The following is a 72,089-nucleotide window of genomic DNA, read 5'->3' on the forward strand; positions in this document are numbered from 1 at the left end:
AGGAGTGTTGGTGATGACGATGGCAATGATTTCCCCCTCCGGGAGGGAAGTTTCTCCGGCAGGATCGTCCTACTGGAGCTCTAGATTGGATCTGCTCAAGTTCCGCCTCGTGGCGGCGGCGAAACCACGAAAAAACTCCTTCTTGATTTTTTCTGTAACGAAACCCTTCATATAGCAAAAGAGGGGGGCCAATGGGCCGCCAGGGAGCCCACAAGTCGTGTAGCCGCCACCAGGGGGTGGCGGCTACCAGGCTTGTGGGGCCCTGGTAGCTCCCCTCTGGTACTTCTTTCGCCTAGTATTTTTTATATATTCCCAAAAAATTCCATGTAGATTTTCAGGGCATTTGGAGTTGTGCAGAATAGAGGACTCAGATTTGCTCCTTTTCCAGTCCAGAATTCCAGCTACCGGTATTCTCCCTCTTCAAATAAACCTTGCAAAATAAGAGAGAAAAGTCATAAGTATGGTACCACAAGGTAATATAACAACCCATAAAGCGATAAATATCAACATGAAAGCATGATGCAAAATGAACGTATCAACGTGCCGCTGGAATTTATGAGGACTTTTATCACTTGGTGGAGAACGCAGGCCTTACCGCCTTCGTTGAATATAAGTGTTCGCAATACCTCCTCCTCACTAATATCTTTGTACAAAGCTTTAACTTCTATCCGAGGAAGAATCCTCCTATGGTTGAGTTTAAACTTTATGATGTCCCCCAGCGCATGTCATTCCAGGATTTTTGCAATGTTTGCAAATTACCTTACGTTGGGGATATTCATGAACCTCATCCACGGGACTTGGAAGCTTTTATCGGTACAATTGTTGTAGGAGAGGAGAGAGGAGTGTCTTGCGCTAGAGCTGCTAGCATTCATTTTTCCCGTGCTTCAGTACTTCTCACTATTTGTGGGAAAATGTTTGATTGGCCGTGGGAAAGCTGGGTCACTTAGTTCCCCAGATCTTGCGGTCCTGCGCGAAGCCCTTTATAACGATAAAACTTATAGCTTGGATGCTATAGTAGCTCAACGGTTGAACCTGAACCGTTGTAAAGGTGTTCTCTATGGAGGTATCTATGCTACTCGTCTTGCTAGACACTTTGAGATACCCATTAGACTGGAGGAGGAAGAAGAGGTTCTTCTTCCCGAGAGATATCTAGATTACGATAGCATGGTTCGCCGTGACTTTCTTGATAGAGATATAGGTGGAAGGATGATTTATAACCTGGTATTTAGTCAGGGTACTCGTGAGACTATTACTTTGCCTGCTCCTTCTATGTTCAATCTTCATGCAGGCAGGTACACTATTATGCCCTCGGACATCTACGCATATTGGGGCTTGGCCCAACCACAGGTGCCCATGCCCGAGCTGCCAGTCGAGTACCAGACGCCAGTTTATCAGTGGGAGCCGGAGGAGCTCACACAGCAGTGGCTGCAGCGCTCCCTATAACCCCGATTATGATTTTTGGTTTCGCCAGGACCATCCTTGGGAGTAGACCAAGTTAGGCCAAAAGCCTAAGCTTGGGGGAGTACGTGTTCTCACCGACTTTACATTCTTGCTTATGCTTTCACTTTGTTAGCCGGTGTTCACACTTTGCCACTGTATCATCCATGCTAGTTTATTTTATTTTTCTCGTTTTCTTTTCGTGTGTCTGTCTAGTTGGAGAAAAACCAAAAATATTTTCTTTTTCTTCTTTTGCTTGTTGGGAGCTTTCCCGTGTAAATAGTTTTCTTTTTCTTTGGGTCAAGGTAGAAGATATTGGTTACAATGTTTAGTGTCTCTTGCATGCACACCTGTTTAGCTTTCAAAGAGCCATATTACTTTGTCTTCTCCTTTGTGTTTGCCTGCAGATTCCAGCTTTAGTCCAATGCACAAGCACGCTTATTATTGTTCACATCGTTCGGCCGTGCAAGTGAAAGGCAATAATGACGATATATGATGAAGTGACTGAGCCTGGAAAAGCTGGTATGAACTCGATCTATTTTGTTTTTGTAAATATGACTAGCTCATCATGCCTGATTCACCTTTGTTGTGAGAGAAACATGTTTGCAATGACAACTTAGAGATCATAGTTTCTTATGCCATGTTGTTTTAGCAATGAGCTTATAATGATTTGTCTTGGTTGCCCACATGAATGTTGAGATGACTATGATGTAGTATGATAGGATGGTATCCTCCTTTGAATGATTCAAGTGGCTTGACTTGGCGCATGTTCACGCATGTAGTTGAAACAAAATCAACATAGCCTCTATGATGTTCATGTTCATGGTGATTTATGTCCTACCCATGCTTGCACTCAATGTTAGTTAATCTCAATGCATTTTGATGACTGTTGTCGCCCTCTAGTTGGTCGCTTCCCAGTCTTTTGCCAGCCTTCACTTGTACTAAGCGGGAATACTGCTTGTGCATCCACCTCCATAAACCCAAAGTTGTGCCATATGAGTCCACCATACCTACCTATGTGCGGTATCTACCTGCCGTTCCAAGTAAATTTGCATGTGCCACTCTCTAAATGTTCCAGAAATAATCTGTTTTGCATGCCCGAACCGCTCATGTGGTGACAGGGGGATATTGGTATCTTCCATGCTAGGCGTTTTATCCTCGATATGTGTTTATTCACTATAATTCACGAGAAAGGGGCCGGTAATTGGAATTCCTAATTCCATGCTCAAATCGAAAAGATAATTGCAAACAAAACTCCCCAGGATTGATGTTGGTTTGGACGGTACCCGAGGATTCGACTAGCCGTGGAGTGTGATTGATTGGTGGTGGGGAGTCAAAACTTTACTTTTCTGTTTGGGAACCGCCTATAGCATGTGTAGCGTGGAAGATGTTGAGAACTCTTAGTCATTGCATTGACAATGAAAGCATGCGACCCAAAATTATTATCTCTGTTTTCAAAGCTTGAGATCTAGCACCTCTGCAAATCAATGCTTCCCTCTGCGAAGGGCCTGTCTATTTATGTTCCTGCTGAGTCACCATCCTCTTACAAAAGCACCAATTAGAGAGCACCTCTGTCATTTTTATGCTTTGCTTTTAACTGTGTTGAGTATGACTATGACTGGATCTTCATTGCCATGAATTACAATGTTTAGTCAGCCCTTGGTCTTTGAAGGTGCTCTGCATTTATGTTTTGCGGTCTCAGAAAGAGCTAGCGAGATACCATCTATTCGTACTGCTTCATGTTGTTTTGATTGAAGTGTTGACACTTGAGGCTTATTATTATTTGCTCGCTAGTTGATTATGCCATTGATATGAGTTTACCGTGAGACCTAGATGTCATTTGCTTATGTGGTTTGATTGTGATCTTGCTGAAATTATGGTTGTGAGTTAGACATAGTTGCAACAACAAGATCAAACAGAGTTCGTCAAAGTTTTTCTTTTGTCTCTCTTAGTTTGTCAACTGAGTTGCTTGAGGACAAGCAAGGCTTTAAGCTTGGGGGAGTTGATACGTCTCCGTCGTATCTACTTTTCCGAACTCTTTTGCCCTTGTTTTGGACTCTAATTTGCATGATTTGAATGGAACTAACCCGGACTGACGCTCTTTTCAGCAGAATTGCCATGGTGTTGTTTTTGTGCAGAAATAAAAGTTCTCGGAACGTCCTGAAAATTTACGGAGATTTTTTCTGGAATAAAAGAAAAATACCTGCGCAAAGATCCACCGGAGGGGGCGTGCCAGTGGGCCACAAGCCCACAAGTCGCGGCCACCCCCCTAGGCCGCGCCGTGCAGGCTTGTGGGGCCCACGTGGCACCACCACCCCCAAACTCAGCTCTATATCTTCCGTTTCTCCTGGAAAAAAAATCAGAGAGAAGGTTTCATCGCATTTTGCGATACGGAGGCGCCGCCACATCCTGTTCTTCATCTCGAGGGCAGATCTGGAGTCCGTTTCGGGCTCTGGGGAAATCGTCGCCATCGTCATCATCAACCTTTCTCCATCGACAATTCTATGATGCTCTTCATCGTTCGTGAGTAATCTCATCGTAGGCTTGCTCGACGGTGATGAGTTGGATGAGATCTATCATGTAATCGAGTTAGTTCTTGACGGGGATTGATCCCTAGTATCCACTATGTTCTAGATTGATGTTGCTACTACTTGGCTATGCTTAATGCTTGTCACTAGGGCCCGAGTGCCATGATTTCAGATCTGAACCTATTATGTTGTCGCCAATATATGTGTGTTTTAGATCCTATCTTGCAAGTTGTAGTCACCTACTATGTGTTATGTGTTGGGGAACGTCGCATGGGAAACACAAATTTTCCTACGCGCACGAAGACCTATCATGGTGATGTCCATCTACGAGAGGGGATGAGTGATCTACGTACCCTTGTAGATCGTACAGCAGAAGCGTTAGAGAACGCGGTTGAAGTAGTGGAACATCCTCACGTCCCTCGATCCGCCCCGCGAACAATCCCGCGATCAATCCCACGATCTAGTACCGAACGGACGACACCTCCGCGTTCAGCACACGTACAACTCGACGATGATCTCGGCCTTCTTGGTCCAGCAAGAGAGACGGAGAGGTAGAAGAGTTCTCCGGCAGCGTGACGGCGCTCCGGAGGTTGGTGATGACCTTGTCTCAGCAGGGCTCCGCCCGAGCTCCGCAGAAACGCGATCTAGAGGAAAAACCGTGGAGGTATGTGGTCGGGTAGCCGTGAGAAAGTCGTTCCAAATCAGCCCTAAAACCTCCGTATATATAGGTGGGAGGGAGGGGGGCCTTGCCTTGGGGTCCAAGGACCCTCGAGGAGTCGGCCGAGCCAAGGGGGAGGACTCTCCCCCCCCAAACCGAGTTGGATTAGGTTTGGTGGGAGGGAGTCCCCCTCCCTTCCCACCTCCTCCCTTTTTTTTCTTTTCCTTTGATTTCTTTTCCTTGGCGCATAGGCCCCTCTTGGGCTGTCCCACCAGCCCACTAAGGGCTGGTGCACCACCCTCATAGCCTATGGGCTTCCCCGGGGTGGGTTGCCCCCCCCCCGGTGAACTCCCGGAACCCATTCGTCATTCCCGGTACATTCCCGGTAACTCCGAAAACCTTCCGGTAATCAAATGAGGTCATCCTATATATCAATCTTCATTTCCGGACCATTCCGGAAACCCTCGTGAAGTCCGTGATCTCATCGGGGACTCCTAACAACATTCGGTAACCAACCATATAACTCAAATACACATAAAACAACGTCGAACCTTAAGTGTGCAGACCCTGCGGGTTCGAGAACTATGTAGACATGACCCGAGAGACTCCTCGGTCAATATCCAATAGCGGGACCTGGATGCCCATATTGGATCCTACATATCCTACGAAGATATTATCGTTTGAACCTCAGTGCCAAGGATTCGTATAATCCCGTATGTCATTCCCTTTGTCCTTCGGTATGTTACTTGCCCGAGATTCGATCGTCAGTATCCGCATACCTATTTCAATCTCGTTTACCGGCAAGTCTCTTTACTCATTCCGTAATACAAGATCCCGCAACTTACACTAAGTTACATTGCTTGCAAGGCTTGTGTGTAATGTTGCATTACCGAGTGGGCCCCGAGATACCTCTCCGTCACACGGAGTGACAAATCCCAGTCTCGATCCATACTAACTCAACTAACACCTTCGGAGATACCTGTAGAGCATCTTTATAGTCACCCAGTTATGTTGCGACGTTTGATACACACAAAGCATTCCTCCGGTGTCAGTGAGTTATATGATCTCATGGTCATAGGAATAAATACTTGACACGCAGAAAACAGTAGCAACAAAATGACACGATCAACATGCTAAGTCTATTAGTTTGGGTCTAGTCCATCACGTGATTCTCCCAATGACGTGATCCAGTTATCAAGCAACAACACCTTGTTCATAATCAGAAGACACTGACTATCATTGATCAACTGGCTAGCCAACTAGAGGCATGCTAGGGACGGTGTTTTGTCTATGTATCCACACATGTAAATGAGTCTTCATTCAATACAATTATAGCATGGATAATAAACTATTATCTTGATACAGGAATTATAATAATAACTATGCATTTATTATTTCCTCTAGGGCATAATTCCAACAGTCTCCCACTTGCACTAGAGTCAATAATCTAGCCCTCACATCACCATGTGAATTACATTGTAATAAATCTAACACCCATACAGTTCTGGTGTCGATCATGTTTTGGCCGTGGAAGAGGTTTAGTCAGCGGGTCTGCTACATTCAGATCCGTGTGCACTTTGCATATATTTACGTCCTCCTCCTCGACGTAGTCGCGGATGAGGTTGAAGCGTCGTTTGATGTGTTTGGTCTTCTTGTGAAACCTTGGTTCCTTTGCTAAGGCAATGGCACCAGTGTTGTCACAGAACAAGGTTATTGGATCCAGTGCACTTGGCACCACTCCAAGATCCGTCATGAACTGCTTCATCCAGACACCCTCCTTAGCCGCCTCCGAGGCAGCCATGTACTCCGCTTCACATGTAGAATCTGCTACGACGCTTTGCTTGGAACTGCACCAGCTTACTGCACCCCCATTAAGAATAAATACGTATCCGGTTTGCGACTTAGAGTCGTCCGGATCTGTGTCAAAGCTTGCATCGACGTAACCTTTTACGGCGAGCTCTTCATCACCTCCATATACGAGAAACATCTCCTTAGTCCTTTTCAAGTACTTCAGGATATTCTTGACCGTTGTCCAGTGATCCACTCCTGGATTACTCTAGAACCTACCTGCCATACTTATGGCCAGGCTAACATCCGGTCTAGTGCACAGCATCGCATACATGATAGAACCTATGGCTGAAGCATAGGGGACGGAGCGCATATGCTCTCTATCTTCATCAGTTGCTGGGCACTGAGTCTTACTCAATCTCGTACCTTGTAAAACTGGCAAGAACCCTTTCTTGGACTGTTCCATTTTGAACCTCTTCAAAACTTTATCAAGGTATGTGCTTTGTGAAAGTCCTATCAGGCGTTTTGATCTATCCCTATAGATCTTAATGCCTAGAATGTAAGCAGCTTCTCCTAGGTCCTTCATAGAGAAACTTTTATTCAAGTAACCTTTTATGCTCTCCAAAAGCTCTATGTTGTTTCCAATCAGTAATATGTCATCCACATATAATATTAGAAACGCCACAGAGCTCCCACTCACTTTCTTGTAAATACAAGATTCTCCAACCACTTGTATAAACCCAAATGCTTTGATCACCTCATCAAAGCGTTTGTTCCAACTCCGAGATGCTTGCACCAGTCCATAAATGGATCGCTGGAGCTTGCACACCTTGTCAGCATTTTTAGGATCGACAAAACCTTCGGGTTGCATCATATACAACTCTTCCTTAAGGAAACCGTTAAGGAACGCCGTTTTGACATCCATCTGCCAGATTTCATAATCGAAAAATGCAGCTATTGCTAACATGATTCTGACGGACTTAAGCATCGCTACGGGTGAGAAAGTCTCATCGTAGTCAACTCCTGGAACTTGTGAAAAACCCTTTGCCACAAGTCGAGCTTTATAAACGGTCACATTACCGTCAGCGTCCGTCTTCTTCTTAAAGATCCATTTGTTCTGAATAGCCTTGCGGCCCTCAGGTAGTATCTCCAAAGTCCACACTTTGTTCTCATACATGGATCCTATCTCGGATTTCATGGCTTCTAGCCATTTGTTGGAATCTGGGCCCACCATTGCTTCTTCATAATTTGCAGGTTCATTGTTGTCTAACAACATGATTGATAAGACGGGATTACCGTACCACTCTGGAGCAGCGCGTGATCTCGTCGACCTGCGTGGTTCAACAGAAACTTGAACTAGAGTTTCATGATCATCATCATTAACTTCCTCCTCAACCGGCGTCGCAACGACAGAGGTTTCCCCTTGCCCTGCGCCACCATCCAGAGGGATGAGAGGTTCGACAACCTCGTCAAGTTCTATCTTCCTCCCACTCAATTCTCTCGAGAGAAACTCCTTCTCGAGAAAAGCTCCGTTTTTAGCAACAAACACTTTGCCCTCGGATTTGAGATAGAAGGTGTACCCAACTGTCTCTTTTGGGTAACCTATGAAGATGCACTTTTCCGCTTTGGGTTCCAGCTTTTCAGGCTGAAGCTTTTTGACATAAGCATCACATCCCCAAACTTTAAGAAACGACAACTTTGGCCTTTTGCCATACCACAGTTCATATGGTGTCGTCTCAACGGATTTTGATGGTGCCCTATTTAAAGTGAATGCAGCTGTTTCTAATGCATAACCCCAAAATGATAACGGCAAATCTGTAAGAGACATCATAGGTCACACCATCTCTAACAAAGTACGATTACGACGTTCGGACACACCATTACGCTGTGGTGTTCCAGGCGGTGTTAACTGCGAAACAATTCCACATTGTCTTAAGTGAGCACCAAACTCGAAACTCAGATATTCACCCCCACGATCAGACCGTAGGAACTTGATCTTCTTGTTACGATGATTTTCCACTTCACTCTGAAATTGCTTGAACTTTTCAAATGTTTCAGACTTGTGCTTCATCAAGTAGTCATAACCATATCTACTTAAATCGTCAGTGAAGGTGAGAAAATAACGATATCCGCCGCGTGCCTCTACGCTCATTGGACCACACACATCGGTATGTATGATTTCCAACAAGTCACTTGCACGCTCCATTGTTCCGGAGAACGGAGTCTTAGTCATCTTGCCCATGAGGCATGGTTCGCACGTGTCAAGTGAATCAAAGTCAAGTGACTCCAAAAGTCCATCAGCATGGAGTTTCTTCATGCGCTTTACACCAATATGACCCAAGCGGCAGTGCCACAAAAATATGGTGCTATCATTGTTTACTCTAACTCTTTTGGTCTCAATGTTATGTATATGAGTATCGCTATCAAGATTCAATATGAACAATCCTCTCACATTCGGTGCATGACCATAAAAGATGTTACTCATAGAAATTGAACAACCATTATTCTCAGACTTAAAAGAGTAACCGTCTCGCAATAAACAAGATCCAGATATAATGTTCATGCTCAACGGAGGCACTAAATAACAATGATTTAAGTTCATCACTAATCCCGATGGTAGCTGAAGTGACACTGTGCCGACGGCGATTGCATCAACCTTGGAACCGTTTCCTACGCGCATCGTCACTTCGTCTTTCGCCAGCCTTCGTCTATTCCGCAGTTCCTGCTTCGAGTTGCAAATGTGAGCAACAGAACCGGTATCGAATACCCAGGCACTACTACGAGAGCCGGTTAAGTACACATCAATAACATGTATATCAAATATACCTGATTTTTCTTTGCCCGCCTTCTTATCTGCCAGATACTTGGGGCAATTGCGCTTCCAATGACCCATACCCTTGCAATAGAAGCACTCTGTCTCAGGCTTAGGTCCAGCCTTGGGTTTCTTCGGCGGATTGGCAACAGGCTTGCCGCTCTTCTTCGAATTGCCCTTCTTGCCTTTGCCGTTTCTCTTGAAACTAGTGGTCTTGCTCACCATCAACACTTGATGCTCTTTACGGAGTTCAGACTCTGCGACTTTCAGCATCGCAAACAACTCGCCGGGAGACTTGTTCATCCCTTGCATGTTGTAGTTCAACACAAAGCCTTTATAGCTTGGCGGCAGTGATTGAAGGATTCTGTCAGTGATAGCTTCTTGCGGGAGTTCAATCCCTAGCTCAGCTAGACGGTTTGAGTACCCAGACATTTTGAGCACATGTTCACTGACAGACGAGTTTTCCTCCATCTTGCAAGCATAGAATTTATCGGAGGTCTCATACCTCTCGATCCGGGCGTTCTTCTGAAAGATAAACTCCAACTCCTGGAACATCTCAAATGCTCCATGACGCTCAAAGCGACGTTGAAGTCCCGGTTCTAAGCCATACAAGACTGCACATTGAACTATTGAGTAGTCCTCCTTACGTGCTAACCAAGCGTTCTTAACATCCTGATCAGCCGTAGCGGGTGGTTCATCTCCTAGCGCAGCATTAAGGACATAATCCTTCTTCCCAGCTTGTAAGATTAGCTTAAGATTACGAGCCGAGTCTACAAAGTTGCTTCCATCATCTTTCAACTTAGCTTTCTCTAGGAACGTATTAAAATTCAGGATGACTATCGCGTGAGCCATGATCTACAACACAAATATATTCAAAGTGGACTTAGACAATGTTCAAGATAATTAGAGTTCAACTTAATCAAATTATATGCTAAACTCCCACTCAAAAAGTACATCTCTCTAGTCATTTGAGTGGTTCATGATCCACTTACACTATCCCAAGTCCGATCATCACGTGAGTTGAGTATAGTTTCAGCGGTAAGCATCCCTATGCTAATCATATCAACTATATGATTCATGATCGACCTTTCGGTCTCATGTGTTCCGAGGCCGTGTCTGCACATGCTAGGCTCGTCAAGCTTAACCCGAGTGTTCCGCGTGCGCAACTGTTTTGCACCCGTTGTATGTGAACGTTGAGTCTATCACACCCGATCATCACGTGGTGTCTCGAAACGACGAACTATAGCAACGGTGCACAGTCGGGGAGAACACAATTTCGTCTTCAAATTTTAGTGAGAGATCACCTCATAATGCTACCGTCGTTCTAAGCAAAATAAGGTGCATAAAAGGATTAACATCACATGCAATTCATAAGTGACATGATATGGCCATCATCACGTGCTTCTTGATCTCCATCACCAAAGCACCGGCACGATCTTCTTGTCACCGGCGCCACACCATGATCATCCATCAACGTGTTGCCATCGGGGTTGTCGTGCTACTTATGCTATTACTACTAAAGCTACATCCTAGCAAAATAGTAAACGCATCTGCAAGCACAAACGTTAGTATAAAGACAACCCTATGGCTCCTGCCGGTTGCCGTACCATCGACGTGCAAGTCGATATTTCTATTACAACATGATCATCTCATACATCCAATATATCACATCACATCGTTGGCCATATCACATCACAATCATACCTTGCAAAAACAAGTTAGACGTCCTCTAATTTTGTTGTTGCATGTTTTACGTGGTGACCAAGGGTACCTAGTAGGATCGCATCTTACTTACGCAAACACCACAACGGAGATATATGAGTTGCTATTTAACCTCATCCAAGGACCTCCTCGGTCAAATCCGATTCAACTAAAGTTGGAGAAACCGTCACTTGCCAGTCATCTTTGAGCAAAGGGGGTTACTCGTAACGATGAAACCAGTCTCTCGGAAGCGTACGAGTAATGTCGGTCCAAGCCGCTTCAATCCAACAATACCGCGGAATCAAGAAAAGACTAAGGAGGGCAGCAAAGCGCACATCACCGCCCACAAAACCTTTTGTGTTCTACTCGAGAAGACATCTACGCATGAACCTAGCTCATGATGCCACTGTTGGGGAACGTCGCATGGGAAACAAAAATTTTCCTACGCGCACGAAGACCTATCATGGTGATGTCCATCTACGAGAGGGGATGAGTGATCTACGTACCCTTGTAGATCGTACATCAGAAGCGTTAGAGAACGCGGTTGATGTAGTGGAACGTCCTCACGTCCCTCGATCCGCCCCGCGAACAATCCCGCGATCAATCCCACGATCTAGTACCGAACGGACGACACCTCCGCGTTCAGCACACGTACAGCTCGACGATGATCTCGGCCTTCTTGGTCCAGCAAGAGAGACGGAGAGGTAGAAGAGTTCTCCGGCAGCGTGACGGCGCTCCGGAGGTTGGTGATGACCTTGTCTCAGCAGGGCTCCGCCCGAGCTCCGCAGAAACGCGATCTAGAGGAAAAACCGTGGAGGTATGTGGTCGGGCAGCCGTGAGAAAGTCGTTCCAAATCAGCCCTAAAACCTCCGTATATATAGGTGGGAGGGAGGGGGGCCTTGCCTTGGGGTCCAAGGACCCTCGAGGAGTCGGCCGAGCCAAGGGGGAGGACTCTCCCCCCCAAACCGAGTTGGACTAGGTTTGGTGGGAGGGAGTCCCCCTCCCTTCCCACCTCCTCCCTTTTTTTTCTTTTCCTTTGATTTCTTTTCCTTGGCGCATAGGCCCCTCTTGGGCTGTCCCACCAGCCCACTAAGGGCTGGTGCGCCACCCTCATAGCCTATGGGCTTCCCCGGGGTGGGTTGCCCCCCCCCCCCCCCCGGTGAACTCCCGGAACCCATTCGTCATTCCCGGTACATTCCCGGTAACTCCGAAAACCTTCCGGTAATCAAATGAGGTCATCCTATATATCAATCTTCGTTTCCGGACCATTCCGGAAACCCTCGTGACGTCCGTGATCTCATCCGGGACTCCGAACAACATTCGGTAACCAACCATATAACTCAAATACACATAAAACAACGTCGAACCTTAAGTGTGCAGACCCTGCGGGTTCGAGAACTATGTAGACATGACCCGAGAGACTCCTCGGTCAATATCCAATAGCGGGACCTGGATGGCCATATTGGATCCTACATATCCTACGAAGATCTTATCGTTTGAACCTCAGTGCCAAGGATTCGTATAATCCCGTATGTCATTCCCTTTGTCCTTCGGTATGTTACTTGCCCGAGATTCGATCGTCAGTATCCGCATACCTATTTCAATCTCGTTTACCGGCAAGTCTCTTTACTCGTTCCGTAATACAAGATCCCGCAACTTACACTAAGTTACATTGGTTGCAAGGCTTGTGTGTGATGTTGCATTACCGAGTGGGCCCCGAGATACCTCTCCGTCACACGGAGTGACAAATCCCAGTCTCGATCCATACTAACTCAACTAACACCTTCGGAGATACCTGTAGAGCATCTTTATAGTCACCCAGTTACGTTGCGACGTTTGATACACACAAAGCATTCCTCCGGTGTCAGTGAGTTATATGATCTCATGGTCATAGGAATAAATACTTGACACGCAGAAAACAGTAGCAACAAAATGACACGATCAACATGCTAAGTCTATTAGTTTGGGTCTAGTCCATCACGTGATTCTCCCAATGACGTGATCCAGTTATCAAGCAACAACACCTTGTTCATAATCAGAAGACACTGACTATCATTGATCAACTGGCTAGCCAACTAGAGGCATGCTAGGGACGGTGTTTTGTCTATGTATCGACACATGTAAATGAGTCTTCATTCAATACAATTATAGCATGGATAATAAACTATTATCTTGATACAGGAATTATAATAATAACTATGCATTTATTATTGCCTCTAGGGCACAAGTCCAACATTATGACCCGGCAACCCCGGAGTGACAATAGCCGGAACCACTCCCGGAGATGACCATAGTATGAGGAGTTCATGTATTCACCGCGTGTTAATTCGTTGGTCCGGTTCTTTATTAAAAGGAGAACCTTAATATCCCGTAGTTTCCATTAGGACCCCGTTGCCACGGGAGGGATGGACAATAGATGTCATGCAAGTTCTTTTCCCTAAGCACGTATGACTACATACGGAATACATGCCTACATTAGATTAACGAACGGGAGCTAGTTACATAGCTCTCCGTGTTATAGCTGTTACATGATGAATCACATCCGTTATACTCATCCATCACCGATCCACTGCCTTTGAGTCTTTTACTACTGGTTCTCGTTACGTTACTTTGCCTAGGCTTGTCCCTTGCTACCAAAGGGATTGGGCCACTTTGCTGCCGCTGTCACTACTTCTGTTACTTGTTACTCTACTGCTGCTGCTAGTACTGTTCCTCACTACTCCGCTGTTACTTGTTGTAAGACTTTGTTGGCGCCGTTGCCGGGGAGGCTAGGTAAGCGGCACTGACATCCCGTCAACAAGGCTTTTTCTGGCATCGTTGCTATCATACTACCTTGCTACCGATACCTTGCTTGCAGACATTAATCTTTCAGGTGTGGTTGAATCTGACACATTCAGCTGCTAATACTTGAGAATATTTTTTCGCTTCCCATCTTGGCGAATCAACAAATTTGGGTTGAATACTCTACCCTCAAAAACTACTGCGATCCGATACGCTTGTGGAACATCAGGTACACATGCACGCCTTATAAACTGTGATGGAGGAAGTATCATACAATAGTATCATATGCATGATACTACTATATGATACTCCCCACTATGGCCAGCCTTAGAAAAGCAAGAAGTTCATCTCACCAAAGTAGAGTTCTGGTAGGCCGGGCGGCGACACTGAGGAAGAGGGGCGACAACGTTGGGCATCGAGTGCGGTGAATCGGAGGGGTCGCTACTATGTACGAGGAGCTAACGGTAGTGTGGCAGGTTTGAGCTAGGTGTCCCTGGCGGGGTCCATACATGGATTCGTCGAAGGTGAGAGAAATATAGGAGGGAAAAGAGAAAATATTTTTTTTTTATTTTCTTTTTATATCTGGTCACATGTGTGAGCGATAGAGAGAGCGAGTGATTTTTTTTTCTTTTTCTTCTTCGGATCATATCACTGTATTGGACATGGTCAAAGGGCTTTGGTCGGAATGAAACGTGATGTAGAGTATTACGATAGTTAGAGCATCTCTAGCAGACCCTGCATTTTTGTGACCTGTAAAAGCGGTTTACAGTCCAACGAAGCGAGGTTTTGCGGGGCGAAATCTTACGCTGCAGAACATACCCCGTATATGAAACTGCATAATTTAAAAAAAAACATTCGCAGGCGAAATTGCAACCACACTCATTCAGAGTTCATTACTTAGTACACGATTATACATACTACATTCAGAGTTCATCACTTACTAGAGGGATAGAGGTAAGCTAACCTACCGAAACTCATCGGAGCTACTAACTATCCTACGACACTACACAAAATTGAGCTCACCGGAGCTCGTGCGGTGGTAGATGCGGCAGCGCTCACTCGACATCCTCATCGGAGAAGAGCTCGACGTAGATGTGCTCCTATGCAGTGGCTTCGCGGCGCCACTCCTCCACCTTGTGGCCGAAGGCGAGGGCCGACGCAACACCCTGCTCATAGAGCACGGTGTCGATCTCCTCGTCCCTCCGGCGGCGCAGCTAGTCCTCTTCCGCCTCCCGCACACTTCGCGCCAGCAGCGCGGGCAAAAGGTTGTCCACCTCAGCCGAGGGGAGGAAGTCCTCCAGTCCGACGACGCCCCCCGGCACGTCGCTCCGGTACCGCCTCGGCCTCCGGCTCCATCTTTACCATCGGGAGCTCCTCTAGCTCCCTCTTCATCGGGGGGAGGGAGGAGCGCGAGCTCGACGCCTCCGAGGAGCTGCCGGAGAAGAGGCGATCGTGCGTGCGCTTATACTCCTCTGTCTCGCGACGGAGGAGCGACGACGGCGGCGTCAGGCCCCATTGCGTGTACCGGGGGGCGGCGCGCTTCCGGGCAGCGTCGGATATTACGCGACGAGCCCTCTTGGGGTCGTCTTTGCTATGGCCGCCGAAGTTGGCCATCTTTGGCGGTGGAATGGAGAGGCTAGGCGTAGGAATGGAGGCGCGCGACGGCGGATCCGAGGCGCCGACGCTGAGGTGGGGTGAGTTTTCGCGGCGGCGGTGGGATAGGGTTTCGACCCGCATCCAGCGGCTGAACCCGCAGATATATCGATCGAGCGGTCGCGTTTATGGGCCACGGTAAAATATTTACGGGCCACACCGCGTTTACGGTATCTAGTCTGGCACAAAAATGATCCAAACCCGTATAATCGCCGGAGTTTTACAGTTACAATGATTATACAGGGTCTGCCAGATTCTCTTACATCAGACCAAACTGAGACAGAACTAAGTAGGGTAAAAAATTAGGGCCAAATCTTGAGTAGTAGATACCAACTAGGTGCACAAATGAAAAACCCCTTCGATTTTGATGTTCATGTGTGATGGTGGAAAATAGTGCACATTTGCGTGTACCTCCTATCAACATATTGCTGCTTTTTTTAGAAAAACCTTGCGAAAACATGTGTCCTATTATTGTATCTATATTTTCCACATTGTTGATGTTCGTTTATGGAGGGCGTCCCTTTCAATCATTCGCTATTGATGTGAGAGTGTATTGTTTACTCGAGAGAGATGTGTTGCGTCATTAACTTGTTGGTTGAGATTGGATCAATGGCGGGGTAACCATGTGTGTCTAACCATGAACCTATAATAATTACATTCAAATTCTTGGAGAAGTTTCTTTTTCGTTTCATTTGAGTTTACGGGGAAAATTATTGACTGAGTCAAAAAATTGTAATCATGTGTAGATGATACTAGCAAAAGGGCCCGTGCGTTGCAACGGGAGAAAAAAAAAATACCACACGTTTTTAATCTTTTTATAATCATTTTGATTTATTAAAATAATAAGCTAACTAACTAGTGTAGTCAGTCCTATCCTATTTTGTTGAGAAATCAACCCGTCCATTGTTAATTCCACCATGATGAAAAATTGAACGGGACAAGCAAAGAAAAACAAAGAGGCTACGTGAATTAACCAATGGATTGTTATCTTATTTCACTCATGGGGTAGAGAATGTGAGATCAGATGACAAACTGAAGGTGGTGTTCCATTCTCTGTTCCTACAACAATACAATCTTATATTCAATACATTCATTCATGAGCAAACAAATCTCCACAATTTTTTTTTCTTGTCGATGCTTGGCACACGGTTGGAGGCATGGGGAGGGGATCTCACCAGATGATGAGTTCCTGCCGGAGGAGGGGATACGATGAGGGGAGCAAGGGTTAGGCGCCTCTATCTGGCCATAAGAAGTTGCCGTTGTCGCGCCATAACCTCGGAGTTTCCCGTGTGAGCCATGGAGGCCCGCCTCCACCTGCAAGTACTTCGCTCCGCCGCGCCTTATCCACGGGCCGCCGCCGTTCTGCATCGAGCCGACGCATCATCCCCAGTCACTGTAGCTGTCGCGTTGATTTGATCCAGAAGCTGTGCTCGAGCGCCAAAACGGGGGCAGCAAGCGGGCAGAGGTATGACCACGGAGGCGGGTGTGTTGAGATCGACAACAGTGGTGGTTGAGGTCGGCCGCGACAGCGAGTGGTGTGGCAGCAGCCTGGGCACAGGCCAGGGTGGACCAGGGTCGACGCGATGCGCTCGAGCGCCGCAACGGGGGCAGTGAGCGGGGAGAGGTACGACCGCGGAGGCGGGTGGGTTGAGATTGGCAGCGGTGGCGGTTGAGGTCGGCCGCGGCGGCGGCCTGGGCACAGGCCAGGGTGGCCCAGGATCGACGGAAGGAGGCGATGCGTACGGGTATAATTTTTGCAGCGAAGTGTTTTTTTCTTTTACATTGTAGATAAATGATGGAGCGCGGGTTGAATAACAAAAATTACACGGGTTTTTTTATAAACATGTCCCGATGAGTTTTCCGACGGAAGCAATAGCCGTTTTATTATTAGGTATAGATGCTATTAACAATGTAGTTATTTTGCAAACAAGCTGAACAAATTATAACTGTGTGCATCGCGGATGAATCTACAATTATAATTGCATATTGTTTTAGGGATCAGTTTGTGATCATCTTATTGCTTAATCCCAAGTCAATGTAATCATAATCAAACAATGCTAAAGTCGTGATAAGCAATGATATTCTTAATAGGATTTTTATGGACAATCCATGAAGTTGTGTTAAAGCTCAGAATCAGTGTAACCTAGTTCAGTAAGTGTTAATTTTGTGTCTGTTTGTTCTTCCACTTTCTTTATGAATATTGTTTTCTAGTTCGTACTACGAAGGGTCATAGCATTACATGAAGGTGTAGTGCTTAATCCTGGAAAATCAAAGTAATTAAATATGTTCACGTTAAATTTTAGGGGATCACTAGTAAAAATGCCCGTGCGTTGCAACGGGGAGTAAACTTTTATTTTATTTAAGTTATCATTTTAATTTTGATTTTGACCCGTCATATTGATGACGTGCACTTACGATTATACTAACGAGTCCAACCTACAAATTAACTTGATTTAATAAAGACTATATGTATCACTTTCACATACACCGAATGGAACACAAATTAAGATCGTACTTATCGGTTCAATATTAACGTTCGTGACTATCACACAAATAGTTTGAACATTTTCAAAATAAACCATCATCTACTTATAATGTTCATGAATTTATAAGTGTATGCACATCACAAAATTGCTTATATATTCACTAAAAAAAGATAAAATAGGCCAATGGTAAGTAAGCATGGATTTCACAAAAATAAGGTATATACGTATGGTCCTAGATCACGCAACATATATAAAGAGAGAATCTCATGCAAATATAGCATTGCCAAGGACTGTATTTTTTTTCCTTCCCTCGCTCCTTGCCAATCAACGCCGATACGAAATAAAGTCGTACCGTGTATCATCTATTGAGTTGCACCATAAATTGCATTTTAAAAATAATGAACATGTAAAATAATTTCATATTCAGATTCTACACATTTTTCTAATCAAATTTCATATATAACATGTTAAAATTGAAGTTACGGTTTAAGAGATATGTTTATTTGAAAATATATATTAATTCTTAATAGATGCAGGATGATTAACACATATATTAGGGGGTTCTATGTAAAACTAGAAAAACGATTCATAGTCACTTAAAAGAGGAATTGCGGATTAGTTCGGATTAAACATAGAAGGTTTTGCGTAAAACATAAAAAACGGTTCGACATGCCTTACAAAACGACTGCAGGTTAATTACTTGAAAAGACAGGGACTTTTTTTATTAAAACACGTAGGATAAGACATAGTATTTGCTTTATTATTAGGAAAACGCTAACGCTCTACCGGCTGATCGCGCGAAGAGCTCCGCCGCCCACGTAGCCGTTGGATCGCTTGATCCATGCTTGGTCACGCACGCTCGCATGCATAGTCTGTTATTTCTCTTGTCGTTTCTGCAACACGGCCACAGTTGCAGAAAGAGGAAGGAATATTTTTTTGCAACAAAGCGATTGTTTCAGAAACTCAAGCGTTGTCTCAGGAATTACCGGGTGCCCAGTCGAAGCGCGCGCAAAAAAAACTGCAACAAAGCGATTGTTTCAGAAACTCGAGCGTTGTCTCAGGAATTACCGGGTGCCCACATGAAGCGCGCGCGAAGAAAAAAAAACTGCAACAAAGCGATTGTTTCAGAAACTCGAGCGTTGTCTCAGGAATTACAGGGTGCCCAGTCGAAGCGCGCGCAAAAAAAAACTGCAACAAAGCGGTTGTTTCAGAAACTCGAGCGTTGTCTCAGGAATTACCGGGTGCCCAGTCGAAGCGCGCGCAAAAAAAAACTGCAACAAAGTGATTGTTTTAGAAACTCGAGCGTTGTCTCAGGAATTACCGGGTGCCCAGCCGAAGCGCGCGCGAAGAAAAAAAACTGTAACAAAGCGATTGTTTTAGAAACTCGAGCGTTGTCTCAGGAATTACCGGGTGCCTAGTCGAAGCGAGCAAAAAAAAACTGCAACAAAGCGATTGTTTCAGAAACTCGAGCGTTGTCTCAGGAATTACCGTGTGCCCAGCCGAAGCGCGCGCGAAAAAAAACAAAGCGATTGTTTCAGAAACTCGAGCGTCGTTTCAAGAATTACTGGATGCCCGGCCGAAACCCCGCGTGCGGATCGGCTGGATGAAGATAATCAAACGGCTGTGAAGGTGACGGATCATTAAAAATAATTCGCTGGTGGACGTGTAGCGTTGCCCTTTTTATTATTAGAGATTAATTGTTAAATTCTGAAAACAGTGTTAGCTTCAAGAAATTGTTGTGCTTCAGTTGAGGAGTTGAAATTTAAAACTAGAACTGTCGAAGTGCAGACAGAGAGCTCACAGGTGTTGAGCTAAACCCAAACACCTCACGGAGCCTATAAATAGCCCTGGTTAGCTCGCATATACCAAAACCCCTCACAGAGTTGGAGAAAGAAAGAAATGGATGTCGTGTCATGGGTTCGAGGCTTCCTTGGCGAGAACACGGAGATCATGGCATCCCTTGCTTGTTTCTTGTTGTTGTTCCTCTGGTTCCGGCGGTGGGACGGGTTGCCGACGAGCTGGCCGGTGATTGGCACATTGCCGGCGCTGTGCGTAAACACCGGGCGCATGCACGAGTGGATGACGGACTTCCTGCGCGGTGCCGGGATGACGTACGTCCTCGGGGGTTCGTGGGGAACGCCGGTGGACGTCATCGTCACAGCCGACCCGGCGAACGTGGCGCACGTTTTCACGGCCAACTTCGGTAACTACCCAAAGGGCGAGGTGTACGCTAGGGTGTTCAGCGTGCTCGGGGATGGCATCTTGAAAGCCGAAGGCGAGTGGTGGGCTTTCCAGCGGCGCAAGGCGCAGGCACTGCTGTCGGACGCCAGGTTCCTCGCCGCCGTGGCCGCGAGTACCGCTCGAAAGCTCGACGAGGGCCTCGTGCCGCTCCTCGATGGCCTCGCCGCGTCGGGCGCCACCGTCGACCTGCAGGACGTGCTCATGCGCCTGTCCTTTGACCTCACCACGATGTCCGTGTTCGGCATCGACCGCGGCTGCCTCGCCGCCGATTTCCCGCACGTCCCCTTCGCCGCGGCCATGGACGAGGCCGAGGAGATGGTCGTATACCGGTACATAACTCCCGTCCCGTGGCTAAAGCTTCAGCGCTACCTGAAGATCGGCCACGGCCAGAGGATGTCCGAGGCTCGGCGGGTGATAGACGCGTCTATCGCCGAGTTGATATCTCTCCGGCGAGAACGCGCGGCCAACGTCACCGGCGAAGCCGGCACTGACCTGCTCGCGTTGTACATGGCGTGTCAGGCCGAGGTAGGCAAGGTCGGCGCCGACTTCGACCGTTTTTTACGCGACACGACGCTTACCCTCATGCTCGCCGGCCGCGACACGACGAGCTCCACCCTGACATGGTTCTTCTGGTTGCTCCACAAGCACCCCGACGTGGAAGCCAAGATACTCGCCGAGCTGCGAGAACACCCCCCGGGCGCCGGCCACCACCGCACCACCACAGAGCTGAGGTGCTTGGTCTACCTGCACGCGGCGCTCTCGGAGTCGCTCCGTCTGTACCCGCCGACGCCGTTCCAGCACAAGGCGGCCGCGCGGCCGGACACGCTCCCGAGCGGCGCGACCGTCCGGCAGTCGCAGATAGTGGTCGTCTCCTTCTACTCGATGGGACGCATGGAGGCGGTGTGGGGCAAGGACTGCCTGGAGTTCCGGCCGGAGCGATGGCTTACCGCGGCCGGGCGGTTCCGGCACGAGCCGTCGCACAAGTTCGTGGCGTTCAACGTGGGGCCAAGGACATGCCTCGGCAGGGACCTGGCGTTCTCGCAGATGAAGGCCGTCATCGCCGCCGTCCTGCCACAGTTCCGGCTCGAGGTCGCCGCCGGCTTCGCGGCGAGGCCCAAGCCCAAGCTGTCCGTCATACTCTACATGAAGGACGGACTCGTGGTGACAGTGCACAAGAGACAAGAGGATAGAAGCTCAGCTGCTACGTACATATCTAGCTGATACTAGTGAGCTACTTCAAAGCGTACGTACGGATCCAGTAAATGCGACCATATATTTGTATGTTGTGAGAAGATGTTGCACGTTAATGGGAAACCTACTAAATAAGGGGTTGTTTGGAAACCTCGAAAAAGGATTGGATAGTTGTTGTGCCCCGTACATATCCAGATCCCAGATGGATTATGAATAACATGTTTGCTCGCCATGTATAATAAAAAGCCACTACTGCTTAAATTTGTCATTGGTGTTCACTTTAGTGTCTAAACTTAAAAAATACGTTAAACTGGTTCTAAAACTTGGCATAAGGGTGCATATACGATGATAATCTCATCCATAAATCGTATAATGCGTTGATGTGGCACTATATTTTGATCAACATGCACACGTGACATAAGACCCGTTTAGAACAGATGGCTTTCTTTATAAATGTCACCATGACAACAGGCCCACATATGTCAGCACAAAGGAAAACTAAACAACAAAAATTGCAGCTATTCAGCCTAAAAAAATAAGCAGAATTAGTTAGCAACTCTGCCTCGAAATTTTTTCATACTCATCGGCGATAAAGACTCTTAATGTTCGTCGAGGAAGACGTATTAGTTTTGTTAGAAACTTGTAAAAACCTTGTCAAATATGATCACAGTAATAAAAATAAGTTTTAAATATTCGTGTATCATAGATATTATACTGACAAATAGCATAACTTATTTATAAATTGTTCAAGTAATTTTTAAAAATATTCACACTTTTATTCATATTTTCTTGTAATTACTTTCACCCGTGGCACATATTCATAACTTTTACTAACCTAAATATAGTCAGATGTAAATATTTATAATAATAAAATAATTTTAAATTTTGCATTTTTATGAATATTTTTGGTATGCGAAAAATTCTTAAACAACAAACTTAGGAATTACAAAATGTGCATATAAGTAATTAAATTTTTGTATAATTAAAAATATAATTCTATATTGTGTTTTTTCTTTATGATATTATAAACTACACAAACATTTTCTAACACTAAATACAATTTAGTTTGTACTATCTGTGTAAAAATAGTACATTAATACTATTTAAAATTACTTGAACATTATGCTAAATAAGTTATATTTTATATGTATAATATTTATAACACACTAGTATTTCAACTTTATATTTATTACTCTCATTATAATTTACGTATTTTTTGCAAATTGAAGAAAAAAACTAACATTGACCGCACTGATTCGAACCCATTGAAACCATAAGGGTATCCTTAAAAAACATACGCTTATATAGATATGACGTTTACACACTTTATATACCTAATCTTAATTGGAGGGTCCGCTAGCACGTCCGCTATCCCCTGGAATCTAGTTCAAATCATTTGTACAACAAATTTTAAGTGGGTTTTTTCCTTTGTGCTGACATGTGGGTCCGCTAGTCATAGAGACATATATAAAGCAATCCTTTGTTAGAAGTGCCTCTCACGCCATGTGTGCATGCTAATCAAAATGTCGTGCCTCAGTGCATTATACGTCATATAGATAGGATTACCACTGTATTTGAACGCTTGTGCCAAGTTCTAAAACCAGTTCGATGTATTTTTCAAGTTCACGCACCAAAGTGAACATGAGCGACAAGTTTAAGCACCACCGGTGATATTACCTCTATGATAAAATAAAATTGCAGAACACATCATATACTCTGAACTTCTGACACTTTTTTTCTTTCTTTTCCGGAAATGTACCACTTCACTGAAGAATACATGATACATCTTTTTTTTTGCAAAAACACACATGATACATCTCGAAAGGAGTGTTACGTCACTGACTTTGGTTGCATGACACGTGGGTCCATTAGGTGGTTTACCCACATGTCATATTTCTAAAGTCAGGTGACGAAAAATGCAATTGTCGTATAGAAAAATAAAAATGACCCTATAGAAAATGGAAAACACAACCAAATCCGAAAAAGGAACAACCACCGGTGATATTGTTTGAAGATTGATACACCGAAGCCTTGAAGGATCCAATGCCGAGGGAGAGCGCCTTATGTGTCGGGTAGATACCCACATAAATTAGAGGCCATCGTCTTGGTTGCACCTTGTCGAATCTTTTTGTTCCGCTCTCATCACCCCTAGCCATGAGGTCCGGCCTCTCACGGCAGCCACCTCCAGCGACGAGAAGATCCTCCAAAGCAATCCATAATGAGACAAGTTACATCAATGTTCACGTGAAATCATGCCCACACATCCCGAAAAACCATAAGTTGCACTTCCCAGCAGTCTGGAACGAAAAGCACTAGAGAACTACTATACGGGTGCACCACATACCTGTCGACGATGCTAGATCAAGCATCAACGTTGTAGGTCGAGGTTAAGGAACAAAAGACCATGGCCAGGTGGTTGTCACTGCCTCACCGACCAAAACTGGGCACTTACTTCCCATTGTCCGAAGACAACAAGAACCAGTACGCTTAAAACTCTTCGACAAAGTCGTGCCTAGGCTGGAGACAAAGTGAGTTTCTGCATCACTATTTCCCATTAGTACAATTTAGTCTTTATCAATGACATTTTGCACACTACTACTGAATTCTAGTGCCTTTCCCTTCAATTTGCATGTAATACATGGAGAGGGGAAATTTTGAGGAAATTACTAGACAATGTGAAAACATGGGCAAACTAGCAACAAAAGAAAACTAATTTTGTGAAGCTCTAAAAAAGCTTACCGAATAATTTTTGGAGGAAAAGAAAGAAAGTGTCGGAAGATGGGAGGGGGGCCACATCGCTCTCACACGACGTGGCCACTTGCCCCCTAGCTACGTAATGGGGCTGCATGACGCCCCATGTCCATAGCCTCTCGATAACCTTTGGTCTATATTATGTCTTGACCTAAAACATTCAAGGAATTTGTATAGGATTGTTTCGGCCACCACTGCAAGGTGGAGCACTTTTGCCTTTTGACAGGTTGATTCTATTGGAGATCCATCCCTTCATGATGTGAAATTCAAAGATATCTTCATCACCAATACTCCTATCATCATTGGGATCATCATATCAATCAACATCTTCATCACCATCATAACCATCAACTCTCTCAACCCTTGTTTTTTGTTCTGTGAACTTTTATCTCACATCCTTTGTTGAGTATAGTTTTTGGTGTTGATTACCCCTTCTAGTTTATTCATGAAAGATTCGTATGTTTGGATTGTTAATAATATATTAATCCCCACTGATCATAACCTATATGATGTGTCATGAGTAGTAGTTCGCTAGGTTCTTGAGGACATGGGATAAACCTTGATATTAGTAATCTTGTGAAGTTGAATCTAGTCCAATACTTTAACAATGTGTTGTGGTGTAATTCTCTAGTTGTGATGTGCGCAGACTACACATCACCTCACCTTTATGGGCTTAGAAAAGAGCATAATGTGATTAGTTTTCTTATGGATGGGTGGCTGGAGAGACAGAAATGACCATACCCTCATTTTATGAACGGGTGCATGAGGGGTGTTGGCACCCTAGAGTTTATTGCTATGGTTAGATTTTATCCTAATTATTCTATTGTATTTGCTAATGCTTCAATAAAGGGTATAATCCTAAGTGTGTGGTTTGTTCAAGTAACAACAACATTTTATGATATCTTCCACGGTACAACGAACTATCTAAGCAATGAACATGAACTCGATGGAATTTGACAAAACTAAGTTGATGAAACAATTGTGTGTCCACGAGAATGCCTTGATCCCTATAATTAAAACAACCGGCCTGTCCTTAGCACAATTAAGATTTGGGCCATTTGTTGCACAATTGCACTTTTACTACTATTTATTTTCTTGCAATTACTCTTGATTTCAGACAAACCATTAAACACCCTTTGCAGCTTTACGTTGTACCCTTCCTTGTGGATACGCGTGGTGACAGTGGGGCAATCTTTCAAGATCACTTGATATATGTTTTAATAATCAACTTACGGATTCCCGTGATGACATTAAGGAAATATATGCACAAAGGTTGATACACGTTTTCATCCTACTTTCTCCGATAGGAACTTTGGAATCATTCTTTATCACATTTTGGGTGATTATTATATGATTCAATTATGTTTATGATGTTGAGACATTGCACCAGTAAAAGTATGAACTCTAGGTCTTGTTTTCAAGCATTGCAATACTGTTTATGCTCACTTTCATCACTTGCTACCTTACTATTTTTATTATTGTAGATTAGAAAAAAAATCTACTATCCGTACTACACTTGTATCACCATCTCTTCGCCAAACTAGTGCACCTATACAATTTATCATTGTATTGGGTGTGTTGGGGATACAAAATATTGCTTGTATTTGATTGCATGGTTCTTTGAGGAAGACCATCTTCATCCTATACCTCCGAAGAATTGATAAACCTTAGGTCATCCACTTAAGGGAAATTTGTTGTTTCCCGACAAAACGTTATGCTTGGAGTCCCAACCAAGTCTACAAGGATAGATTTGCATAAGAGACTTCAAGTCCCTAGATATTCAACGGTGGATGGTGGTTCACATTTATTCATGGTGCTTTCAGAAAAGACTTAGCTAAATATGATGTAAACCATACAGTAGCATCATCTTATCATCCTCAGTCTAGTGGGAAAGTAAAATTGAGTAATAGAGAGGGAAAATCAATCTTGCAAAATATTGGTAAGAGATCTACAAAGAACGGGTCTACAATTCTTGATGATGCACTCTCGCATATAGGACTGCCAGACGAGCACCTGTGTCGATCATTGGCTTTACCAACACATAGGTAGGACATCGGTAATGGAATCAAGCCCTTGCCCTCTCTTTTGATTTACTGCACGATTTAGATTGGATTTCTAGACTTGATTCAAGCGTTTTTTTTGGGGGGGGGGGGGTGAATATAAAGGGGGTTGGAAGATTGGATTTGCGCACTCAATTTTTCATAGAACCGATGGATTCTAAGGTGTGTACTGTGATTTTTTTAGTACAAGGGTGCTAGCAAATGGGGGTAAATCTACTTTATGAGCACCTATCCTAGACATGACGACCTTGTAGGTGCTTCAAGTGGCGAGGGAACATAACCTTCTTCCTGTCTTCTACCACCACCTCCACCGCAGCATCCACAATCGCTTCCAAATCTTCTTCGCCCAGTACGATGGGCTTGCACAACCACCTAGCACCGGTGCCGTGACCACCGACTCCAACACATTGTGTTCGTCCTCCGACGCCACCATGGCGGTCGACTGGTCTTGACAAACCATTTACTGCATTTACTTGTCCCATCTGGCTCTCTAATCAGCATCGTCGGACTTGGCCTGGTGCATGGCCCGGTGTAGTTTGTCCACTTACATAGTGCCTTTGACTGGGTCAAGAATCAACGTCTTCAAGTCCTCAGTTGTCGCCTTCTTTACCACAACGTTTGCCTCCTTATGTATGTCCTTTATGTTGGTAACGTTAGAGCACACTTCCATGGTATTCTCGATCTTGGCATGGACAGTAGCCAAGGAATAAAGCCCTCCATCCAATGCTCCAGGGGAAGGGAATGGGGATGGGGTTCATGGCAATGGAGAGGTGGTAAAATAGATATGTGGAAGTTGAGGGAGAGCGAGAGATATTGATGGTCAATTGAGTGCGGTGGTGGGTACGATAGGAATGAATGGTGACCATCCTTCGAACTTTGTGTTCTTCATAATGCAAATCAAAACGGAGAACACGAAGGACAAGGAGATGCTGGCACCGGAGGTAAGGCCAAGGAGGTGGTGGGTCCCAGAGACAAGGGCAAGGAGGTGGTGGCGCCCAGAGATAATGGCAAGCAGGTGCTGCCGGCCTTAGAGAAGGGCAAGGAGGTGGTGCCGCCCTTAGACGACGATGTGGTAATAAAGGAGTCCTCCAGCGACTGGCGGAAGAACTATTGTCACTATCAAGAGGAGGCGGCACCAACCCACTTCTGCATGGTGATCCTTGCCCCGGAGCTAGAGTGTGTGCTATGTCTCTAGACTTCATGAAGCACTTCCCCGTCGTCCCTCGGGAGTTCAAGTTAAATGTGAACACCAGCTAGGGCTGGAGGGTGACTATACAAGTGATCAACTACAGGGTCAACCTTGATCACGGTTGGGCCCGCTTCATCATTGTTCACTAGATCAGGATCATCTACAAGTTCAACATCAATCTGCTAACTCCGGACACCCTGAAGGTGACCGTATTCAACGACGGTGACGTTTACATGGTGACCAAGTGCAAGAAGCACGATGATGACTTCGCCCTGAATCTCTAGAGAACTCTCTGTTGCGTGATTGCTTCGTGTTGAGAGTTAAATTGGTTCCTATTAGTTTAAGGCTATGTCCTGCTTGTTTAAAACTGGTTGTTTGAGACCATACTAAGTTAAACTGGTTTCTATGTTATATATTTTGGTTGTGTCTTGTCTTTTCAGTGTGCTGGTAACCTCACCAGCTCTGCGTGTGCTATATGTAATCAAACGCCCTTACTTGTATTTTCGTCTAAACAAGCCGGCAATCAAATAATTTGCCTTACCTTTCGTCGTATCGAGACAACTGCATGCAGGCAGCCAAACAATATACATATGAGGGTTTTTATCCTGCATATGCTCAACCAAGTTTAATTTGGACAAGTATATAACAAGGTAAGAACACACTGCGAGCAATCAAACACGGCCAACATATTTTTTTTGCATGTTTTGAGTCAGCCTGATTGAGTCAGATGCACAGTGCCCAAAAATCTTACATGATACCAAATGCCTCCTTTACACACAGAGAAAAAGCAAGCACACACACAAATAACGCACTGCATGTATCTTTTTTTTAACATACATCAAACCATCCAAAACCATCACCCACCCACGCTTACAAACTCGTTAATACGGAGTGCACTGCGCGCATCTACACACACTCGGACAGCAAGCTCACACACACGCTGCAGACAGTCACGAAGCACAAACAAGAGCAAGAGAGCAAGCACACACGCAGACGCCCGGAACGAGGCCACGGCCTGACAAAGCGCCAAATGCTAAAGCAACGAGCAAACTGGAACGGCTGCACGAACGAAGAAGCAGGGTTAATAGTACTGGCCGGTTAGAACAAACGCGGCCAACGTTTGTCGCTTCTCCCGGATCTCTCCCTTTGTTACTTGTACCGTCTCCTGCCTGCTCTTGAGCACCGATACAACCATTTTTATTCATCCATTAGTCTGTCTGACGGCGACATTGTCCCAGAAAACTGCATTATCAGTTAAGCATCTTGGAGATCGTCCTCGACGTCGACCGCCTAATTCATTTTACTTCCCCAGGGTGAAACATGACATGCACTTGGTCCTCGCCTGTCGATAATTACAAGGTGCTCTAATCTCATCTCAGTAGGAAAACCAGCGATATCAGTAATCCCAGTAGTAGCTAAAATCAGGGAGCTATGCTATCTACGAACAATCTGCATGATGCACGTAACAGTAGTGAACTGCGACAGTAGAGACATGCAGATCAGACTACTTTTCTCTGCATTTTTATTCATGTCTGCTCTGGGCAAAATTCATGAGAAATAAATAAAGTAAACAGAACATTCCGTGCCAAGGAGGAAACCAGATTCTGATTCCATTGTTTTCTAATATACTACTAGTATACGCTAGCATTGCCGTCCTTGACACGGACTGGGAGGGGACTTTCGCCATTTACCCGCTGTCCGGTTGCAGTCTCACCGTTGTGCATAAAATCCAGCGTCCCCCCTTCACTACGCTGGCACCCTCTGGAACAGCCAGCAACTCAAGTCATCAACAATGTCGCACACGTCCGAGGAAGAGTCCCTCAGCAGCTTCCAGCAGCAACCTAAGCTCGAGGTCGGCGCGGCGGGTCCGAGCAGAGGCGACGCGGCTATGCCCGTGGTGAAAAAGAGACGAGGTCATCCAGGAAATCCAGGTATGTTACCTCATCTTTTCAACTAATGTTGGTCGTGAAGTTATCTGTTGTGATGAACACACGTGCAAGCGCAATATAACAATGAGATGCACCAGATAACTGTTTAAAACGGCGACGGTGCATGGCTTGTTAGAAGGTCTCAAATTTACTACCTTCGTCTCTAAATTTAAGTTTTTTTAGAGGTTTTACTATGGTATATATATATATATATATATATATATATATATATATATATATATAGATAGATAGATATATTTTAGAGTGTATATTCACTCATTTTGTTCCTATATAGTCTCTCGTGAAATCTCTAAAGAGACCTATATTTAGGAACAGAGCGAGTATCATATCGTGCATGGTTCAGTGTTTCATAGATTTGACCCACAAACTCATCATATGATATGGTTTTTATCATTCTGTTAGTAGACATTTCTCTTATTAATTAGTTCTATATATATATCTACACTTTCTCAAAATATATACCTCTAAAGTTTAAAGTAGAAAACACACAAATGGTACAAAGGAATCGCAAATGGATACTACATAACAGATTTTTATTTACTATACTGAATTGCTAAATTAACCCACAACATACTGGCCTGATCAGAAACTGGAGTGGTAAAAAAAAGGAGGGTTCCAAAATCTAACATTGGTTTCATGATGTCCATCTTGTAGACCCAGATGTGGAAGTAGTAGCTTTATCACCCAAGACACTTGTCGCGACAAACAGATACATATGTGAAGTGTGCCATAAAGGATTTCAGAGGGACCAGAACCTCCAACTCCACAGGAGGGGCCATAATCTGCCATGGAAGCTCAAACAGAGAAGCAGCACTGATGCTAAGAAGAAAGTGTACATCTGCCCCGAGGTCACCTGCCCTCATCATGATGCAACCCGAGCTTTAGGTGATCTCACAGGCATAAAAAAGCACTTCTCCAGAAAGCATGGAGAGAAGAAGTGGAAGTGCGACCGATGTTCGAAGAAATATGCCGTCCAGTCTGATTGGAAGGCTCACACTAAGATATGTGGCACCAAGGAGTACCGATGTGATTGTGGAACTATCTTCTCAAGGTATGCTTCTCACTTAGGATAATCACACCAAGAATTAAAGCAAATGCATCATTAGCCATGGAAACCAAATATCTTTATCAAGGAATCAAGGATACATGAACATTAAGGTCAATCAGTAAGACAGCAGTACATGTAGACCGAAGTACTGACATCGTATTTACAAAATGCAGACGCATAATCTGCAGCTAATTGCAACTGAAAATCACATGCTATATGTAGCTTATGTCTCTGTTGCTTACGAGGAAAATCTTGTTTGTTAGATTAGCTTCCCGTATTCACACAGTTTACATACTATATATTTGAAGCAATGCATCGCAATATTTTAGCATTTGTGACAGGCCCCGATGGGAGTATCATATTAGACTAGCCATGGAGCGCACCGCAGCCTTGCCATTTAAAATGCAACATTTCTTGAAACTCGACATTTAGCTCTACTTTATGTCAATGCAGAAAGGATAGCTTCATCACACATCGAGCCTTCTGCGATGTATTAGCCGAAGACAACTCAAGGGTTAACCACAGCCTTGCTACAATGGTGGGAAGTCTGCATGGTCAGCATGACATCTATTCACATGGAGTGCCTAGCCCCACTGATATGGTTGCAAACATGTCCAGTAACGACCATAACTCAGACATCCATCTAAGGTCTCTATCTCCTTATGCTCTCATCACAAGGAACACTGCCTTATTTTCCAACCAGGTGTCACCCAAGGATCCAGGCTTTCCACTTGATGGAAGTGCATCAGGCTACCCTTACATGTCCATGAACTCTCCATACATGTCCGCGACAGCCCTGCTGCAGAAAGCTGCGGAGATGGGGGCAAAGACCAGCCAGGACCCTATTTCACCATTGCTTCTAAAAGGATTCACAAACAACTTCACCAGTGCTAGAGACCATATGGGCATATCTTCTGGAAGCCAAGGAGACTCTATGGGGAATTCAGCAGCTAACAATGTTTGCATGAAGACTGCTGAAGATGAGAGCATGAATGGTCACAACAGTATGTTGATCAACTCCGCATGGACCAGTGGCATGATGACACCTACTACCGTGCCTTTAATTGGGCTCATGAACCATCCATTTTCCATGAGACAAGACAAGGAGAGCCCTCAAATTATGCCTGATATCCAGGCCCAGCACAACAGACAAGAAAAAATTTCAGGGGTAGGAGATGCGGACCTAACACAGGACTTTCTAGGGTTAGGAGGCAACGGAAATTTGGATATAAGCTCTGGGACCTATAATACGGATGTGACAGCAATGAGCTATTCTGATGAGCAACATAAAAATCAGGAGCATCTGTATTCTTACCATGAATCATCGCTCGACTCCACTGCATTGGACAAACCTATTTGGGATTCATGATGCTGTGATGCAAACGGTTTCCTCACACTGGTAGTTCATCAGTTTCAGCTAAGCTGCCTGAGGTGCAGAATTAGCAAATTACCAAGGTATAGCATGTATGAGACAGTACACCATGTGTTTTCTTAGCTTGCATATGGTCAAGAACTCGAGATACCATTTTATTGGCAAAATCAGAAGGTAGCCAGGTAATCTTATCAGCATAGCCAGACCATTCAGGACGGATTTAAGTAACTATTGTATTTCCATTTAGCACAAATATTAATAAATATTTTGGAAGAAGTTGGTCTAAAACTTGAACCGATGAATGTAGATTGTACTCCCTCCGTCCTAAAATAAGTATCGCTGCTTTAGTACAAAATTTGTACTAACTTAATACTAAATTTATGTCATTTATTTTGGAACAAAGGGAGTATTATTGTAGATCAATGTGTTCAGCTCAAGAATAGTTGAGATCAGCAATGTTACAAAAAAAAATATTATTCATAATAAACAATAGTAAACCGGGCCTTTTTAGTCGGAGGCGGCACGCTCCCCCTCTGATTTTCGGCCAATCTCTCTGCAGAATTGCATCATGAGAGCATGATTAATAGTATAGCCAACTGCTGGCTATAAGCAGTCTTATAGCCCGTCTTATAGCTAGTTTGTATAATAGTTGGCTATAAAAGAGTACTACTTTTATCATATATGGTCCACCTTTCATTCTCACAAAGCACATAGAAGCACGTGCTAGAGCTGGCTCTTCATGAAGAGCCCGCTTCCCTTCTCTCTCTTCTTCTCTCTCATCCAACTCAGTAAAAATATAATATTTTAATCCTTACAGCCTGCTGAATGTACCTTATTGTACTTGCTCTGAAGGCTATCACGAGAGCTCTCTGCGCTGGCCTTCAAAGGCACATCCATTCTCTGGTGGACCCGGACCATACGGGCTTCCTTCCCGGTAGGCGCATCTCCAAGAACATCGTTTATGCTGCCGACCTCCTTCGGGCTTGTTACTTGCGCAAGGCCCCCACTAAGGTCTTTAAAATTGACTTCCGCAAAGCTTTTGACCTAGTAAATTGGTCGAGCCTTCTCACAATTGTCCGCGCGCGGTTTCAACGATCGCTGGTGTGGCTGGATCCAGGCCATCCTGTTCACTGGTCATACCTCGGTTCTTCTCAACAATGTCCCGGGGACCTGAATCCTCTGTCGTAATGGCCTTCGCGAGGGTGACGCTCCCTCCCCATATCTTTTTTATCACAGTGGCCGATGTTCTCCACCGCATGGCTCGGGCCGCTTGTGCCGCCGACCATCTGTCGCACCCAATCGACCCTTCCCTTCCTGGCCCTATCCTACACTACGCTGATGACACCCTTATTCTCTTTGTCGCGTGGATGCCCGCTTCGTTACTCATCTGAAAGAACTCCTTGATGCTTTAGCCCGTGCGAATGGCCTTGCAATTAACTTCCACAAATCTGGGTTCGTGCCAATGCATTGCACTCCCGAGCTATCGACGGAGTTAGCCTCCATTCTTGGGTTCCCCATCTCATCCTTCCCCCAACCGTACCTCGGCCTTCCCCTATCACCGCTTAAGCTTCCCATTTCTGCTTTCGACCCCCTCATCAAATCCTTTGACCGCTATTTGTAGGGGTGGCGGGCTCTCCTTCTTTCGTCGGGTGGTAGGCTAGTTCTTTGCAATGCTGTTCTTAATAACCTGGCTACTTACTTTATGTGTTCATACTTGCTTCTGCCTGGAGTGATTGAGCAGATTGAATGTAGGCGTCGTGCCTTCTTTTGGACCGGCAAAGATTCTTGCTACGGAGCTTGCTATTTAATTTCTTGGGACAAAGTGTTTCTTGATCTGCATGAGGGTGTGAGGGAGTCCGGGACTAACGGGTCCTCGGGCCGCTTACCTATTTCTATGGACCTGACTCCTCAACCGTTCTATTATCATTATTGAACTCCAGATAAATAAAGCGATGTTGTATTCAAGATGGACTCTTCCGAAGACTTGGCGTGCACTCCATGGCCACGTGTAGATCGGCATGTTTCGTGCCTGATGTGTAATCGATGTTGTGCAACCCTAGTACCCCTTGTATCCATATAATCTAGAGGGCTTTAGTTGGTAGGACAAGTTAAGCTCGTTACTTCTAGGGTTTAGACCACAACATACAATCTCGAGGTAGATAAACTATGTACTTGATACTGCACCATCAATATAAACAAGAGCATGACGTAGGGTTTTAGCTCCATCAAGAGGGCCTGAACCTGGGTAAGCACAATCTCCTTTGTTTCATGTTACCCATCGATCCAAGATCCATAGTTTGGATCCCGTACCCGAGATCCGTCGGCTTTCACACCGACATTGGTGCTTTCATTGAGAGTTCTACTGAAGGACCGTTAAAAGGATCAATGGCTCGCTTGGTCACCAGCGAAGGCATTAGCACCACGGATATCTTTGTCCCCGACCAACTCTCTGCATTCGGCATCATTGTATCGCATGTCAAAGCAACTTGTCACCACGACCAGATCGAGGGGTTCGCTCTGGGCCAGGGAATCATCTTCGGCGACTTAGATTATGTCGTTGATGCCCAAGGCGACCTGGCCATTGTTGGGATCCCGGCCTCAGCCAAAGAGCTCAGAATCCCGAAGCCTTGACTTGAGGTCCCCTTCCCGACCTCGCGTCCGGGACTGTGCCTTCTTCGGATCCGGCCTTAAGCATGGATCTGACCATTGCGTTCAGGAATCACCGGTTAACTGTTGGGGAACGTCGCATGGGAAACAAAAAATTTCCTACGCGCACGAAGACCTATCATGGTGATGTCCATCTACGAGAGGGGATGAGTGATCTACGTACCCTTGTAGACCGTACAGCAGAAGCGTTAGTGAACACGGTTGATGTAGTGGAACGTCCTCACGTCCCTCGATCCACCCCGCGAACTATCCCGTGAACAGTCCCACGATCTAGTGCCGAACGGACGGCACCTCCGCGTTCCGCACACGTACAGCTTGACGATGATCTCGGCCTTCTTGATCCAGCAAGAGAGACGGAGAGGTAAAAGAGTTCTCCGGCAGCGTGACGGCGCTCCGGAGGTTGGTGATGATCTTGTCTCAGCAGGGCTCCTCCCGAGCTCCGCAGAAACGCGATCTAGAGGTGAAACCGTGGAGATATGTGGTCGGGTTGCCGTGGCAAAAGTTGTCTCAAATCAGCCCTAAAACCCCACTATATATAGGAGGAGGAGGGGGGAGACTTGCCTTGGGGTCCAAGGACTCCCAAGGGAGTCGGCCGAGCCAAGGGGGAAGGTCTCCCCCTCCCAAACCGAAATCTACTTGGTTTGGAAGGTGGAGTCCTTCTTCCCTTTCCCACCTCCTTCTTTTTTTTCCTTTCCTCTTTGATTTTCTTTCCTATGCGCATAGGCCTCTCTTGGGCTGTCTCACCAGCCCACTAAGGGCTGGTGCGGCACCCCAAACACCCATGGGCTTCCCCGGGGTGGGTGCCCCCCCCCCCCCGGTGAACTCCCGGAACCCATTCGTCATTCCCGGTACATTCCCGGTAACTCCGAAAACCTTCCGGTAATCAAATGAGGTCATCCTATATATCATTCTTCGTTTTCGGACCATTCCGGAAACCCTCGTGACGTCCGTGATCTCATCCGGGACTCCGAACAACATTCGGTAACCAACCATATAACTCAAATACGCATAAAACAACGTCGAACCTTAAGTGTGCAGACCCTGCGGGTTCGAGAACTATGTAGACATGACCCGAGAGACTCCTCGGTCAATATCCAATAGCGGGACCTGGATGCCCATATTGGATCCTACATATTCTACGAAGATCTTATCGTTTGAACCTCAGTGCCAAGGATTCATATAATCCCGTATGTCATTCCCTTTGTCCTTCGGTATGTTACTTGCCCGAGATTTGATCGTCAGTATCCGCATACCTATTTCAATCTCGTTTACCGGCAAGTCTCTTTACTCGTTCCGTAATACAAGATCCCGCAACTTACACTAAGTCACATTGCTTGCAAGGCTTGTGTGTGATGTTGTATTACCGAGTGGGCCCCGAGATACCTCTCCGTCACACGGAGTGACAAATCCCAGTCTAGATCCATACTAACTTAACGAACACCTTCAGAGATACCTGTAGATCATCTTTATAGTCACCCAGTTACGTTGCGACGTTTGATACACACAAAGTATTCCTCCGGTGTTAGTAAGTTATATGATCTCATGGTCATAGGAATAAATACTTGACACGCAGAAAACAATAGCAATAAAATGACACGATCAACATGCTACGTCTATTAGTTTGGGTCTAGTCCATCACATGATTCTCCTAATGATGTGATCCCGTTATCAAGTGACAACACTTGCCTATGGCCAGGAAACCTTGACCATCTTTGATCAACGAGCTAGTCAACTAGAGGCTTACTAGGGACAATGTTTTGTCTATGTATCCACACAAGTATTGTGTTTCCAATCAATACAATTATAGCATGGATAATAAACGATTATCATGAACTAAGAAATATAATAATAACTAATTTATTATTGCCTCTAGGGCATATTTCCAACAGTCTCCCACTTGCACTAGAGTCAATAATCTAGTTCACATCACCATGTGATTCCAACGAATCCAACACCCATATAGTTATGGGGTCTGATCACGTCTTGCTCGTGAGAGAGGTTTTAGTCAACGGTTCTGAAACTTTCAGATCCGTGCGTTCTTTACAAATCTTTATGTCATCTTATAGATGCTGCTACTACGTGCTATTCGGAAATGCTCCAAATATATATACTCTACTTATACGAATCCGTTTCACTACTCATAGTTATTCGGATTAGTGTCAAAGCTTGCATCGACGTAACCCTTTACGACGAACTCTTTAACCACCTCCATAATCGAGAAAAATTCCTTAGTCCATTAGTTACTAAGGATAAATTTTGACCGCTGCTAGTGATTCAATCATGGATCACTCTCTGTACCTCTCAACAGATTTTGAGTCAAGGCACACATCAGGTGCGGTACACAACATGGCATACTTTAGATTCTACGGCTAAGGCATAGAAGACGACCTTCGTCTATTCTCTTTATTCTGCCGTGGTCGGGTTTTGAGTCTTACTCAAATTCACACCTCACAACGCAACCAAGAACTCCTTCTTTGCTGATCTATTTTGAACTCTTTCAAAAACTTGTCAAGGCATGCATCTTGTTGAAACTTCTATTAAGCGCTTTTGATCTATCTCCATAGATCTTTGATGCTCAACGTTCAAGTAGCGTAATCTAGGTACTCCTTTGAAAACTTCTTTCAAACAACCTTTTATGCTTTACAGAAATTCTACATTACTTCTGTTCCACAATATGTCAACCACATATACCTATCAGAAATTCTATAGTGCTCCCACTCACTTCTTTGGAAATACAAGTTTCTCATAAACCTTGTACAAACCCCAAAATCTTTGATCATCTCATCAAAGTGTATATTCCAACTCCGAGATGCTTGCACCAGTCCATTGAAGGATCACTGGAGCTTGCATACTTGCTAGTATCTTTAGGATCGACAAAACCTTCTGGTTGTATCACATACAATGTTTGCTCAAAGAAACCGTTGAGGAAACAATGTTTTGACATCCTATGTGCAATATTTCATAAATAATGCATCAACAACTAACATAATTCTAACAGACCTTTAGCATCGCTACGAGTGAGAAAGTCTCATCATAGTCAACTGTTTGATCTTGTCGAAAACATCTTTGCGACAAGTCGAGCTTTTCTTAATAGTGACTTATCACCATCATCGTCTATTTTCCTTTAAAGATCCATCTTTACTCAACAGTCCTATGACCATCAAGTAATTCTTCCAAAGTCTACACTTTGTTTTCATCCATGGATCCTCTCTCGGATTTCATGGCTTCCAGCCATTTGTCGGAATCTGGGCCCACCATCGCTTTCTCCATAACTCGTAGGTTCACTGTTGCTCAACAACATGACCTCCAAGACAGGGTTACCGTACTACTTTGCAGCAGTACGCGACCTTGTCGACCTACGAGGTTTGTAGTAACTTGATTCGAAGCTCAATGATCACCATCATCAGCTTCCACTTCAATTGGTGTAGGCGCCATAGGAACAACTTCCTGCGCCCTGCTACACACTGGTTGAAGTGATGGTTCAATAACCTCATCAAGTTCTACTACCCTCCCACTCAATTCTTTTGAGAGAAACCTTTCCTCGAGAAAGGATCCGTTTCTAGAAACAAACACTTTGCTTTCGGATCTGAGATAGGAGATGTACCCAACTGTTTTGGATACCCTATGAAGAAGCATTTATCCGCTTTGAGTTCCAGCTTATCAGACTGAAACTTTTTCACATAAGTGTCGAAACCCAAAACTTTCAAGAAACGACAGTTTAGATTTCTCTAAACCTCAGTCTATACTGTGTCATCTCAACGGAAATACGCGGTGCCCTATTTAAAGTGAGTGCGGTTGTCTCTAATGCATAACCCATAAACGATAGTGGTAATTCGATAAGAGACATCATAGGATGCACCATACCAAATAGTGCGTGGCTATGACGTTCAGACACATCATCACACTATGATGTTCCAGGTGGCATGAACTGCGAAACAATTTCCACATTGTCTTAACTGCGTACCAAAACTCGTAACTCAGATATTCATTTCTATGATCATATCGTAGACAGTTTATCCTCTTGTTACGACGAACTTCACTCTGAAACGGAGTTGAACTTTTCAACATTTCAGACTTGTGATTCATTAAGTAAATACTCCTGTATCTACTCAAATCGTCAGTGAAGTAAGAACATAATGATATCCACTGCGTGCCTCAGTACCCATTGGACTGCATACATCAAAATGTATAACTTCCAACAGGTTACTATCTTATTTCATCTCAATGAAAACAAGGTCTTGCTTATGTGGTATGGTTTGCATGTCACTAGTGATTCGAAATCAGGTGAGTACAAAGATCCATCAGCATGGAGCCTCTTCATGCAATTTATACTAACATGACTCAAGCGGCAGTGCCACGAGTAAGTGGTACTATCATCATTAACTCGTATCTTTTTGGCACCAATATTATGAACATGTGTAACACTACGATCGAGATTCAATAAACCATTGAAGGTGATTATTCAAGAAAATAGAGTAACAATTATTCTCTTTAAATGAATAATCGTATTGCAATAAATACGATCCAACCATGTTCATGCTTAACGCAAGCACCAAATAACAATTATTTAGGTTTAACACCAATCCCGATGGTAGAGGGAGCGTGCGACGTTTGATCATATCAACCTTGGAAACACTTCCAACACGTATCGTCACCTCGCCTTTAGCTAGTCTCCGTTTATGCCGTAGCTTTCATTTCGTGTTACTAATCACTTAGCAACTGAACCGGTATCCAATACCCTCATGCTACTAGGAGTACTAGTAAAGTACACATCAACATCATGTATATCTAATATACTTCTCTTGACTTTTGCCAGCCTTCTTATCTACCAAGTATCTAGAGTTGCTCCGCCTCAGTGACTGTTCCCCTCATTACAGAAGCACTTAGTCTCGGGTTTGGGTTTAATCTTGGGTCTCTTCATTAGTGCAGCAACTGTTTTGCCGTTTCACGAAGTATCCCTTCTAGCCCTTGCCTTTCTTGAAACTTAGTGGTTTTTACAAACCATCAACTATTGATGCTCCTTCTTGATTTCTACTTTCGTAGTGTCAAACATCGCGAATCGCTCAAGGATCATTGTATCTATCCTTGATATGTTATAGTTCATCACGAAGCTCTCAAAGCTTGGTGGCAGTGACTTTTGGAGAACCATCACTATCTCATCTAGAAGATTAACTCCCACTTGATTCAAGTGATTGTCGTACTCAGACAATCTGAGCACACGCTCAACGATTGAGCTTTTCTCCTTTACTTTGTGGACAAAGAATCTGGTTGGAGGTCTCGTACCTCTTAACAAGGGCACAAGCATGAAATCACAATTTCATCTCTTTAGAACATCACTTATGTTCCATGACGTTTTACAACGTTTTCGGGGCCTTGCTTCTAAGCCATTAAGTATTTTGCACTGAACTATCGTGTAGTCATCAGAAACGTGTATGTCGGATGTTCATAGCATCCACAGACGACGCTCGAGGTGCAGCACACCGAGTGGTGCATTAAGGACATAAGTCTTCTGCGTAGCAACGAGGACAATCCTCGGTTTTACAGACTCAGCCTGCAAAGTTTGCTACTATCAATTTTCAACTAAAATTTCTCTAGGAACATCTAAAAACAGTAGAGCTATAGCGCAAGCTACATCGTAATTCGCAAAGACCATTAGACTATGTTCATGACAATTAGTTCAATTAATCATATTACTTAAGAACTCCCACTCAAAAATTACATCTCTCTAGTCATTTGAGTGGTACATGATCCAAATCCACTATCTCAAGTCCGATCATCACGTGAGTCGAGAATAGTTTCAGTGGTAAGCATCTCTACGCTAATCATATCAACTATACGATTCTTGCTCGACCTTTCGATCTCATGTGTTCCGAGGCCATGTCTGCACATGCTAGGCCCGTCAAGCTTAACCCGAGTGTTCCGCGTGCGCAACTGTTTTGCACCCGTTGTATGTGAACGTTGAGTCTATCACACCCGATCATCACGTGGTGTCTCGAAACGACGAACTGTAGCAACGGTGCACAGTCGGGGAGAACACAATTTCGTCTTGAAATTTTAGTGAGAGATCACCTCATAATTCTACCGTCGTTCTAAGCAAAATAAGGTGCATAAAAGGATTAACATCACATGCAATTCATAAGTGACATGATATGGCCATCATCACGTGCTTCTTGATCTCCATCACCAAAGCACCGGCACGATCTTCTTGTCACCGGCATCACACCATGATCTCCATCAACGTGTCGCCATCGGGGTTGTCGTGCTACTCATGCTATTACTACTAAAGCTACATCCTAGCAAAATAGTAAACGCATCTGCAAGCACAAACGTTAGTTTAAAGACAACCCTATGGCTCCTGCCGGTTGCCGTACCATCGACGTGCAAGTCGATATTAACTATTACAACATGATCATCTCATACATCGAATATATCACATCACATCGTTGGACATATCACATCACAAGCATACCCTGCAAAAACAAGTTAGACGTCCTCTAATTTTGTTGTTGCATGTTTTACATGGTGACCATGGGTATCTAGTAGGATCGCATCTTACTTACGCAAACACCACAACGGAGATATATGAGTTGCTATTTAACCTCATCCAAGGACCTCCTCGGTCAAATCCGATTCAACTAAAGTTGGAGAAACTGACACCCGCCAGTCATCTTTGAGCAACGGAGTTACTCGTAGCGATGAAACCAGTCTCTCGTAAGCGTACGAGTAATGTCGGTCCGAGCCGCTTCGATCCAACAATACCGCGGAATCAAGAAAAGACTAAGGAGGGCAGCAAAACGCACATCTCCGCCCACAAAAACTTTTGTGTACTACTCGAGAAGACATCTACGCATGAACCTAGCTCATGATGCCACTGTTGGGGAACGTCGCATGGGAAACAAAAAATTTCCTACGCGCACGAAGACCTATCATGGTGATGTCCATCTACGAGAGCGGATGAGTGATCTACGTACCCTTGTAGACCGTACAGCAGAAGCGTTAGTGAACGCGGTTGATGTAGTGGAACATCCTCACGTCCCTCGATCCGCCCCGCGAACTATCCCGCGAACAGTCCCACGATCTAGTGCCGAACGGACGGCACCTCCGCGTTCCGCACACGTACAGCTCGACGATGATCTCGGCCTTCTTGATCCAGCAAGAGAGACGGAGAGGTAGAAGAGTTCTCCGGCAGCATGACAGCGCTCCGGAGGTTGGTGATGATCTTGTCTCAGCAGGGCTCCGCCCGAGCTCCGCAGAAACGCGATCTAGAGGTGAAACCGTGGAGATATGTGGTCGGGCTGCCGTGGCAAAAGTTGTCTCAAATCAGCCCTAAAACCCCACTATATATAGGAGGAGGAGGGGGAGACTTGCCTTGGGGTCCAAGGACTCCCAAGGGAGTCGGCCGAGCCAAGGGGGAAGGTCTCCCCCTCCCAAACCGAAATCTACTTGGTTTGGAAGGTGGAGTCCTTCTTCCCTTTCCCACCTCCTTCTTTTTTTTCCTTTCCTCTTTGATTTTCTTTCCTATGCGCATAGGCCTCTCTTGGGCTGTCTCACCAGCCCACTAAGGGCTGGTGCGGCACCCCAAACACCCATGGGCTTCCCCGGGGTGGGTGCCCCCCCGGTGAACTCCCGGAACCCATTCGTCATTCCCGGTACATTCCCGGTAACTCCGAAAACCTTCCGGTAATCAAATGAGGTCATCCTATATATCAATCTTCATTTCCGGACCATTCCGGAAACCCTCGTGACGTCCGTGATCTCATCCGGGACTCCGAACAACATTCGGTAACCAACCATATAACTCAAATACGCATAAAACAACGTCGAACCTTAAGTGTGCAGACCCTGCGGGTTCGAGAACTATGTAGACATGACCCGAGAGACTCCTCGGTCAATATCCAATAGCGGGACCTGGATGCCCATATTGGATCCTACATATTCTACGAAGATCTTATCGTTTGAACCTCAGTGCCAAGGATTCATATAATCCCGTATGTCATTCCCTTTGTCCTTCGGTATGTTACTTGCCCGAGATTTGATCGTCAGTATCCGCATACCTATTTCAATCTCGTTTACCGGCAAGTCTCTTTACTCGTTCCGTAATACAAGATCCCGCAACTTACACTAAGTCACATTGCTTGCAAGGCTTGTGTGTGATGTTGTATTACCGAGTGGGGCCCCGAGATACCTCTCCGTCACACGGAGTGACAAATCCCAGTCTTGATCCATACTAACTTAACGAACACCTTCGGAGATACCTGTAGAGCATCTTTATAGTCACCCAGTTACGTTGCGACGTTTGATACACACAAAGTATTCCTCCGGTGTTAGTAAGTTATATGATCTCATGGTCATAGGAATAAATACTTGACACGCAGAAAACAATAGCAATAAAATGACACGATCAACATGCTACGTCTATTAGTTTGGGTCTAGTCCATCACATGATTCTCCTAATGATGTGATCCCGTTATCAAGTGACAACACTTGCCTATGGCCAGGAAACCTTGACCATCTTTGATCAACGAGCTAGTCAACTAGAGGCTTACTAGGGACAATGTTTTGTCTATGTATCCACACAAGTATTGTGTTTCCAATCAATACAATTATAGCATGGATAATAAACGATTATCATGAACTAAGAAATATAATAATAACTAATTTATTATTGCCTCTAGGGCATATTTCCAACAGTCTCCCACTTGCACTAGAGTCAATAATCTAGTTCACATCACCATGTGATTCCAACGAATCCAACACCCATATAGTTATGGGGTCTGATCACGTCTTGCTCGTGAGAGAGGTTTTAGTCAACGGTTCTGAAACTTTCAGATCCGTGCGTTCTTTACAAATCTTTATGTCATCTTATAGATGCTGCTACTACGTGCTATTCGGAAATGCTCCAAATATATATACTCTACTTATACGAATCCGTTTCACTACTCATAGTTATTCGGATTAGTGTCAAAGCTTGCATCGACGTAACCCTTTACGACGAACTCTTTAACCACCTCCATAATCGAGAAAAATTCCTTAGTCCATTAGTTACTAAGGATAAATTTTGACCGCTGCTAGTGATTCAATCATGGATCACTCTCTGTACCTCTCAACAGATTTTGAGTCAAGGCACACATCAGGTGCGGTACACAACATGGCATACTTTAGATTCTACGGCTAAGGCATAGAAGACGACCTTCGTCTATTCTCTTTATTCTGCCGTGGTCGGGTTTTGAGTCTTACTCAAATTCACACCTCACAACGCAACCAAGAACTCCTTCTTTGCTGATCTATTTTGAACTCTTTCAAAAACTTGTCAAGGCATGCATCTTGTTGAAACTTCTATTAAGCGCTTTTGATCTATCTCCATAGATCTTTGATGCTCAACGTTCAAGTAGCGTAATCTAGGTACTCCTTTGAAAACTTCTTTCAAACAACCTTTTATGCTTTACAGAAATTCTACATTACTTCTGTTCCACAATATGTCAACCACATATACCTATCAGAAATTCTATAGTGCTCCCACTCACTTCTTTGGAAATACAAGTTTCTCATAAACCTTGTACAAACCCCAAAATCTTTGATCATCTCATCAAAGTGTATATTCCAACTCCGAGATGCTTGCACCAGTCCATTGAAGGATCACTGGAGCTTGCATACTTGCTAGTATCTTTAGGATCGACAAAACCTTCTGGTTGTATCACATACAATGTTTGCTCAAAGAAACCGTTGAGGAAACAATGTTTTGACATCCTATGTGCAATATTTCATAAATAATGCATCAACAACTAACATAATTCTAACAGACCTTTAGCATCGCTACGAGTGAGAAAGTCTCATCATAGTCAACTGTTTGATCTTGTCGAAAACATCTTTGCGACAAGTCGAGCTTTTCTTAATAGTGACTTATCACCATCATCGTCTATTTTCCTTTAAAGATCCATCTTTACTCAACAGTCCTATGACCATCAAGTAATTCTTCCAAAGTCTACACTTTGTTTTCATCCATGGATCCTCTCTCGGATTTCATGGCTTCCAGCCATTTGTCGGAATCTGGGCCCACCATCGCTTTCTCCATAACTCGTAGGTTCACTGTTGCTCAACAACATGACCTCCAAGACAGGGTTACCGTACTACTTTGCAGCAGTACGCGACCTTGTCGACCTACGAGGTTTGTAGTAACTTGATTCGAAGCTCAATGATCACCATCATCAGCTTCCACTTCAATTGGTGTAGGCGCCATAGGAACAACTTCCTGCGCCCTGCTACACACTGGTTGAAGTGATGGTTCAATAACCTCATCAAGTTCTACTACCCTCCCACTCAATTCTTTTGAGAGAAACCTTTCCTCGAGAAAGGATCCGTTTCTAGAAACAAACACTTTGCTTTCGGATCTGAGATAGGAGATGTACCCAACTGTTTTGGATACCCTATGAAGAAGCATTTATCCGCTTTGAGTTCCAGCTTATCAGACTGAAACTTTTTCACATAAGTGTCGAAACCCAAAACTTTCAAGAAACGACAGTTTAGATTTCTCTAAACCTCAGTCTATACTGTGTCATCTCAACGGAAATACGCGGTGCCCTATTTAAAGTGAGTGCGGTTGTCTCTAATGCATAACCCATAAACGATAGTGGTAATTCGATAAGAGACATCATAGGATGCACCATACCAAATAGTGCGTGGCTATGACGTTCAGACACATCATCACACTATGATGTTCCAGGTGGCATGAACTGCGAAACAATTTCCACATTGTCTTAACTGCGTACCAAAACTCGTAACTCAGATATTCATTTCTATGATCATATCGTAGACAGTTTATCCTCTTGTTACGACGAACTTCACTCTGAAACAGAGTTGAACTTTTCAACATTTCAGACTTGTGATTCATTAAGTAAATACTCCTGTATCTACTCAAATCGTCAGTGAAGTAAGAACATAATGATATCCACTGCGTGCCTCAGTACCCATTGGACTGCATACATCAAAATGTATAACTTCCAACAGGTTACTATCTTATTTCATCTCAATGAAAACAAGGTCTTGCTTATGTGGTATGGTTTGCATGTCACTAGTGATTCGAAATCAGGTGAGTACAAAGATCCATCAGCATGGAGCCTCTTCATGCAATTTATACTAACATGACTCAAGCGGCAGTGCCACGAGTAAGTGGTACTATCATCATTAACTCGTATCTTTTTGGCACCAATATTATGAACATGTGTAACACTACGATCGAGATTCAATAAACCATTGAAGGTGATTATTCAAGAAAATAGAGTAACAATTATTCTCTTTAAATGAATAATCGTATTGCAATAAATACGATCCAACCATGTTCATGCTTAACGCAAGCACCAAATAACAATTATTTAGGTTTAACACCAATCCCGATGGTAGAGGGAGCGTGCGATGTTTGATCATATCAACCTTGGAAACACTTCCAACACGTATCGTCACCTCGCCTTTAGCTAGTCTCCGTTTATGCCGTAGCTTTCATTTCGTGTTACTAATCACTTAGCAACTGAACCGGTATCCAATACCCTCATGCTACTAGGAGTACTAGTAAAGTACACATCAACATCATGTATATCTAATATACTTCTCTTGACTTTTGCCAGCCTTCTTATCTACCAAGTATCTAGAGTTGCTCCGCCTCAGTGACTGTTCCCCTCATTACAGAAGCACTTAGTCTCGGGTTTGGGTTTAATCTTGGGTCTCTTCATTAGTGCAGCAACTGTTTTGCCGTTTCATGAAGTATCCCTTCTAGCCCTTGCCTTTCTTGAAACTTAGTGGTTTTTACAAACCATCAACTATTGATGCTCCTTCTTGATTTCTACTTTCGTAGTGTCAAACATCGCGAATCGCTCAAGGATCATTGTATCTATCCTTGATATGTTATAGTTCATCACTAAGCTCTCAAAGCTTGGTGGCAGTGACTTTTGGAGAACCATCACTATCTCATCTAGAAGATTAACTCCCACTTGATTCAAGTGATTGTCGTACTCAGACAATCTGAGCACACGCTCAACGATTGAGCTTTTCTCCTTTACTTTGTGGACAAAGAATCTTGTTGGAGGTCTCGTACCTCTTAACAAGGGCACAAGCATGAAATCACAATTTCATCTCTTTAGAACATCACTTATGTTCCATGACGTTTTACAACGTTTTCGGGGCCTTGCTTCTAAGCCATTAAGTATTTTGCACTGAACTATCGTGTAGTCATCAGAAACGTGTATGTCGGATGTTCATAGCATCCACAGACGACGCTCGAGGTGCAGCACACCGAGTGGTGCATTAAGGACATAAGTCTTCTGCGTAGCAACGAGGACAATCCTCGGTTTTACAGACTCAGCCTGCAAAGTTTGCTACTATCAATTTTCAACTAAAATTTCTCTAGGAACATATAAAAACAGTAGAGCTATAGCGCAAGCTACATCGTAATTCGCAAAGACCATTAGACTATGTTCATGACAATTAGTTCAATTAATCATATTACTTAAGAACTCCCACTCAAAAATTACATCTCTCTAGTCATTTGAGTGGTACATGATCCAAATCCACTATCTCAAGTCCGATCATCACGTGAGTCGAGAATAGTTTCAGTGGTAAGCATCTCTACGCTAATCATATCAACTATACGATTCTTGCTCGACCTTTCGATCTCATGTGTTCCGAGGCCATGTCTGCACATGCTAGGCCCGTCAAGCTTAACCCGAGTGTTCCGCGTGCGCAACTGTTTTGCACCCGTTGTATGTGAACGTTGAGTCTATCACACCCGATCATCACGTGGTGTCTCGAAACGACGAACTGTAGCAACGGTGCACAGTCGGGGAGAACACAATTTCGTCTTGAAATTTTAGTGAGAGATCACCTCATAACAAAGAGCAACTATAATGTAGCTGCAGTTCAAATTTGACCGTTTTCAAGTGATTCAACGAAAATTTGTCTTTTTCACGAGAGGTCGCTAAAATCCTTTAACACCCAACCATTTCGTCAATTGTACATTAAATATGTCCTAGTATGTTAGAAAAATGATTTGGTCCAATTTTGCTACAAATATATGGTAGGTCCTTCACAAAAAAACTCATTTTGGGCACTTGAAAAATGGAAAATAAATTTTTCTTACAAGGAAAATGAAAACATCCTTAAGCAACATTGTTTTCCATTCCAGTACACACCGACGGCAAAGGCTTTGCTGTCCGTGGTTCCCCCCTTTGCCGTCCGCCATGGCGGACTGCAAATTCTCAGATTCCTGTAGTGATTTGGCTTGAAAGTCATGAATCTTCACACATGATAGCCCATTTCCGAGAACACTTTTTTTAAATAATTGCCATATTACAACTTTATTATTTTTCCTGGTAACTTGGTCACATATAATCACCCAGTGCGAAGGTTTTTCAATTTTTCAATTTTTTTTTAATTTTTCATACCTGTTTCAAAATGCGGTCCAAACGGCGGGTATGACCGTTCGTAGCTAGGGCTTGACTCTTGCATTTTTTTGGTGTTTATATGATTAAATAGATAATTATGTACTTAAAATAATTTTTGAGAAAATTAAAGAGCAATCTATTAAACAGTTGTTGTTGAAATTTGACCTGCTTCCGGCTGAATCAAAGGAAAATTGTCTTTTTCACGAGAGGTGGATCAAAAGCTTTTGGCACCAAACCATTTGGTCAATTATACATTTAATAAGACTTAAAATTTTAGAAAAGAATTTGGTCTAATTTTGCTACAAATGTATGGTAGGTCCTTCACAAAAAAACTCACTTTGGGCACTCAAAAAATGGAAAATGGATTTTTCGTGCAAAGAAAATGAGAAGTCCTTTGGCAGCATTGTTTGTAATTCCAAGATACAAGCTTGTCTACTCCAAGAGATTATATTTAGATTTTATTATGTGAAAAAGTAGAAGCAAAACAATAGAAAAAATACAATTACATATGCTTTATTCTAATTGATGAAATTGGTTGTGGCATGGATCGATGACATGGCGTTCATCCATCCATCCATCCATCCATCCATCTCTCCATCCCCATCCATCCATCCTTCTCTCGCGCGCACAGGAACCCTAGCCCTCTACCCGATCCAAATCTGCCACCCACCTCCCTCTCCCCTCGCAACCGCCTCCTACCACGGTCGAGGCTCCTCCTGCACCTTCAGCCGGGACTCCTCCTGCGCCGTCGGACGGAGCTGCTCCGCGACGCCGACCGGAGCAGGTCAGCGACCCTCACCCCCCGCTCCCTCCTGACCGGAGCATCCTCTGGTCGTTAAATTTCCTCCTTCTGATTTCTGTATTGGGTGATTTACCAGCCGTAGATTGGGGAACTGAGATTGGCATGGCGTGGTGGCGAATCTGGAGACGATGGAGCCCGAGATCCTGGGCATGAACTTCGGTTGCGTCCTCTCAGCGCTGGCGGCTGCTGCCGCTGCTTCTGTTCTTGGCCCGCGCGCGCAGGGGCGGCTCGATCCAGAGGGCGATGCAGCGACTGGGCGGCGCCGGAGCCGGCGGCCGGAGGTCGGGCGGCGATGCGTGCCCCACGCCGACGCCGACGCCGCCACAGCAACAGCGCCCGGCGCGTCTCACGGCGGGGAGCGGCGGCGAGGCGTCCGTGTCGTCGAGCTGCTCCGCGGTTGGTCTCTCATCTTCTACCCAACTCGTTTCTTCTCTGGTGAATTGGTCAATGAATGTGTCGCGTCCGTATAGTCAACCTCCGATTTCTTGCTTCCCCGCACAATAATTAGAATTCTCCAAACACGGTCTTGTTTTTGTGCATCCCCCGCCATTGTCAGCAGCGCGAATCATCAACTTCGGGCAAGCTGTGTGCCGGCATCCTGAATTCGAGGGACCCCCACAGGACGAGATACCACTTTCCCCTTTGCTTGCTAGTTCTTGGTCTGCTCTGTTTTCAGCGTCCTGCTCTGCATTCTTCCTCCCCTTCTTGGTTGGGATGCTTCGACTCTGCTCGCCGTTTCAGACTGTTTTCAGGTGACACTCATGAACCTGATTAATTGGTGTGTCTTTCCATTGCAGGATGACGGCATCAATGGTGCCGACAAGAGGGAAGGGGTCCGGAGGGGCGTCGACATGCGGCGGTACAGATCGCAGCTCGAGCAGGAAGTTGAGGCATACTCCGCTCATACCACATGTTGTTTAATTGCTAGAAGCCTATAAGTTTGTCTCTGCTATGGGAACATAATCAAGCGGAATGAATGACTTAGGTGTGGAGTTGGTTCGGTGAATACATGCACAACCAGTCTGCTCTATGCTTGGTTAGTACCCCCATGCTGGAAAATAACCTGCATATTTCGGCATGGAACATTTAATCAGTTATTATAGATGTTGACATGTTATCGTTTGTGACCTTGGCAGTCGCATTATCTCTCTTCTTTGTTATCTGTTCCCTTTTGCAAGGTTTGTGACATTTGTGCTGATATTCCTCTTGTCAGGTATTTGAAGTGGATGAGGAGCTGATTCGATCTATAAAAAATGTAGTGTAGGAGTTGGGGGCTGCGCTTGTAGTTGTGGGCAAAATGGAGAGGAGAGTTGCTGGCCACGTGGAGCTTGATTCTGCAGTGTTCCAAGTGTCCTTGACCAAAAACAGGTGATACACCCGTTCACAGCTAATTGAGCTTATGAAGTGTCATTCAGATTTTCATCGCTGCATTTGGCTGAAAACCGTGTTTCATGGATATGGCATATTGAGTCTTTTATGATTCACAATCTCAGATATAAGTTCTGACTCGCCCAGTATTGTGAAACCTTTCCGTCATCAGGTATGAGGCAATTACTTGTAATGGGGAGAGCGCCCAATCAGTAGCATCTGGTCCTTTTGACCAACTAGTCCTGCACTTGGATGATGCCAAAAATTTCCAATCACGTTCATCAAGTGGCTCTTTTAAGCTGTTATTGTGTGGGGATGGAAAAGGTGTTAGAAATAATCTTGATTGAGTAGTAGTGTTATAACGTGATTTAGTTTTCTAGCTATTTAGATGTTTGTTAGCTTGGCAGTTAAGTGTGTGTCCTAATCCAAGTAGTAGTAGGACTGGTCATGTACGTATAAGTTTAGAAATTGTATCCGGCTAGGTAGGATAGTGTAAGCGTCCATGATAGTGTTCCTTGCTGATTAGTTGTGTAAGCGTCCATGATAGTGTTCCTTGCTGATTAGTTGTGTCCGTGTCCTACCTTGCTTAGGCTAGGCTAGATACTAGTACGAATAGGTGATTGAGTACACCACCGATTCATGTTTGGTCAGGTGCTGCGACATGGTGATTTTTAGAGCATTCCTTTTGTATCTCCGTATATATACGATCAAAATACTCTCGTATCGATTGATTGGTTAATATGTTTTTGCGACCTGCTACATTTATCATTTACCTGCAGTTGTAAGGAAATTGTATAGTGGAACAGTAACCTGCAAGTTCTGAACCTCATCTACCTCTCGAAATTATAGAGTATCTTGTGTAAGTTACACTTGACAAGAGTATCTTGCACACTTTCTGTCTTCTGTGTTACTGTTCGTTTCTAAATCTGGTCTCAGTCTCATGCATGATTTATTCCAGCATTACAAGTATGGATTCTGCTAAGGACAACATCTATCTTTGTTTTTCAGTCTTAAGTATGAATATTTTGCCTGCGGTTCACTTTTTCTCCTATAAACCCTGGAGATGCTGATGGCATTAAACCCACAGTGCAGATTAGGTTCATAGATGTTGGTGTATCTATAAATTGTGACTGTTTAATTGTTTTACTTTTGAAGATCTGGTAGCTTTCTTGTTTGTTCACTGGTTGATGGATTTTATTTGACTCTTGTATTTCTTACTCCTGTACAGGTTGTCTGCTAAATAAAATGGGATTTGCTGCTCTTTCATGCTCGGATAGAGATGATTGCAGGAGAGTCTACTTGTAGGATGACAAGTTGTCGCATCTCGATCATGTCTCATAGGAGAGTGGAATGAAGTCCATTGTAGTGACAGTAGCAGATGTCCCAATGTTCTATTGTGTAATTCTGTTTGTTTTTGCTATATTTATGTGTAAGGAAATGTATTTAGGAGATGACTTATTGTGTTATGTAAACCTGAGAAATGTATTATGTGATGTTATATGATGGATGATTTTAATTCGACTTGGAGTTTTCTTAATTTGAATATGAAATAGTGCTGCATTTAATATTGGACAAATAATTGGTTGAAAAGGCCCAATAAATAGAAATGAAACCAAGTCCTTGAAAAAAAAGTTGCTCAATTCAAAAATGAAAAAAAGGCCAAAACTGAAATTGGACCAAATGTATTTGGGCACTAAAAGGCCAGGGCCTAAAAAAAATTCAAAAAAAAAAAACTAAAAGTGGCTGAAAATAGGCCAAGGCCCAAAAGAAGCCCAATAAGAAAAGCCCCAAAAAAATAAAACGAGCCCATGTGATCAATTGAAATGGGTTGGGCTGATTTCAGCCATGACGTTTTGATTTCGTCGTAATTTTGCCACATAGGACTGTCACGTAGGACTGGGTTTAATTGTCAGCGATGATTTAGGATCGTCGTAAAGGTTACGACAATCCAGGAATCGTCGTAAAGTTACGACGATTTTGACCAAAACATCGTTGATGTTCATTTCTGACGCTCCGTTTTCGACGCTTGGTTTTTCGTCGTGCGATCGTCGTAAATGAAAAACCGTGACGATGTAGCGACGAAAAAATAGCGTCGTGTACTAGCATATTCCTTGTAGTGTGTACATGGTTGACACCCCCAAGGATGATAATGCCACACGGAAGAGTGATGACGATACTCCAGTTAAACGCACTGGCGACGAAACGCAAATGCGCGAGCATCGCAAAAAGCCTAAGGCACGTAAGGGCAAGGAAATTAATATGGGAACCGATGAAAACGCCACCCCAGATTACCCAGAGAACCCCGTTGACCTCGCTGCTCCTGAGCACAGGCTTGACGATTCGGATGTACACACGGGTCCGGATAAGTTCAAAGACCTCGACGATACCAAGGGTAGCAAATACCTCCCTCTTTCCGAAGAAGAGTGTAGCCTCAGAAACGAGGATTTCATTGTCCCCAAAGACCCATTGGATCAGGCACGATTCAAGCGACAACTAATAGCCACTGGCCAGAGCATGAAGATCAAACAACAACATATCAAGGCCGAACAAGACTCTATCAATGATAGATGGACCCAAATCCTAGTCGCTAAAGAAGGGTGTGGCAAGGAGCAGCAGGGACAAAATAAAAATTTACCCGTGCAACCGATTATTGCTAGAATTCAAGGGCGAAGCTTTTGAGTCCATACTTCCTAGACGCACTAAGGGCGACCAGCCAGACCGCCCCCTCGAGGACGGGACTAGACGACTGGAGACACCAGGAACAGCCGAACACCGTCATAGACGAGGGAAGGATCCGGTGCACACCGAAGACCCATCCGATGTGTGGCACAATTTGAATGGTAAATCAGGACACACAAGATCCATCTATGGGTCGAGAGGACACGCTCCTGCTAGACGAGACGTATACCAAGCTCGATTCAATTATCATGATCGAGTTCGGGAGCCACCCCGGAACATGACTTCATCCAACCTCCGGCAAGATGTGACCCGGGTCAGAGGTGTCGCCCACCCAGTGTGCTTTACGGATGAAGTGATGCAGTGCCAGTTCCCTGAAGGGTTCAAATGCATTAATATGGAGCAATACGACAGGGCAACGGACCGAGGCATGTAGATTGAGAATTTTCTTCTCCACATACATATGGACCGAGGGGATGACCTCCACGCCATAAAATATTTACCATTAAAACTCAAAGGACCAGCACGACATTGGCTGAATAGCCTCCCCGAAAACTCCACTGGGTGCTGGAAAGAGCTCGAGGATGCTTTCTGAGCTAATTTTAGGGCACCTATGTACGGTCGCCGGGCTCCGATGACTTGAGCCACACTGTCCAACAAGCCAATGAGTCATCCCGAAAGTTTTGGAACCGATTCCTCACAAAGAAAAATCAAATCGTCGACTGTTCGGACGCTGAGGCACTCACATCCTTCCGAAGTAACATCCGGGATGAATGGTTATACTGGACACTTGGGCAAGGTAGGCGAAGAACAATGGCAGCCCTTACATCCCATATGACCCGCTTTTGTGCGGACAGGAACAACTAGCTAGCCCGTTGGAACAACCCCCCTACAAACCACGACACGTTCGAACTTCAAGACGGAAATGGGAAGCCATGATGCAACAAGAACAAGCATCGGCACAATGCTAGTGAAACAGAAGATACAACACTGAATGTAGGATTAAGCAACTCCAGGTCTAGACCGTGGAAGAAACCCTCTAAGGGGAATCGGGATGGACCGACCGTGCAAGACAAAATACTAGACATGCCTTGCCAGATCCACGACACCTCAAATAAGCCCGCTATCCACACCAAATGTAACTATTGGGTAATAAAACAGGCAAGAAAAAATATATCCGAGGACCAGGGCAAGAGTCCCCGTAGCGAGGATGATGAAGAAACTCGTCGGCTGAACAACTGAGGCCAAAAGCAATTTCCTCCTAAGGTGAAGACCGTGAACATGATCTTTGTCACACACATACCGAAAAAGGAGAGTAAATGAGCACTTAGGGATGTATACGCCATAGAGCCAGTAGCCCCAAAGTATAACCCATGGTCGGCATGTTAAATCACTTATGACCGCACAGATGACCCAATCAGTATTCGACATGGGGGTTTGACGGCCCTCGTACTTGACCCCAGTATTGATGGGTACCATCTCACTAGAGTCCTTATGGACGGAGGTAGTAACCGCAATCTGATTTATGAAGACATAGTGAGAAAAATGGGTATCAATCCATCAAGGATCAAACCGAGCAACACCACCTTCAAAGGAATAATTTATGGCATCGAGGCCCACTTCTCGGGCACCATAACTTTGGAAGTAGTGTTCGGTTCGCCTAACAACTTCCACCGTGAAGACTTGATCTTCGACATTGTCCCTTTTCGCAACAGGTATCATGCGCTCCTCGGTCGTACAAAATTCGCTTACTTTAATGTCGTTCCCCATTATGCATACCTGAAACTGAAGATGCCAGGACCCAGGGGTGTTATTATCGTCAATGGTAACACTGAGCGATACAACTCCAAAGTCCGAGCTCAATGTTAAGGAACACAAACGAGCTCGAGTTCCTCCATAGTTCCCAGATCCTTCTCATGCTCAAACAAAATAGGGATACGCTCCCCACAGAAGGACCTCGCCATCAACAAAGTACGTGCCTCGAAGGTACAATTTTGCGCTTAAGATACCATGGGCAGCTATGGGGACCGACTACACGGGACCAAGTATTCGTCTAACCGAACTATGGTCATCACACGTCCTCGGAAAAATACACGTACCATAACGGACCAACTCTCTGTCAAGCTACCCACACCTTGGCGACTTCTCAAGACCACCTTTGTTGAAGGTCCGCTCGCCAACTATTCCCCCCTATAAAGGAGTACTTCCCGAATAGTAAAGGCACAAACGTGCAACATGGCAACTAAAGGACATCAAGCCATCCACAAGAGACCCTGTATAAGCCCTTCCTCTGTAAATTTATTTTCAATATTCATAGCAGTTACTTGGGCAATTCGGATTGTATGGATAGATATTGCGAGTTAATCAGAAATAAAGATCACTCTTTATGATTCATTAGCCTTTTTACATCTTTTTTCTCAAACTGTTTTTCAACACCAACACAAGCTTGTTTTATACACATATTAGATGCTAATGGCTGATTGCCCGGGGGCTCGACTATCATGGTCGCCCTAAGCATCATTCCAACACTATTTTCTATTGCATGTGTGCGGAGTCTTGGATATTGCGTTATATCCATAAATTCATAATTCCTTCTTGGGTCAACAGTTGGGTTGCCCGGCTCCTGTGCTTACCCCTTTATGTTCCGCTTGTTCGGCTAAAAGGATAAAGGGATAACCGTTCCGATTTTAATTCTAGTTCGTTAGGTTAAGTACCTTAGTGGAGAAAGCTGAAAACTTGGTGTCATAATAAGCGAAAACTCGTTTGCGATCCGATGGCAAATATTAAATTAAGAGCCGCTTGAGCTTCACCGCATTATGTGGAGGGTTTGGAGTTATACAAACCAAGTGATAATGGTTTTTTACACCTCGGCATATCCGAACATCACAAACTACAAGGGGTCTCTTAACTAGTCCCCACAGTCAAGCTCCTATTGTTAAGTGAAAGAATTAAAGCCACATAGTCCGATTACCTTGTTTCCTCCCGCACTACCGTCTTCAGGCACCAAGACGTTGGTTAAGGGTAACAATGCAGAAGCCGAAAACACCCGTGATAGCATCTACGAGGGGGTGAATCCGACAACTTGAAACTTTCAAGTTAAAATGGCCACACAGGAGTCAAAATTAAAAACAAAATAAGACATGGTATACCATGCAAAGCAATATAGCATTGTATCGTATAGAGATTCAACCACTCATACATGATAGTGTTTTCATTCAATGATTACATCCTTGGGGCACTGGACTTCTATTACCCGAGCACCTTTCATAACATTGGAAAAGTATCACTCAGGGCGCCTATGTTCCTTTCCACACGGCGTAGGTGTGGTGGCCATTTCGGTGGGTTTCACTTTCGGCCAATGCATCATGGTCCTTGCAAAGGCTATCCGAGCTCCCTCTATGCAGACAGAGCGCTTCATGATGTCAATCTTGGGCACGACAACAATCAATTTCTGCACCAAGCCAAAATAACTGCTTGGTAGTAGCTACGTTGGCCATAGCGTGACGCATAGATCCTTCATTGCCGGCTCTGCCATCTGGTGCAGCTCCATCAGTTGTTTCAGCTGATCAGAGACAAGAAGGGGTTGCTCCGGGGCTTGGAATTGCACCCAGAACAACCTTTGCTCGGCATCCCCTTCCTGGGATGCATAATGCTTTGAGGCATCGGCCGCACTCTTTGAAAGATCCACAAACATGCGTGGAGAATGCCATACTCGAGTAAGCAATGCGAACCTTTTTCTGCCAAAAATACAATGCAGTAAATATCTCTTACCATCCATAATCTGCTTGATCTGGTGGATCTCCTTCTCATGGTTGTGTGCCTCCTTCTGCACATCTTGAAGCGTTGTAGTTGTAGAGGACAACTTGGAAGATGTTTCCTTATTTATTTTCTCAAGGACCTCACATTTAGTGATAACATCCTTAATCTCTTTTTGTACCTCAATGACCCTGGCTTTGTGCTTGTCACTAACAAACCTCACCGTCAACAGTTTGGCAGCCACCTATTCGACTGCCGACTTCTGTTCTGCAGCCTCTTGCCTTGCTTTACTCAGCTCTGCCTTGAGCTTCTCGACCTTCGCGGCAGTAGCTATAGTTGTCATGGAAATAATACACATTTTAGGGTACAAATAAGAATACCTCACTTTGATGATAAATTAATGTTAAAAAGTCCAGTTTGGACTTACCATGTGCGTCATCAAACCGCTTGTTAAGTAGGTTGAGCTCTTCCTCGGAGCTCTTAAGCTCCCGATTCATTTCTGCAAACTCGACGGAGTTGGGGGCTGCTGCCGAGTGATACGTCTCCATCGTATCTACTTTTCCAAACTCTTTTGCCCTTGTTTTGGACTCTAATTTGCATGATTTGAATGGAACTAACCTGGACTGACGCTGTTTTCAGCAGAATTGCCTTGGTGTTATTTTTGTGCAGAAATCAAAGTTCTCCAAACGTCCTAAAAATTTACGGGGGGCAGTTTTGGAAAATATCAAAAATATCTGGGCCAAGTTCCACCTCAGGGGGTGGGCCAGTGGGCCACAAGCCCTTGCTCCGCCACCACCCCCTGGTGGCGGTGGGCAGGCTTGTGGGGCCCACACGGCTCTGCCGCCCCCAATCTCAGCTCTATAAGATCCCTTTCATCCAGAAAAAATAAAAAAGAGAAGTTTTCATCGCGTTTGCGATATGGAGGCGCCGCCACCACCTGTTCTTCATCTGGAGGGCAGATCTGGAGTCCGTCTTGGGCTCCGGAGAGGGGAAATCGTCGCCATCGTCATCATCAACCTTCTTCCCTCTCCAATTCCATGAAGCTCTTCGTCGTTCATGAGTAATCTATTCGTAGGCTCGCTGGGCGGTGATGAGTAGGATGAGATCTATCATGTAATCGAGTTAGTTTTGATGGGGATTGATCCCTAGTATCCACTATGTTGTGAGATTGATGTTGCTACTACTTTGCCATGCTTAATGCTTGTCACTAGGGCCCGAGTGCCATGATTTTAGATCTGAAATTATTATGTTGTCACCAATATATGTGTGTTTTAGATCCGATCTTGCAAGTTGTAGTTACCTACTATGTGTTATGATCCGGCAACACCGGAGTGACAATAACCGGAACCACTCCCGGTGATGACCATAGTTTGAGGATTTCATGTGTTCACCAAGTGCTAATGCGTTGGTCCGGTTCTTTATTAAAAGGAGAACCTTAATATCCCGTAGTTTCCTTTTGGACCCCGCTGCCACGGGAGGGATGGACAATAGATGTCATGCAAGTTCTTTTTCCTAAGCACGTATGACGACACACAGAATGAATGCCTACATCACATTGACGAACGGGAGCTAGCCACATATCTCTCTGTGTTATAGCTGTTGCATGATGAATATCATCCAAACAAATCACCGACCCATTGCTTACGAGTTTGTCCTACTGCTGTTACTTGTTTTGCTCTGCTGCTGCTACTACTACTGTTGCTACTGCTGTTACTTGTCTTGCTCTGCTGCTGCTACTACTGTTGCTACTGCTATTACTGTTGCTACTTGCTACTGCTGTCACTACTGTTGTTCCTTGCCACTGTTATTGGTCGTTACACTGCTGCTACCTGCTACACTGTTGGTTCACCGGACGTTGACGGGAACTGGCAACTTTCATCAACGCGGCAACGGAGGCGCCATTGATACAATCGTTAGTAATAGTCTGCCGTCAACACATCGTTTCTGACACCGTTGTTATCATATTACTTTGCTGTTACTACTGTGCTTGCAGATACTAATCTTTCAGGTGTGGTTGAATCTGACAAATTCAGCTGCTAATACTCGAGAGTATTCTCTCACCTCCTGTCTGGCTTATCAAAAAATTGGGTTGAATACTCTACCCTCGAAAACTGTTGCGAACCCACGTGCTGGTGGGCCATCAACAACATTCTTCTAGTTCCATTGTCGGGGAGTGCTAGCAGCATTCTTCTGGTGCCGTTGCAAGGGAAGGTTTGTTGTCATCAGCATTCGTCTAGCTATCGCCACAGATTGCAAATCAGCATTTTTATGGCGCCGTTGCCGGGGAGGTATTGTTATATTCTCTGAGTTACTTGGGATTTATATCTACTGATCACTATGAAGAATCTGAAGGATCCGAAGACCAAAGTCTTGCCCTCAACTACGAGGGGAGGTAAGGAATTGCCATCTAGCTCTGCACTTGATTCACCTTCAGTTATGAGTTAGTTTGCGACATCACCTCCTGCTAGAAATCTTGATATGTCGCCTGTGCTTGATGATGCTTGTGATACTACTGCTAGAGATGCTATGCTTGATACTATGCCTGATGATGCTATGCTTGATACTATGCCTGATGATGCTAGAGATGCTATGCTTGATACTGCTTTGCCTGATGATGGTAGAGATGCTATTTTGCCTGATGATGCTATGCTTGATATTGCTAGAGATACTCCTTTGCCTGATGTTCCACTAGGAGTGTTCCTTGATGCTCATATTGCTAGAGTTACTGCCAATGCTCGTGATGTTTCTGAAACTGCCGATGCTATTGAGATAGAACCTGCTTTTGCTCCTGCTAGATCTAGATCTCCTAGATATGAATTTCCTGATATACCTGAGTGTTACGTTATGGAGGGAGAGATAGCTGAGGATTTTCTTGCATGTAAGGATGCCTATGACGCTCAAAAATTACTTCTCAAGTGGAAGGAAAAATCTCGGGAATCTAGGATGAAAAATGACCCGAAGTTTGCCACTTCGCCTATCTTTATCACCGATAAGGATTATGAATTCTCTATCGACCCTGAGAGAATCTCTCTAGTCAAATCTGATCGTTTTCATGGTTATGAGTCTGAGACGGTCATAGCCCATCTTGCCAAACTATCCGAAATAGCCAACCTTTTCACTAATGAGGAGAAGATCCGCCACTATTATATCCTTAAGCTGTTTCCTTTCTCTCTAAAGGATGACGCTAAAGTCTGGTTCACCTCTCTTGCTCCTGGATGTGTGCGTAGTCCCCGGGAGATAGTCTATTACTTCTGTGAGAAATATTTCCCTGCCCATAAGAAGCAAGCTGCCTTGCAGGAAATATACAACTTTGCTCAACTCCAAGAAGAGAGTCTTCCACAAGCTTGGGGGAGGCTCGTCCAGCTGCAGAATGCTTTGCCTGATCACCCTCTTAAGAAGAAAGAGATACTTGATATCCTCTATAACGGACTTACCGATGCCTCTAGAGACCACCTAGATAGTTGTGCCGGTTGTGTTTTTAGTGAACGAACTGTAGAACAAGCCGAGACTCTACTGAATAACCTCTTGATCAACGATAATGCTTGGACTATTCCCGAACCACCTCCTAAGCCAACTCCTAAGAAAAGAGGTATTCTATTCCTCAGCCCCGAAGATATGCAAGAAGCCAAGAAATCTATGCAAGATAAAGGCATTAGATCTGAAGATGTCAAAAATCTACCACCTATCGAAGAGATCCATGGTCTCGATAACCCGATACAGGTAGTGGAAGTGAATTCTCTGCGTAGGTTTGATGAGAGTGATATTCCTTTTGATAAACCTGCTAGCCTATGCTTTGATGAATTTGACAACTTTGTTGCCAAACAACAGAGTTTCAATGATTATGTTAGCAGACATTTGGAACAAAGTGCTCGTATGCTTAGCCATTTAAGTGCTTGTGTAGACAGAAATGTCAATGATCTGAAGCTTCTGAGTAAACATGCCTCTATGATTACTACTCAGGTAGAACAAGTACTTAAAGCTTAGAATGACCTGCTCAATGAATTAAATGACAACTCTGTCAGAGTCATTACTAGAGGAGGCAAAATGACTCAGTAACCTTTGTATCCTGAAGGTCATCCTAAGAGAATTGATCAATATTCTCAAGGAATCAATGCTGATACACCTAGTCATCCTAAGGAGAAGAAGAAGGATGATAGAAACCTGCACGCCAGTTCACCAAATACTGTCACACCTGAAGAACCTAATGATATTTCTGCGTCTGATGCAGAAACACAATCAGGTGATGAACATGAACCTGGTGACAATGTGGACAACGATGTTCATAATAATCCTCAACCTAGCAATGATGAGGATGTGGAGATTGAACCTACGGTTAATACTGATAATCCACAACCTAAGAGATATGACAAGAATGACTTCACTGCTAGGAAGCATGGTAAAGAAAGAGAGCCATGGGTTCAGAGACCTATGCCCTTTCCTCCTAAGCCATCCAAGAAAAAGGATGATGAGGATTTTGAGCGCTTCGTTGAGATGATAAGACCCGTCTTTCTACAGATGCGGTTAACTGATATGCTCAAGATGTCTCCGTATGCCAAGTACATGAAAGATATCGTGACTAATAAATGGAAGATACCAGATCTTGAGATCTCCACCATGCTTGCCAATTATACTTTCAAAGGTGGAACTCCTAAGAAACTTGGTGATCTCAGAGTGCCCACTATACCTTGCTCCATTAAAGGAAACTACGTAAGAACTGTGTTATGTGACCTTGGAGCCGGTCTTAGTGTTATGCCACTCTCTCTTTATCATAGACTTGAATTGGATAAGTTGACACCCACTGAAATTTCTCTGCAAATGGCTGACAAATCAACTGCTTTCCCTATCGGCATTTTCAAGGATGTGCCTGTTGTGGTTGCTAATACCACTATCTTAACAGACTTTGTTATCTTGGGTATTCCCGAGGAAGATGCCATGGCTATCATCCTCGGAAGACCCTTTTTAAACACTGCAGGGGTTGTTATAGGTTGCAACAAAGGCAATGTCACTTTCCATGTCAACGGTAATGAGCACACAGTGCACTTTCTGAAGAAACGATATCCAGTACATTGCATCAATGCTATCGAAAAGACTTCATCGATTCTTATTGGGAGCTTTGAATGCCCTATTCCTCGTGTCAAGATGAAGTATGATTTGCTTGTTGGGGAGATACATATCCCCATTGAGGTGACTTAGTGGCTATCAGAAAATTCTCCGTTCTCTCTTGCGATTCGAGAAGGTTTTGTCACAAGGACTTGATCAATCCCATTGACGGATTTCTTTCGATGACCATGAAACGGATGAATCCAAGAGTCACATACCTTTGTTTTGAGTTTTCCTTTTCTTTTGCTTAGAAGAAAAATGATAGAATTAGTTTAGTTTTTCCTGATTTCTGTTTTAGCGTCCCGAAGAAAAATACCTTGAAAATAAAAGTTCTCCGATGGTCTTGAAAATTCAGTATGATTTTTTTCTGGAATTTTTGAAAATTTCTGGGCCTGAGAGCTGGCCTAGGGGCCAGACCAGTGGGCCACAAGCCCTGCCACCGCCACCTATCCCCCTTGTGGCGGGGTGCAAGCTTGTGGGGCCCACAGGCACTCCCTCCACTCATTCCAGCTCTCAGCCTCTTCTTCCACCTCCAGAAAAAATTGTTTCGCAGCTCAAACCCGTGTTCTTGCTCATTTGGCTGTGATTTTCGATCTCCTTGCTCAAAGCACCATTCTCCGAACCGTTTTGGGGAAATTACTCCTTGGTAAGTGACTCCATTGGTCCAATTAGTTTTTGCTCTAGTGCTTTATCCTTCGCGAATTCTTGCTACCTTGGTGACCCTGTTCTTGAGCTAGAAATGTTGATTTTAGCTGGTCCCAAGTAGTTTTAGCGTGTGATACGGTCTCTAGGCACTAGTAGGAGTAGTTGCTACAAGGTGTGGTGGGTCTTTATTCACTTTTCTCTTGAACTTCAAAAATTTCAGCATAAGGAAATTATGTTCAGGAGGACGTTTCATGGTGGTTCCTCAAGTAAGAAGGGTCATCATCTCTCCTTTAGGGAGCCCGAACCTTTTCAACTAAGGGACGCACCGGTACAACCATGTGAATGGCCTTCCGATGAGTTCATGATCGAAGCAGGTTTCAAGGATGAGTTTGATGCACTTGTCCACAATGCCGGGTTAGAAGAATTCCTCTCAGATAAATGTGAACAGTATCCTATGCTCACTGCCTCTTTCGTGCGTAGATTTAAAATTTTAGCTCGCCGTGAATCATCCATACTGTTTGATCTGTACGATAAATCCTATACCGTGGATCTGGAGGATTTCAATAGGATTTGCAAGATACCAGATGGGGGTAGTGTTAATGATCCTCCTAAGTCTTCGGTCAAAGTTTTTGTCTCCAGTATAACTGTTGGAGAAACCAGAGATATCACACAAGCCACCATAGGAAGCATCCATTTCCCTGTCGTGCACTACCTTGCCCTCTTCATAGGTAGGTGCATTAACGGCAAGGGTGCACATTATCACCTATGCGCTTCCGACCTTAGTATCCTTAAGAGCGCAGTAACAGGTGACAGGAGCTTCAATATGGGAGCTATTATAGCAAGGAGGCTGAATAAAAATGCCAGCGAGGGGGATTTCTTTGGTGGAGTTTATGCTACACGCTTAGCTAATTTTCTTGGAGTATCCATCCGTCCAGAAGACCCTCCTCTCCATACATCCTACCTTGATCGTGTTGCTCTAACACGCTACCAGTTTCTTGAGAGTGATCATGGATCCCTCCTATACCGCTTGATATTTAAGCGACAACGTGTTTTCCATATTACCCTTCCTGCTCCTGCTTTCTTTGACTTTCAGTTAAAACAAAGATACTACATAACCATAGAAGAGGCATAGGAGTATGAGAGGGAGGCGACTGCTGCTCGACTTCGTGAGGCAGCTATTCAGGCAGTGGCTGCAGCACTCCCGTATAACACCCATTATGACTCTGGGTTTCGCCAGGATCATCCATGGGAGTAGACCAAGCTAGGCCAAAAGCCTAAGCTTGGGGGAGTACGTGTTCTCACCGACTTTACATTCATGCTTATGCTTTCACTCTGTTAGCCGGTGTTTACACTTTGCCACTGTATTATCCATGCTAGTTTATTTTCGTTTTCTTGTTTTCTTGTTTTGTGTCCTTTTGAGAAAACCCAAAAAGATTTTTCATTCTTCTTTTGCTTGCTGGGAGCTTTCCCGTGTAAATAGTTTTGTTTTTCTTTGTGTCAAGGTAGAAGATATTGGTTACAATGTTTAGTGGTTCTTACATGCTTACCTGTTTAGCTTTCAAAGAGCCATATTATTTTCTCTTCTCCTTTGTGTTTGCCTACAGATTCAGCTTAGTCCAATGCGCTTATTACCGTTTTCATCGTTCGATCGTGCAAATGAAAGGCAACAATGATGATATATGATGAAGTGACTGAGACTGAAAAGCTGGTATGAACTCTATCTATTTTGTTTTTGTAAATATGACTAGCTTGTCGACCCAGATTTAGCTTTGTTGTGAGAGAACCATGTTTGCAATGACATCTTAGAGATCATAGTTTCTGATGCCATGCTTATTTAGCTGAGAGCTTATAATGGTTTGTCTTGAATGCCAACATAGATTTTGAGATGACTATGATGTAGTATGATAGGATGGTATTATCCTTTGAATGTTTCAAGTGGCTTGACTTGGCGCATGTTCATGCATGTAGTTGAAACAAAATCAACATAGCCTCTATGATGTTCATGTTCATGGTGATTTATATCCTGTTCATGCTTGCATTCAATGTTAGTCAAACTCATTGCATCTTGATGACTGTTATCGCTCTCTAGTTGGTCACTTCCCAGTCTTTTGCTAGCCTTCACTTGTACTAAGTGGAATACTGCTTATGCATCCACTTCCATAAACCCAAAAGTTTTTCCATGAGAGTCCACCATACCTACCTATTTGCGGTATCTATCTGCCGTTCCAAGTAAATTTGCATGTGCCATTCTCTAAACCTTCAAGAAATAATCTGTTTTGCATGCCCGAACCGCTCATGTGGTGACAGAGGGCTATTAGTATCTTCCATGCTAGGAGTGTTATCCTCGACATGTGTTTATTCACAGTCATTCACGAGAAAGGGGCCGGTAATTGGAATGCCCAGTTCCACGCTTAAATCGAAAACATAACTGTAAAACAAGACTCCCCCCGGATTGATGTTAGTATGGACGGTACCCGAGGATTCGGCTAGCCGTGGAGTGTGATTGATTGGTGGTGGCGGAGTTAAAACTTTACTTTTCTGTTTGGGAACCGCCTATAGCATGAGTAGCATGGAAGATATTGAGAACTCTTGGTCATTGCGTTGACAATGAAAGCATGCCACCCAAAATTATTATCTCTCTTTTCAAAGCTTGAGCTCTGGCACCTCTGCAAATCAATGCTTCCCTCTGCGAAGGGCATGTCTATTTATTTTCCTGTCGAGTCATCCTCTTATATAAGCACCAATTAAAGAACACCACTATCATTTTTATGCTTTGCTTTTGATTGATATTGAGTATGACTATGACTGGATCTTCGTTGCTATGAATTACAATGTTTAGTCAGCCCTTGATCTTTGAAAGTGCTCTGCATTTATGTTTTGCGGTCTCAGAAAGAGCTAGCGAGATACCACCTATTCATGTTGCTTCATGCTTGTTTTGATTGAGGTGTTGGTATTTGAAACTCATTATTATGTGCTCGCTAGCTGATTATGCCATTGATATTAGTTTATCGTGAGACCTTTGTGTCATTTGCTTATGTGGTTAACTTGTGATCTTGCTGAAATTCTGGTTATGAGTTAGACATAGTTGCAACAACAAGATCAAACAGATTTTTTCAAAGTTTTTCTTTCTCTCTCAGTTTGTGAACTGAGTTGCTTGAGGACAAGCAAGGTTTTAAGCTTGGGGTAGTTGATACGTCTCCATCGTATCTACTTTTCCAAACTCTTTTGCCCTTGTTTTGGACTCTAATTTGCATGATTTGAATGGAACTAACCTGGACTGACGCTGTTTTTAGCAGAATTGCCTTGGTGTTATTTTTGTGCAGAAATCAAAGTTCTCCAAACGTCATGAAAATTTACGGGGAGCAGTTTTGGAAAATATCAAAAATATCTACGCCAAGTTCCACCTCAGGGGGTGGGCCAGTGGGCCACAAGCCCTTGCTCCGCCACCCCCTTGTGGCGGTGGGCAGGCTTGTGGGGCCCACACGGCTCTGCCGCCCCCAATCTCAGCTCTATAAGATCCCTTTCATCCCAGAAAAAATAAAAAAGAGAAGTTTTCGTCGCGTTTGCGATACGGAGGCGCCGCCACCACCTGTTCTTCATCTGGAGGGCAGATGTGGAGTCCGTCTTGGGCTCCGGAGAGGGGAAATCGTTGCCATCGTCATCATCAACCTTCTTCCCTCTCCAATTCCATGAAGCTCTTCATCGTTCGTGAGTAATCTATTCGTAGGCTCGCTGGGCGGTGATGAGTAGGATGAGAACTATCATGTAATCGAGTTAGTTTTGATGGGGATTGATCCCTAGTATCCACTATGTTCTGAGATTGATGTTGCTACTACTTTGCCATACTTAATGCTTGTCACTAGGGCCCGAGTGTCATGATTTCAGATATGAAATTATTATGTTGTCACCAATATATGTGTGTTTTAGATCCGATCTTGCAAGTTGTAGTTACCTACTATGTGTTATGATCCGGCAACCCCGGAGTGACAATAACCGGAACCACTCCCGGTGATGACCATAGTTTGAGGAGTTCATGTGTTCACAAAGTGCTAATGTGTTGGTCCGGTTCTTTATTAAAAGGGGAACCTTAATATTCCGTAGTTTCCTTTTGAACCCCGCTGCCACGGGAGGGATGGACAATAGATGTCATGCAAGTTCTTTTCCCTAAGCACGTATGACGACACACGGAATGCATGCCTACATCACATTGACGAACGGGAGCTAGCCACATATCTCTCCGTGTTATAGCTGTTGCATGATGAATATCATCCAAACAAATCACCGACCCATTGCCTACGAGTTTGTCCTACTGATGTTACTTGTTTTGCTCTGCTGCTGCTGCTGCTACTACTGTTGCTACTGCTGTTACTTGTTTTGCTCTGCTGCTGCTGCTGCTACTACTGTTGCTACTGCTGTTACTTGTCTTGCTCCGCTGCTACTGTTGATATTACTGTCGCTTGCTACTGTTGCTACTTGCTACTCCTGTTTCTTGCCACTGCTATTGCTCGTTACACTGCTGCTACCTGCTACACTGTTGGTTCACCGGACGTTGACGGGAACTAACAACTTACGTCAACGCGGCAACGGAGGTGCCATTGATACAATCGTTAGGAATAGTCTGCCGTCAACATATCATTTCTGACACCGTTGTTATCATATTACTTTGTTGTTACTACTGTGCTTGTAGATACTAATCTTTCAGGTGTGGTTGAATCTGACAAATTCAGCTGCTAATACTCGAGAGTATTCTCTCACCTCCTGTCTGGCTTATCAACAAATTGGGTCGAATATTCTACCCTCAAAAACTGCTGCGAACCCACGTGCTGGTGGGCCATCAACAACATTTTTCTAGTTCCATTGCCGGGGAGTGCTAGCAGCATTCTTCTGGTGTCATTGCAGGGGAAGGTTTGTTGTCATCAGCATTCGTCTAGCTATCGCCAGAGATTGCAAATCATCGAGGACGAGGCATGCAAAAATGCATGTGAGATTCCTAAGTTGAAAGATTTTTTGAATCCTGTGCTAGGTTCTTTTTATCACCCTACCATAGTCTTTGGGGCTACGACTCAATCTTCTACACTTATATCGGTGTGCTTTCCGCACTACTTTGACCCACGCATGAGTTTTTCAAACTCACATATGGCTCGAGGGCTATTGAATATAGGGATTGCTTATGAACCCATGAAAACAATTGATTTGTAAAAAAGAGATTGTGAATTACCTTGAAGCCTGTCAGCAGGCCGTTGAAAGCCTCTTTCAATCTGTCATCAGTGGATCGGATACTTTTTAGCACGCACTCAGAATGGAAGAGTCATTTAGACCTCCCTCCATCATGACCGGCCATCCAGTCTAGGCCAATCTGTTGTTGATGGCTCTGGATGCAACATTGCGCTTTCTCCTCACAAAGAAGCTGATGCGGATGGTTCCAAAGGTTGAGAGGCCTCCGGAATTGTCTTTGGAGAAGACCCGGAGTGTCTGGGATCTCCTCCCTTGCTTGCCAGGAGGGATTCATGCTCCTCGTCTTCGGCATCCAAGGTGTTAGCCTCAGCCATGATGTCATAACCGCCGTCCCTGGTTTTTGATTCCGGGGGTTCTCTCGAGACATTACCTCCCCGATCTCCTCGATGGCTGGGGGAGGCATGTTCTGTGAAGCGGTCCCACTTTTCACCAAATTGGCTAGCAAAAATCCCCTTTCTGAAATTTGATTGGGAGGAAATCATGCGGCGGGTACTATATGGAAAGATGGCTTAACCATTAATAGTAGAATCGTAATACGACAGGATGTTGGGTTTTCGGATCCATACCTTTGCGCTCGGGGCTTCATCTTGAGGGTCCTTCGACGGACCAATTCAAAATTCTAGGATTCCTCGGTGGAATCCGTAACATCATCGAACAGTGCCACTCAAGCCGGGCATTTCCTCTTCAGGGAAGAGGAAGTTGGATCTCCCTTGATGTATTCAGACGCCGCTCTCTTCTTCGTATGGGAGGAGCCGCTCTCCTCCCCGTCTTATTCCTCTTCTCCCTCCATATGAGAGGGAGCAAGTGTGTCTTCGGACCTGGTGTCCGGAGGTCCTTTCGACCGAAGACCCTCTCGGGCCTTCTTCTTCTCCTTCTTCTTTTCTTCCTTCTGCTTCCGAGCCATCTACTGCTTCTCGACTAGCATGGCCGTCAATAAGGCAATCCTGGGTTCCTCATGCAAGGGCGCTAGACAGTTTATCTACTGGGATTTCTTCAACGAGATCTGTGAGTATGGAGGAAAAGAGAGTTGAGAACCTTGTTAAAAGGAGAAAACTGAACGCGTGATCAAATCTTACCGGTCTAGGGGGGTAGTAACGTTGATGTTGATGTCCCCCTCTTTGGTCGGCTAAGTCTTCTGTGGCTTGAACAACACCTTCCACAATTTCTTGTGGGTAGTACGGAAGAAGCCATGCACAGTGCCGGGTCGCCCGGATTATAAGCCCACATTGGAGTAGCCCAATGTTGACAACGGAGGACGCGGTGATGCAGCATGACTTGAATGACATTGTTTAGCTCGATTTTCTTTTCCAGCAGGATATAGACACACTTCTTCAGTGCCTTCACTTCTGTAGCATCCCCCCGGTCCATGGACTTACTCGTCCAGAATAGTAGTCGGATGGGAGGGATGGATCTGAATGCAGGAGGTGATGCCCCTTCTGCGTCATGTGGCTCGATGATATAAAACCACTCTTTTTGCCACGCCTTGATGGTGTCGATGAAGGTACCTTTGGGCCATTGAACCAGGGGGAGCTTGGTAATCATTGTTCCCCCATAGTCTTCATACTCTCCGTTGAAAACTTTGGGCTTGATTTTGAGGACTTTTATCCATAGGCCAAAGTGTTGGAAATATGCCCTAGAGGCAATAATAAAGTGGTTATTATTATATTTCCTTGTTCATGATAATTTTCTATTGTTCATGCTATAATTGTATTAACCGGAAACAGTAATACATGTGTGAATATATAGATCACAATATGTCCCTAGTAAGCCTCTAGTTGGCTAGCTCGTTGATCAACAGATGATCATGGACATTGGATGTCGTTGATAACGGGATCACATCATTAGGAGAATGATGTGATGCACAAGACCCAATCCTAAGCATAGCACTAGATCGTGTTGTTCGTATGCTAAAGCTTTTCTAATGTCAAGTATCATTTCCTTGGACCGTGAGATTGTGCAACTCCTAGATACCGTAGAAGTGCTTTGGGTGTATCAAACGTCACAACGTAACTGGGTGACTATAAAGATGCACTACGGGTATCTCCGAAAGTGTTTGTTGAGTTGGTACCAATCGAGACCGGGATTTGTCACTCCGTGTGACGGAGAGATATCTTTGGGCCCACTCGGTAGAACATCATCATAATGAGCTCAATGTGACTAAGGAGTTAGTCATGGGATGATGTGCTACGGAACGAGTAAAGAGACTTGCCGGTAACGAGATTGAACAAGGTATAGGGATCGAATCTCGGACAAGTATCGTATCGTGGTTCATCTGATGAGATGATCGTGGAACGTGTGGGAACCAACATGGATATCCATGCCCCGCTGTTGGTTATTGGCTGGAGAGATGTCTCAGTCATGTCTGCACGTCTCCTGAACCCGTAGGGTCTATACACTTAAGGTTCGATGACGCTAGGGTTATAGGGAAAGTGTACATGGTTACCGAAGGTTGTTCGGAGTCCCGGATGAGATCCTGGACGTCACGAGGAGTTCCGAAATGGTCCGGAGGTAAAGATTGATATGTAGGATGAAAGGTTCTGGACACCGGAAATGTTTCGGGCGTCACCGGTAGCGTACCGGGACCACCGGAAAGGGTTCCGGAGGTTCACCGGGAGGGGCCACCAGCCCCAAAAGGTGACATGGGACAAACGGTGGAACGGAACCAGCCCAGAGTGGGCTGGTGCGCCTCCCACCAGGGGCCCAAGGCGCAGGGGAGAGGGAAGGGGGGCAAACCCTAAGTCAGGTGGGCCTAAGGCCCACCACGGGTGCGCCACACCCCTCCTCCCCTCCTGGCCGCCTCCTCCTGGCGCAAATGGGGCCTGACGCACCCCTTGGGGGTGGGAACCCTAAGGGCTGCGCCCCCTCCCTCTCCCCCTATATATAGTTGAGGTTTGGGGCTGTTTTGAGACACACGAGTCTCTCTCTCTCTCTCGCCTTCCTCGTCCTCCGCGGTGCTTGGCGAAGCCCTGTCAGAGTTCCACGTGGCTCCACCGCCACCACACTGTCGTGCTGCCGGAGCTCTCCCTCAACCTCTCCTCCCTCCTTGCTGGTTCAAGGTGTTGGAGACGTCACCGGGCTGCACGTGTGTTGAATGCGGAGGTGCCGTGATTCGACACGTAGATCGGAATCACACCGCGATCTGAATCGCTGCGAGTACGACTCCATCAACCGTGTTCTAGTAACGCTTCCGCTTAGTGATATTCAAAGGTATGAACATGATCTTACCTCTTGCTCATTGCTGGTCTCTCAATAGATAGATCCTTGTATGGCGTAGGAAAATTTTGAATTTACTACGTTACCCAACAGTAGTATTAGAGCCAAGGTTCTATGCACGAGTAGAACACAAAAGTTGTGGGCGCTGATTTTCTCAATCGCTTGCCGTTACTAGTCTTATCTTTTCTGGCGGTATTGTGGGATGAAGCACCCGGACCGACTTTACACTTACACTTACGTGAGACTGGTTCCACCGCCAGACATGCACATGGTGCATAAGGTGGCTAGCGGGTGTCTGTCTCTCCCACTCTAGTCGGATTGGACTCGATGAAAAGTGTCCTTATGAAGGGTAAATAGCTTTGGCATATCAACGTTGTGGCTGTCACGTAGGTAAGAAGGCGTTCTTGCTAGAAACCCAAATCAGCCACGTAAAACTTGCAACAACAATTAGAGGACGTCTAACTTGTTTTTGCAGGGTTTGCTATGTGATGTGATATGGCCGAAGGATGTGATGTTACATGTGTGATGTATGAGATTGATCATGTTCTTGTAATAGGATTCACAACTTGCATATCGATGAGTATGACAACCAGCAGGAGCCATAGGAGTTGTCTTAGTTTATTGTATGAGATGCAACGCCATGTGTTTATTACTTTACTTCATTGCTAATGGTTAGCTCTAGTAGTAGAAGTAATAGTTGGCGTGACAACTTCACGGAGACACAATGATGGAGATCATGATGATGCAGATCATGGTGTCACGCCGGTGACAATGATGATCATGCGATGCCCCGAAGATGGAGATCAAAGGAGCAAAGATGATAATGGCCATATCATGTCACTATATGATTGCATGTGATGTTTATCATGTTTTTTCATCTTATTGCTTAGAACGACGGTAGCTTAATAAGATGATCCCTCATAAAATTTTGAGAAAGTATTTCCCTAAGTGTGCACCGTTGCGAAGGATCGTTGTCTCGAAGCACCACGTGATGGTCGGGTGTGATAGATTCTAACGTTCGCATACAACGGGTGTAAGCCAGTTTACACACGCAAAACACTTAGGTTGACTCGACGAGCCTAGCATGTACAGACATGGCCTCGAATAGGGGAGACCGAAAGGTCGAACATGAGTCGTATGGTTGATACGATCAGCATGGAGATGCTCACCATTGATGACTAGTCCATCTCACGTGATGATCGGACACGGGCTAGTCGACGTGGATCATCTAACACTTAGATGACTAGAGGAATGTCAATTTAAGTGGGAGTTCATGACATAATTTGATTAGATGAACTTGATTACCATGAACTTAGTCTAAAAGTTGTCTTTACAAATATTGTAGATCCAATGGCCAACGCACCTATCAACCTGAATTTCAACGCGTTCCTAGAGAAAACAAAGCTGAAAGATGATGGCAACAACTATGCAGATTGGGTCCGTGGCTTAAAAATCATCCTTATTGCAGCCAAGAAGGCTTATGTCCTTGATGCGGTGCTAGGTGATCCCCCCGCTGCCCCGGCAGCCCAGGATGTTCAGAACGCCTGGCAGT

At 44.6% G+C, this 72,089-nt stretch overlaps 2 protein-coding genes across 2 annotated transcripts; both read left to right on the plus strand.

The window, feature by feature from the left end:
* Nucleotides 1-19,743: 19,743 nt before the first annotated feature.
* On the plus strand, nt 19,744-21,306 carry LOC123450779 (alkane hydroxylase MAH1-like). Its single transcript, XM_045127876.1, has one exon. The coding sequence runs from the start codon at nt 19,744-19,746 to the stop codon at nt 21,304-21,306; it is 1,563 nt and encodes a 520-aa protein (XP_044983811.1).
* Nucleotides 21,307-29,068: 7,762 nt separating this feature from the next.
* LOC123447108 (zinc finger protein GAI-ASSOCIATED FACTOR 1-like) lies at nt 29,069-31,642 on the plus strand. The gene is made up of 3 exons (XM_045123677.1): nt 29,069-29,207; nt 29,880-30,276; nt 30,727-31,642. Exons 1-3 carry the CDS (start codon nt 29,069-29,071, stop codon nt 31,640-31,642), a joined length of 1,452 nt encoding a protein of 483 aa, XP_044979612.1.
* Nucleotides 31,643-72,089: the final 40,447 nt, after the last annotated feature.

This window comes from Hordeum vulgare, chromosome 4H (genome assembly GCF_904849725.1).
Source record: "Hordeum vulgare subsp. vulgare chromosome 4H, MorexV3_pseudomolecules_assembly, whole genome shotgun sequence".
In the NCBI taxonomy this organism is placed as follows: domain Eukaryota; kingdom Viridiplantae; phylum Streptophyta; class Magnoliopsida; order Poales; family Poaceae; genus Hordeum; species Hordeum vulgare.

Bases quoted from the DNA above. Each gene is read 5' to 3' on its own strand.
- LOC123450779 (XM_045127876.1), top strand. From the start codon at position 19,744: ATGGATGTCGTGTCATGGGTTCGAGGCTTCCTTGGCGAGAACACGGAG.
- LOC123447108 (XM_045123677.1), top strand. From the start codon at position 29,069: ATGTCGCACACGTCCGAGGAAGAGTCCCTCAGCAGCTTCCAGCAGCAA. The intron at 29,208-29,879 runs GTATGTTACCTC...TCCATCTTGTAG, and splicing joins AGGTCATCCAGGAAATCCAG to ACCCAGATGTGGAAGTAGTA. The intron at 30,277-30,726 runs GTATGCTTCTCA...ATGTCAATGCAG, and splicing joins TGTGGAACTATCTTCTCAAG to AAAGGATAGCTTCATCACAC.